The sequence below is a fragment of the Nematolebias whitei genome, chromosome 1 (genome assembly GCF_014905685.2).
Source record: "Nematolebias whitei isolate Nwh7 chromosome 1, NemWhi1, whole genome shotgun sequence".
Lineage (NCBI taxonomy): Eukaryota > Metazoa > Chordata > Actinopteri > Cyprinodontiformes > Rivulidae > Nematolebias > Nematolebias whitei.
This window is the reverse complement of record NC_056498.1, coordinates 62,366,935-62,427,454: the sequence shown is the minus strand read 5'-3', so window position 1 is coordinate 62,427,454 and position 60,520 is coordinate 62,366,935. Positions and strand designations below refer to the sequence as shown.

Below are 60,520 nucleotides of genomic sequence, written 5' to 3'. Positions count from 1 at the left end.
TCTATCTATCTATCTATCTATCTATCTATCTATCTATCTATCTATCTGTCTATCTGTCTGTCTGTCTGTCTGTCTGTCTGTCTGTCTGTCTGTCTGTCTGTCTGTCTGTCTGTCTGTCTGTCTGTCTGTCTGTCTGTCTGTCTGTCTGTCTGTTTGTTTTGAAGTTTTGGTTTGCTACTAAGTAGTTACAGCATTTATAACATTTTGTATCTTTCCAAAAGATGTTTCAAAAGAGTTTCTATGCAAAACATTAATTACATACCTGCTAAAATAAATGGATGGATGGATGGATGGATGGATGGATGGATGGATGGATGGATGGAAGGATGGATGGATGGATGGATGGATGGATGGATGAACAAACAGATGGATGGGTGGATGAACGGATGGCTGGATGGATAGACAGACAGATGGATGGATGGATGGACGGACAGATGGACGGATGGATGGATGGACGGACGAACGGATGGATGGATGGATGGACGGACAGATGGATGGATGAACAGACAGACGGGCGGATGGATGGATGGATGAACAGACAGACGGACGGATGGATGGACGGATGGATAGACGGATGGATGGACAGATGGATGGATGGATGGATGGATGGATGGACAGATGGGTGGATGGATGGATGGATGGACAGATGGACGGATGGACGGATGGATAGACTGACTGATTAAATTTACAACTAGAAATGTCTTCTTCTCCTAAATGTTCTCATGTTACTCCATGGTGCATCCATGTGCACATTTCTTATTTTATGTTCACATTCCTTTTTAGTTCAATGTCTTTGCCTTTGCAGTTCAGTACATGTGAAAATGTTTAATGATGCTTCTCTCTTTCTAGGTGTGCCTGAACCGGCAGTGCCAGAATGTCAGTGTCTTTGGTGTGCTTGAATGCTCCGGGAAGTGCAATGGACGTGGGGTGAGTGCAAACGGCCTTTTAGTTCACTCTTTAGTGTTAAATTATGCACTGCAGAGTGTTACAAGCCTCTGAAGACTGAGTATTTGTCCATTCATTTACATTTTGGCCTAACGCACAATCAGATTGCTCCCTCTCTGCACTGTAATTACAAAACACTCAAAGAGGAACAGTGGCTTTACAGTGCAGCTTGCTCTATTTTTGTACAATCAGTCTTTATTGTTCACCTGAGGTCAAATCTAGTTAATATAAACACATTTTTTTAAGGTTTACTTACATTTCTATCGTTTTTTTTAACAATGTAGAAACACGAAGAGGTAGAACATAATGGTAGCACTGCCGTTTTTCTAAAATGATCACCTTCTTTTCACAGCATCTCTTTTCAATAATTCAACAAAGGATGCTTTTATGTTTTATTTACTTTGTTGTTTAGTTCTGTAATTGCAGCATTCACCACAGGCAGTGTTATCCCACAGTAACCACTGATCTTCACTGTCAATTATGGCAAGACATCTATCCAATGTGAAATCAAAGCTATCATTTTGGACTCTTTTTAGTTTTATTTTTTTTCATTTCCCTTATGTAATTCATTCAAATTTGCATCAACATTAAAGCCTATCAGTAAACACTAATATGATCAGCAAAAAGAAAAAAAGAACATACTCTGATTTGCTCCATGTAAAATAAAAGGATTGTTCAAAATATATACAGTATCTGCAAAAATATTCTCAACATCATAAAGTAGTTAGATGCACCCTAAAGAATACTGTCCTTCTAACTTGCCTTTCTTCAAAATACATAACTTTAATCAAAAGCTATTTTTTTTACATTTAGGTTTAATATTTGCTGTATTTCATAAACTTTCACCTAACTATACTAATTATTTAAATAATTATCTGATACATAAGAAACAAACTGAGCATAAAGCCTGATCATTATTCATGCTACAAATACAACATGTAGTTCTTGATGTGTTGCCTTTTTCAGAGATATCCCTAGATAACCATATATATATATATATATATATATATATATATATATATCTATCTGTATATATCTATATACATATATATATGCTTATATATGTGTGTGTGTGTGTGTGTATAGTCTTTGTTTGTTTTGCGTTCAATTGACATTTCCTATTCTAATTAATTCCATCCAACAAACCTCCCACTTCACCCACCATAAGTGTCTTTTAAATTTATAACTCATAGTGGAAAGAGTCTTTGCAGGGATGCTTCTTCAGCTGTGTGTCTCAAGAGAAAATCCTCCACATCTGCACAGCTCCCTCCGCCTTTATCCTCCGTCCAGCCAACAGCTGGATTTTGATATTACTCTGGGGAATCCTCACTGGTCCAATTTTTTTTTTTTTTTTTTGCTCTGGAGCTTTTAGTCATTGCCAGATAGACTCTCCCACACATGTTTTATCCATTTATAAGATCTGTTTTCAACATGCTCTTTACCGAAGGGCAAACTAAATAAATCAGTCTGATATCAAATGCATCTTCTCTGCTCACAGGTGTGCAACAACAAGATGAACTGCCACTGTGAAGCACATTGGGCTCCTCCATTCTGTGAGAAAGCAGGTTTCGGCGGAAGCATTGACAGCGGGCCGATGAGGCTAGCAGGTAGTTCAATGGTTTTTAATCTCCGTTTTTGCTCGACTAAACAGATACAACAGGACCTACTAAAAAAAATAAAATTGAATAAACAGCTGCACCAGGGTCAGTTCTGGATAGATGGATGGTCCACAAGTGATAAATATCACGATTAAACAGTATTTATATAAATATAAAGGAATTTAAATGTTATTGCGACCATGATCTAGCTGTAACAGTCTTATGTCCTGTCACTGTTCTGTGCTGTAGATGTGCGTGTGTGTGTATTAATGTGCGTGTTGTCGTATATGGCATCAGCCGACAGCGTGATCATTACTGTGGCAATCCTGGTCACCCTGGTTAGCCTTCTTGTGGCCACTGTTGTCATCTGCCTGAAGAGGAAGACTCTGCTGCGCCTCTTCATCAGCAATAAGAAGAGCACTTTGGAAAAACTCAGGTAACGTCACTTCGGAAACAAACAAACAAAAAAAAATTTCTTTTTTTGGGGGGGGGGGGGGGGGGGGGGGGGTTTTTTATTTTCCTATACTATTTTAAAGAGTTTGATTTTTTTTATTTTTATGTTACAACTAGTTGATCTCAAACCTTTCAATTTAATGTAAACCCAGCATCCTGTTTTCTACCAAGAAGATTAGTTTAATACTCTATGAGCTTTTAATGTAATTGCATCATTTGTTTCTATTATTTAGCTGATTTTTGTTCATTTTAAGGAATACGTTATTTGAAGGCATATCTGTTTTTGCTTTTTGAACAAATTCTTTGAACAAGTCATTTTTAAAGCACATTTCTAAAATCAGAAATTTGTAGGTAGTGCAGCTAAGGACATGCACAGTCTCTCCTGATCTAAAACCGATGTGAATGTTGGACTTACACGGAAAGAAACTCATCTCTAAAAAACGCTATGATGTCGCTCCACCGCTAGTGGATGCCTAATTGAGCCACATTTTCTTTATCATCATCATCAACAACTTCATTTATAAAGTGCTTTAACACGAGCCACAGCTGAAACAAAGTGCTGAACATCAGTAATAAATAAGATAAAAGAAATCATAAAAATGAAGTGACAAAGCTAAGTGCACAGTTAATTAAAAACTCAATATAAAACACAATAAAACGACGAGTTAAACAATACAATACAATACAACTTTATTTATAAAGCACTTTAAAACAACACCGTTGGCCAAAGTGCTGTACACTAACACATACATGCATAAAAGCTATGAACTCAACAAATACCATAAAAGTAATGAACTACCAAATCATAAAACAGCAAACAGTAACAACAATAAAACAACTAACATAAAACAGTAAAACCAACATTTCAAGCTGCGTTAAAAGCCAAAGAGAAAAAAATGAGTCTTCAGAGCAGATATAAAAACAGGAAGTAAGTCAGCTTGTCTGACGTGCAAAGGCAGCTCGTTCCACAGTTTAGGGGCAGCGACTGAGGACGCTCGGTCATCTCTCAGCCTCCTGTTGGACTTTGGGACGGCCAACAGCAGCTGATCTGCTGACCTCAGAGAGCGTGAGGGAATGTACGGCTGGAGAAGGTCGGACTGATACTGTGGGGCGAGATCATGAAGACATTTGAATACAAACAAAAGAAACAGATAAATCAATACCAATAAAAATGAAGTAAAATCAAGTCTCAGTTGAGTTGAAGGTCAATGAGTAGAGATACGTTTTCAGACGGATTTTAAAAATGGACAGTGAAGGGGCCTGTCGAATGTGCAAAGACAGAGCATTCCATATCTTAGGGCCACTAACAGAGAAAGCCCTGTCTCCTCTAAGCTTCCTCTTATTCTTCGGAATGACCAGAAGCAGCAGGTCAGCAGACCTGAGTGACCGAGTGGGAGTGTAGAGGTGGAAAAGCTCTTTTAAATAAGGCGGGGCATGGCTGTTTAAAACCTTACAAACAAACATAAGTATTTTTAAATGAACTCTAAAATACATGGGAAGCCAGTGGAGAGAAGCAAGGACAGGGGTGTTGTGCTCGCTTTTACATATTCCTGTGTAAAGACGTGCAGCAGTATTTTGCACCAGCTGCAGACGTGTAAGTGAGGACTGGCTGACTCAGAGATTGGTGGAATTACAGTAATCCAGCTGTGACGAAATGAAAGCATGGATTACTGTTTCAAACTGTTGCCTTGAAAGAATAGACTTTACCTTTGCTAATTTTCTTAAATGATAAAAACCAGACTTGACTGTGGTCCTTATTTGACATCAGTAATAAAGCTTGAAGATCCTCGAGACACAATAAAAGAGGTTTAATGGTCCAAGCATCAAGTCGCCTTAAAGGCACATAGATTTGGCAATCATCAGCGTAGCACTGAAAGGAGATGTCGTGTTTTCTAAAAATCGATCCTAGAGGAAGTAGATACAAAGAAAAAAGCAAAGGCCCTAAAATGGAGCCCTGAGGAACCCCACATGACAGAGGAGCAGAAAAGGTGGTTGTCGATTTGTTCATCATTCCATAAATACAGTATACTGAAAGAACAAATCCAAAACAAATAGGCAATAATGAACTTCTGGAAGAAACGTAAACTTTGATATAATACTTGATATAATATTTTATAACAAGCACCCTCTTTAGTCAAGTGTTATCAAGAAAAGTTTATGCTTGTTTATTTTGTAAATGCAGCTTATCTTTATCCTAATTTATTTTGCTGGTAGATCTCTGGAGGAAAGCAGACCAACCAGTCCCATCAGGACCGAGTCCAGGTACCGACCCACTCCACGACGCAAGCCTCCACCCAAGCCCTCCACAGCTAATATTTATAAGGTGAGTTATCTGCAATGTTTTTGTGGGCTCATTTTTTCCTCATAGACCATTTTGCTTTATTTGTAATAACTTTTTTGTTCAGTAACCTGCGGTCAAACCTCATCTTTGAGTTGTCACGCTTTCAGACTTTTTGATACAATAAGCTCACGGCAAGCCCGGTAATTGATTCAGCCTCACTATATCTCACCGAAAAGGAAATATTAATTACTGCGCTGCTGTTGACAGGACACGACAGAACTGTAATTGAGAGCTTGTGCTTTTGGAAATGAGATGCGGGGATGTCGTAATTTGAACCCCTTTAATGTTTTGTTTGCAATTTTTGGATAGTTTTATTTATTTATTTTCTTCTTTTTTTTTGTCTGAGAGGGGAGCAGAGTTGATTGATTCTGCCGGTGGAGGAAAATAGCTTTTGATTTGTTTGCTGAAAATGACTGGCGTAGAAAGAGATTGCCTATTGTTGTGTCTGTGCAGCAAAATGAAGGAGCGGGTATTTATATGCATGAAATTGTGTTGATCTAAAATGAGTTTGCACTTGCCTCTATCTGCAACGGCTATGTATAAAAGTTCGATCTAATGTCATAATTGAGTATAGAGTTGTATCCAGTTTATTTTTTATGTGTAGTATACCGCCCACTAGAGTGGCTTTGTGAAACAGCATGTCTTGTCCTGCCATTGTGGCCACCGGAGCAAGTTGTGAAGATGTGTCAGCATCACAACAGAGCTCTCATCCATACATCTGCATTATTTCATTGTGCAGGGCTGAGTGATATGGACCAAAAATAATATCTCCATATGTTTTTACTGAATGGGGCTATAAGATATAAATCTAGATATTTATTTCTTCCCATAAAGTTGTAACAAAAAATACACTTCTGAGTCAAACCTGCAAGTCCCAGCTGTCACACAGGCACTTTGATTAACACACCGCTGCAGATAATAAACAATTGGCATATACAAGAATTCTCTTTGAATAAAATACAATAATGTTCAATTCATGCATAACCTAAAAGTCCCACAGCTGTGCAGTTAAAATGCAAAGAGAAAAGCTACACAGTGAGCATAACAAAAATCTAGCTTGCTCAAATCAGCTGATTAAAAATTGACACACATTTATTCAGTTACACCGACATTAGCCTCAATGTCAGTAGTTATAGAAATAAGTCCCATGGGGTTTATATGCTTTCATAATGCCACGCCACTTCTCACGTTTTATCTCAACTGCAATAATATAACACAACATAAACTATTTTTATACAAGCAATATAGTCTCAGCTTATATCTCGTATGAAATTATATAAATATATTTTAAATATATATATTTATTGCCCAGTCCTAAGGTGTGCTGTCCACCAGCCAAACCCTCTGAAGAAATACATTTGGTCACAACTCATGTTCAGACTCTGGCTTTAATGAACTAAAATGTTTGTTTTATAGTTTTATGTCTGATTCTGACGTCAACATGTTAATCTTGACATGTTGGCTAGTTTAGTTTCTTATTTATCTCACCTTAGTTTTTAATCTTATTTTATTTAAGATTATCGTTTAGATTAATTTAGTGTATGTTTGGATAGTTTATCTTATTTTATATTGGTTTATGTTTGCATAACTTATCCTGATGCATGCTCAATAATCCAGGTAGCAAATCTAAAAAAAAGTTAAACCTGTCCAGAGGACCAGACTTAACTTCTTTAGATTTGCATAACTTAGTTTAGCTTTGCTTAGCTTACTTGATTTTATCATAGTTTATGTTTGGATAATTCAGTTTATGGTTTAGTTTAGCTTGGCGTACTGTATTTTGTCTTAATTTGCATTATTGTATCTTTTAATCTGATTAGATTTACTTTAGTTTAGCATCTACCCTTTGTTTAACTTGACTTTACGTTTTAGCTTATTCTACTGTGTTTTAACTTATCTTAGTTTAGTTATGTCTTTATTTATGTAATTATTTATTTAGATAGCACAATCTTCTTCATAGTGATAAATGCACATCTTCAATTTAGGACATTTTATGAGCATGAACAATATCTTCAAATAAAGATCTGCGACGGACAATAAAAAACAGTGAAAAGACCAGAAGAGAACAAAACCTTATTGAAAGTACGGTATGACTGACTCATCTGCATCTGCTCGTTCATTTAGTTAGATACACTCGTTGACTCAGATCTGTGAACAGCACAGCTGCATCGCATCAAACAAATCATTATTTAAAATTGAACGAAAGCTGGAGATCCCAGTCACTGCTTGAACAAAAGATAAATGAATCAAAATGTCGCCAGCACTAGATTCATCACCTTTTGTTTTAGTAGTCATTTTCTCTGATAGGATGGAAGGTGTGAAAGATGTGAGACATGTTGTTTTTAGGAAAAGCACAGGTGTGAATCCTATTTCCTTAGAAAATTCACAGTTTAGTTCCAAAGTTTCTGCCTGCTCCGGCTCTTTGTCACTCAGTCATGGCTCAGTATGATCAGTAATCAAACCGTCCTCTCTTTTGATTTCCAGCCATCTCTCCTGAGTGCCGAGCCTCTCCTGCCTCCTCACAGCTTCCACTCCCACAGCCTGCGCAGGCTGCCCCTCTACCAGCCCCTGCACATCAGCCACCCCATGCCCGTGTCTCTGAGCGTGGGCCAGCCCACCCTGCCTCCTCTGCCGTTCGATCACCGGGTCCTTCCCACCCACACGTCCCTCTCACCGCCTCTCGTGCCACCTTTCCTCAGCCTGCCGCGCAAGCAGTCGTCGTACCGAACAGACCAGGTTTGTTTGAGCAAAAAAAAGAACTCAAATCCTCTCCTGCATCTTTACAGCTTGCTGTCGCTTCGAAATCTGAAGCTTTTTCTTTGCTATAAAGTAGGAGTGTTGAACTCAGTTACCAAAAGAAGCCAAAATTAAAAAAAAAACTTTGGGCCACTTTCAGCTGATACATTAACTCGAGTCAGATACCTGGTGTCTTTTCTTGGTTGCAGGTTCATCAACAAGAGTTTGATCAGTCTCATTTGACGTTCTCTTGCTTTTTACATCAGAATCAATAATGATAGAATGATCAGCTTTCTGTCTGACTTCAAAGTTAGACAGCTGGCAAGAGAAGTCTACATTAAATTATGTATTTATCAGTTGTTTTAAAGAAAAAAATAAAAGAGATACAAAATTTTACATTTAAATTATCACCTCGGGGGATGAGTGTTGGCCCGCGGCTCTTGAGTTTGAGATTTTTCCACAGTTTATCACAGTCATTTATTTTCAGCAACACAATACTAGTGATAACAAAGTCCATGCTCAATAATCCAGGTATACAATCCAACATTTTTCAGTCACGTCATCTGGACAGTTTTTTTTTTTTTTAAACGTTTCACCTTCCATCCGAAAGGCTTCATCAGTCAAGGAATCAAAATAACAATTGACTGACACCTTGACTGACGAAGCCTTTCGGATGGAAGGTGAAACGTTTCAGCACCAAAAAAAAAAAAAAAAGAAACTGTCCAGATGACTTGACTGAAAAATGTTGAATACTAGTGGATCATTTATTGTAGCCCATTAAATTGAAATTGTATTTTACTGCACATTACCCTCGATTTACATTTATGCAAACGTTAATTTAAAAACAATATACATTTTTAAAGGCAATCGTTTAGCTTGTCAATAATTGGGATTTGCTTAAACTTGTCCTCCCTAATCATTCAGGTGTTTCTTTTTTGATTGAAAATTCCATTACAAGTAAATCTTTGTGATTTAAGGACACACTGACATCTCAGCTAAAACTACTTTTTCCTCAGCAGGTGACATTTGCTTTCAGTTAAGAATTTTAGTTTTTCCAAGCCTTCCATTTTGGCTTTTAAAAATGAAGACTGAGTTCTTTCATGCACACAGACACAGCCACCAACTGGACCAAAAGTCCCTAAAGTCTTTTTTTTTTTTTTTTTTTGACACGCTCATGTTGTTTTCTATAAACGCAAAGTTTTAATAACGCTCCATGAAGTTTAAATGAAGCAGATGAATAAATCGTCCAAATCAGGCACATTTCCAGACTCACAATTTAATTTAATTGCAATTCACTCAAATCAGTGGATTGAAAGGTAGAAATCAATCTGAAAAGTTATGGGCTCTGTTCAAATGGCTGGCAGGAATGTAAAATGTTCAAATTATACTTAATGACCCAAGACCTGCCACCTGTGCAGCCATTTTTAAAGCCTGTAGAAAAGTGTTGGCTTACAAAACCCACTGCAGACGCTTCTCTTGCCCAAATATCGACAGCCAAATTCAATCTGTCTCCCTCCCTGTGACCCGGCTCCTGACTAAGGTGCTGCTTTCTGCTGATCCGGTGGTATGGGAGCAGTGGAGATAGTAAATCCATCCGTCTGCTCAGGTGGTATGTCCAAATCCTGACCCGCTCTTGTACCGGCACAGCAAGGAGACCTGTGCAAGATGTCAGCGCTTTGTGAGCTTCAGCAGGGTGCACAGGAAACTTGTCCAAAAGAACAGGAAGGCATAAATTTGTGACATGGAGAGGGAACAGAACATAACTGCAGATGTGAAGGAAGGGGGCGAGTGACCCAGAGGCCAGCAGACACCACACCAGTTCTGTGTTGTATTTATCTTTGATATGAATTATTATATTATTATTATTATTATATAGGTCTCTCTTGAAAATGAGTTCTCATGACTCAATGAGACTACCAAGAGTAAATTAAATTAAATTAAAATTAAATTCAAGCGGGCATCTTTAGCCATAAAGTCATCTAAAAATGTACATTTATGTTTAATAAGGATGTTGAACTAACAGGAATTCATTAAATATAAGCGTTATTATTTACTTTAAATGTTTTTAAAGCAAGATAGAAAGTTAATATGTCAATATAATTGTTCTTTAATAAAATATTTGCTATTCTGTGCATTTGACACCCAGCGAAACATTTGGAAAAAATGGGACAGGGGTGTGTTTTCCACTATGTTGCATGTTCTTTAAAAAAATATATATGTTTTTTTTTTTTTGTTTTTTTTAATTAAGGCAACACTTTAAACATTTCGGAACAGATGATTTACTGAATGAAATCAAATTGCTTTTATTTTGCAATGCACCGTTAGTGTTCGGTAGGTGAAGGTTTTGTACTGCGAGCGGAGCAGCAGAGAAACTCGAACTGTGGGAGTTTGTGCAGAATGGGGGAGGGAGGGGCGTCAAATGTTGCTAGATTTTAAAAGTGTGTTCTAAAAGCAACCTCGGCGACTGCAACTTTTTTTTTTTTTTTTTTTAAGAAAGCTGTAAACTCTTTATAAAGTGACTTTTAACAGAGAATAGTAGTAGATCTGAAAGTTTTTACCTTGCGACAACAGTGGGGGAGGTGGATTGAAATTTAAACGTTCCACTAGTCTTTTAATCATTTGGAGCTTTAATTAAATATTTTATCAAACAAAACAGATACCTGTTGGCCAGTTTTGCTGCACTGAAACGGATGGAGCGGGTGGATCAGGACGACGTGTGCAGGTCAGAAACAGAAGAGGGGATTCTGTTGGTATTTAACAGCAGGTCAGCACGGACATACGGGCCATCCGTTCTTTAAGGGTGTGTTGCAGGCTTGTTGTTATATTTGGCACAAGCGCCCCTGCTGTCTGTGTCGAAAGGTCTTATTTGAAATGTCTTCGAACTCTCTGCTCCCCACCGGTACCAGGGCGTTTCCAGGGGAACGAAGTCTTTCTCACAGTGAAAGGAGAACTGTGTATAGAGGAGCAGAGAATATTCCAAAGCAGATGTGTTTTTATTGTCTTGTTTAAGTGAAAATTTAAAAAAATTATTAAGATAACGGGCTCAGTGTTGAGTAACTATAAGGTAAATAAGCTGTAACCTTATTCAGGTGCAGTTCCAAAGAAGATTGGACCACATGAAAATTAAGTAAACGAAACGTTTTGGTGTAGACAATGATTTTTTTTTCTGTGCTTCTGGTTATGAAAGGTGTTTGTATAGATTCAGAGCACAACGTCGTTCTTCATTTTGAATAAGAACACATTTTCTATTTGGTGATTTTTCACCAAGTCAGCAAATCTGGTCCTGGATTATTAAATTAACGTGGCTCCGTCTATCAGTCTGCATCTTGATTTTTGATTCAACTTTTAGATTTTAAAGATTTCCTTTTACACTGTGGACAGTGTTTGCTTAAGGTAATATTCCAACAAAGTTCTCGAGCTGGATTACTGTTTATCTTTTATTCCCCCTCCATTCTCACCGTACTGTGGATGTAGAGGAGAAACAAGCCTGCTGTGCAGATGATGGAGCTCGGCCTGATTTTTTTTTTTTAAATCACAACTTTAGGAGGCTTTTTTTGTGTGTAACTAAGTGGAAACAGCTTTTTTTCTGCAAAACACAGACCATGTTCAGGTTATAAAATGTATTTTTCTCACTTATGAGGCTACTCGGCTTCCCCTCGGTTAGAGTCTACTATTAACATTTGTACAATTTTTTACTTCTTCTTATAACAAATCCTAGTAGTTTTTTATTGCCTTTTTTTAACAAGTATCTCTAAATATTTCTGAAGGGGCTCAGAAGCCTTTTTTTTGTGCTATTTAAGAGCATGCCTTTGTTTAAAAAAAATACCATTCATAGAAAAAAATGCATCTAGGTCTGTGGGAGGAAACCGGAGTATCTGGAGAAAACCCACGCATGCACGAAGAGAACATGCAAACTCCACCCAGACCAGGATTTGAACCGGCAACCTTCTCGCTGAGTGGCAGCAGCTCTACAGATTGCGCCACCGTGCTACCCGACTCACAGCTAGAACACCAAATATGAGTTTGATATCTATAAAAGTAACTACGTTATAATCATTTTTGTGTTTGCCGTGTTCGTTTGGTGTGGCATCCATCTTTAAACTCAGTTGAATCCAATCGTTCACCATTTTTTTTCATCAAAAAATATTTTGCTAACAGACAAACAAATGGACACACAGACACAATAGTCTGTGTTTTATGGTAGCTGCCAATTATTCATAGGAAGAAATTCAATTCAGTTTATTTATATAGCGCCAAGTCACAGCAGAAGTCGTCTCAGGGCACTGAACAGAAACATTGATATATAAAAATAATAATTTAACATTATTTATCTGAGGAGCAGACTGCTTTGAGTTTAACTCCATCACAGAACTCTCATCTTGAGAAAGAATGAAGGCAACAGTGGAAAGGAAAAACTCCCTCATGAGGAAGAAACCTTTAGCAGAACCAGGCTTAGGACAAGCGGCCATCTACTTTAACCAGCTGGGTTTGGTAGGAACAGATACACAATGGCAGGTCAAGAATCACATGTTAAGGTAGAAATAGTATCAAATAAAAACTATTCAATCTTAACAATTCATTTAAGGAAATGAGGTCAATTTGTCCTCCAGTTATCAAAGCCTATAGCAGCATAATAACCCAATTCTAACTACAGGATTCATCAAAAAGGAAAGTCTTAAGTCCAGTCTTAAAACTGGACAATGTGTCAGTCTCACAGACAGAAACTGGAAGTTTGTTCCACAAGAGAGGAGCCTGATAACTGGAAGATTTTCCTCCCATTCTGCTTTTGGAAACTCTAGGAATCACAAGTAAGCCTGCAGTCTGAGAGGAAATTGCTCTGTTAGAAAAATATGGAACAATAAGATCTTGAATATAAGATGGAGCTAGGTTGTTGAGGGCTTTGTAGGTTAGAAGTAAGATTTTTTAATTAAATTCTGGATTTGACAGGGAGCCAGTGGAGAGAAGATAAAACTGGAGAGATATGATGTCTCCTACTAACTCCAGTTAAGACTCTGGCAGCAGCATGTTGGATTAACAGAAAACTTTTTAAAGAAGTATTTGGACACCCAGATAACAAACCATTGCAATAGTCCAGTCTAGACGTGACATGTAGATTTGTTTTATTTTCTGGGCATTTTAAATATGAAAATGTTACTTGGCTCAATAAAGAAAAATAAGTTGGCTGTTCCATAATTAAAAAAAAAAATTAAGTGGTTTCATCCCAGACGTTGCTTTATTTCAAAGTTCAACAACACATTAGCTTCCTTTATGTGGCCAAAGTGTGGGGGAGTTAAAGGTCTCCTGCCTGCAGGGATCTCCACCCACTCAGCCACAAAATACCCACCGATAAGGTCTGACTCACAGTTGGCTTTTCCAACACATCTAGGTGGTGGGTGGGTTAAAGTCAGGGTCTGCACAGACGGGTAAAGGTCTCCTGCGCAAAACTCTGCAAATAAATGGACCTTATGTGATGCACAGAAATACTTTTTTATTTTTTATAAGAAACAGGCGAGGATCTTTTTTAACTGCAGCCATGCAGGTGTATGAAGAAAAACCGGTCATGTAGATTAGTAACACACAACGGCGCCTCATCCAGATAACCTTCTCCACTCACACAGAGCTGCCACAGAGGTGATGGAGGAGCGAGCTGGAGGTTTATCTCATGTTTGCTGTCCTATTCAGAGGAAACACTGATAACACACTGCCCTCTAGTGAAATGGGTGTTTTGGGTCCAGACAGCCAAAACACAACTAATCCAAACAGACAAGCACAAAGTTTTATTCAAGTTTCTCGTAGTGAGATTGCAAAAAGAAAAGTCAGCACAGATGGAGGGATTGAGCAGAAAGACTGAATTTTATTTCCCTTCTCAGGACTTTGAGAAGCCTAGTCCACCACAGAAACCGCTACCTGCGGATCCGTTAGGAAGGAGCTCTCGACTGGGTCACTGTGCCTCAGCAGGAGGGGTCCACATCGCTGGGGCTGGAGCTCTCCCAGTACCCATCCCCAAAGTGCCCAGGCCTCCACCCAGCATCCACTTACCCAACAGGTCTGTGCATCCCAACAGAAGACCCCATCATTTTAACCATATACAGTATCAGAAGTGGGAATCTGATAATTGTACAAAAATGTGTTTACTTTTTGTTTTGATTTATTAATTTTTGCCCATTTTTATGCACTTTGTGTAAAAAAAAAACAATGTTTTGCAGTGTTTACGGTTAAACAAGCCTCTAAAGTGGTGTAAACAGTTTATATTTCTGAGCCTTATAATGAAAACGTGACATGTTTTCAGAAGGCTTAGCATGTTGGAGCTACAGTACGTCTGACCTAGAAACTCTGCCAACGTATTTAGATAAACAAGACGAGTTCGTACATGTGACCAACATATTAAGCTCTGATTCGAGCGTGACTGGAAGAGATTTAGGTTGAATGTTTTGTAGTTATTCCAGAAAATTTAATTCTCAGACTTTTTGAAAATCGGGTTTTGCTATAAATATAAACTAGACATGAAACAAAAACTAGAGAAGTTGCTTTTTCTGCAAAAATTCAGTGTGAATGCTTACTGCTGAATTTGCTATTAAAAAACAGCTGAAATGAGCTAAAAACATGCTAAAATGTAGCTGAAACTGTAGAACAAGTTAAAGTTAGCAGAAAAAAGAAGCAAGAACACATATTTGCAGAATTTGGTGTAAATAGCAGAAAAGAGCACAAAAATTAGGAAATTAGCTATTAAAAAAGGGGGGGGGGGCTGAAATTAGCAAAAAGTAGCTGAAAAGAAGCTGAAAAGTCATAAAGAATCTTCAACTACCAGAAGGATGTGGAAAGAGCTGAAATGAGCTAAAAATAAATAGCTGAAAAAACTAAAATTAGCATAAAAAGCTAAAAAGCTAGCTGAGAAGGTAGAACAAGCTGAAATTAGCAGAAGAAAGCAGAAAGCACATTTACCCAGTTAGGCTGAAAGAAGCAAATATGAGGAAAAAAGTGGAAATTATCTGAAAAAAGCTGAAATTGGCAACAAAAAAACAAACGAAAAAACAGCTGAAAAGTAGCTTAAAAGGCAGAAAGAAGCTTAAATCCCCAGAGGGACATAGAAAGAGCACAGTTTTGTTGAATTAGTCAGAAAATAGTTGAAATGAGTGAAGAAAATGTGGAATTAGCTGATAAAGCTAAAATTAGCATAAAATAGCTAAATTGTAGCTGAAATAGCAGAAAAAGTTGAAACTAGCAGAACAAAACTGAAAGGAGCATAACAATCTGAAATTAGCATAAAAATATTAATTAGGCTGAAAGTAGCATAAATTACCACGAAGAGCTTGAATTCATCTGAAAACGGCTGAAATTAGCTTAAACAAAACCTAAAAAGGTAGCTGAAAATGTAGAACAAGCTTAAATTAGCAGAAGGAAGCAGAAATAATTCATTTTTGTCCAATTAGGCTGAAAGAAGTAAAAATTAGAACAAAAAGTGGAAATTATCTGAAAAAAGCAGACCCCCCCCCCTCCAAAAAACAAGAGAACAGCTAAAAAGTAGCTAAAAGGGCAGAAAGAAACTTAAATCACCAGAAGGAAGTAGAGAGAGCACAGTTTTGCTTAATTAGGCTTAAAATAGTTTAATTGGGTGAAGAAAATGTGGAATTAGCAGAAAAAGTTAAAATTAGCATAAGCATAGCTAAATAGTAGCTGAAATAGCAGAACAAGTTGAAACGTGCAGAAATAAGTTACAAGAAGCACAGAAATGTTGTAGGTATCAGAAATAATCTGAAAGGAGCACAAAACAGCTGGGAAAATTTAAAAAACAGCTGAAAGTAGCTGATTATTTTTTTTTTTAATTTGCACAAGGAAGCTGAAAGAAGCTGAACCAGAACAAAAAGTGAAAGGAGCAGTAAAAGATTGTAAACAGATCTAAAGATTTGAAGGACGTAAAATGAGATTTATTATTTATTTTCTATGAGGAAAAAAAAAATGGCAGAAAAGGTTAAATATTTCAAAAAGCTAAAGTTGCACCACCTCCAAGTCAAAGTAGGATTTTCCTGAAAGAGATGAACATTTTGATACATAATTTGTTGAAAAAGCTTGAAAACTGCGGGACGAGAAAGATGCAGAAAAACGTACGGGGACCACAACAGTGTGAATGCTTCAGAAGCGTTCCCACAATAACTACCAGTAGGAGCCTGGTTGTTTTGATCTGCAGTGTTGTCATGGCTCCCTGTCCTTGTCTCTTGCAGACCTGTACCAGCGTTGCCCTACAGACCTCCAAAGACTCCGAGGGACTGCTGAGCTCCCAGCATCAGAGACGGATGGGATGATTTAAACCCAACAAATGACTAAAACTTTCTTGTTTTGCACTAATTCCTGAGACTCTGTTGGACCTTTCAGACAAGGATGAGTCACAGTTTGCAGTGAAAAGGGGACGAACATCATCTCTTGGTGCTTCGCCTCCTGAAGGCGCCTTGTCGTCCTCGCTCAGGTACCAATGAACTATTTATCGGTTAAATTATTTACCTTGCCGGTTCATGCACAGAAGGAACTTACAAAGAAAGAAGAAAACGGTTTGTTTTTAATTAAAGGAAGGAAAATTTGTGTTGTTTTCAACTTCTTTTTTTTTTTAATGATCCTTAGTGATTTTATACTGTTTTCTCAAAACTGAGAAAATGCATATATATAGTTTTTTTTTTTACTAACAATTGCTTGAGATACGGCACTGCAAAAAAAAAAGTTGGGATTTTAATGAAGGAAAGGGAACTACAGCACAAGTCAGGGTTCAACTTGTAGCTGGTGAGGCAGTTTTATTTAATGTGATTTACTGTCTTCATTATAAAAATATTTTTCTTTTTTTTTTTGCCATGGTGCTTAAAAATAAAATTGAACTACAGTTTACAACATAAAGCTGGAACAGACAAAGTGTTAGTGGGTTGTTTTTTTTTTCTTATGTTTATGGGATTAACTTGATTGGCTGATTTTATAGTCTCCCAGTGAGGCTTCCTAATTCCTTATAAGCTCAGATTTTCACGCACGACAGCCCGGCGCTGACGTACGCCTCGGAGCATGTTCCGAACACGTTCTCCTGACGCCGGAGAAGCTGCAGAGTGTCGGTGGATTTGACGGATTGATTGTGTTCCAGAGAATTTCATAGACGCCAAATAAATCAATATTAACGCTGATGTTTGTGTGTTTAACATCCACGCTCGCTTCGTCTCTGGGCGCACGAGCGTCAGCGGTGTCCAACAAAATGTTTTGTTGTTTCTGTTGTCCTGTTTGTTTATTGTTTTTTTGTTTTGTTTTGTGTTGCTTGGCTGTTTGTCCGTGCACTTACAGTGTTTTTTTGTTCGAATGAGAGTTCAGAGTTAGACTCTGGAGCATTTTCTGTAAAATGCAAGCTCCCAGCAGAATGATCAAAGTCAGTGAGGCCCTGCATCGTTTGTGTGCAAAATAATAAAACGTGCCGTGATGCTTTTCTTGTCCATGAGGTGCTCAGATGTAACAAACGGTCCAACTAATGGTTCTTTGTTGGAAAGTATTTGTTGAAACTTATCATGTTAAATGTTTAAGCCATTTGTAAGTTGTGCACAATGTTTACCATATTCTTACCGTAACATGCTTTAAGTCACTGTAAAGTGTATATAGTGTCCGTTCGGTTATTATGTTTTTCCTACAAGCACAGAAATGTAAGAATGTCTTTAAGTCTGTGTCCTATTTATACCGAGTGGCATTTATATCGCTTCTAAGCCAGACTTGAAATCAGAGCCAAATAAAAGTTTCTTTATTATGGTTTGGAAAAAAAATAAATAAAACAACTGTTTCATTTTATTTTCATCTCATTCTGCTGTAACATATGATACTTTAAAATCTGATTTATCGACATCAGGCAGAATTAAATTCAAAAAAGGAAAGAAAATGTACATTTTGCTCCATTATCATGCCATCATAAAGATGGCACTGCCACCTGCTGGACAATAAGAGTCATTACTTTAACTAACGCAACAATACAGTAGTCTTTTTCTTTTATTTATATATTTATATAGGTTGTCATTCTGTCACAGAGCCACATCCATCCATCATCTTTTTGCCCATTTCTTCCTTTTCAGGTTGCAGGGTTCACTGGTGCCCATATCCAGCCGTCACTGTGCGAGAGGTGGGGGACACTGGTTCTTCACAGGGCCACATAGAGACAAACAACGATTCACTCTCACTCACATCCAGGGACAATTTAGAGTTACCAATCAGGTTAACATGCGTGTTTTTGGTCTGTAGGAGGAAACCGGAGTTCCCGGAGAAAACCCACACATGCACGGAGAGAAAATGCAAACTCCACCCAGAAAGGCCCCTGGCCAGGATTTGATCCTGCGACCTTCTCACTGAGAGGCGGCAGCTCTGCTAGCTGCGCCACCGTATTGCCCAGTGACAATCAGAGTTACCAATTAACCCAGCATGCATGTTTCTGGGCTGCAGGGTGAAACCCACACATGCACAGGGAGAACATGCAAACCACACACAGAAAGGTTGCAGCTGTGACCCGTGACCTTCCTCTGAAGCGACAGCTCTAATTGGTGCTCTGCAGGTCAATAAATAAATACATTTAAAAATCTTGGCTGCTTGTTTTCTTTTAAGTTACAATAAGCTAGGTGTTAGCCAACCAGTACTTTAGGGGTTTTGCTTCTTTATTTGTTTTACTTGTTGACAAAACAAACAACACTGGTAGTGAAACAAAACAGAGATCTAACAAAGTTAAGTCAGGTTCTCTGGACATATTCAAAAAATTAAAAAAACTTGTTGAAACATTTCGTGTTTAATCCAAAAGACTTTGTCAGTCTACAACAAGCTCAGTCTTACAGATGGCCCCGTCTCATAGTGACTCAACCAGTTTCTTGTTGACATCCAAAACTAGCTGTGCACATGAACCATCAGCCTAACAATGGATCACTAGTGCCCTGACGGCTGCTTGCTATTCACAGGGGGCTGATTGATACTAGCAATAAGAGCATTGTAAGAGGGGGACAGTTGAACACGGAGGCCTCCACCCATGTTTATTGATGGACAGTTTCTTTTCACAAAGATGGCCTCCTTTACTCCTCTCTCAAACCATTGTTCCTCTCTATCAAGGATGTGAACATCTTCATCCCTGAAAGAGTCGAGGTCAAGATTTCTTTATTGTCTTTCACATCACATGTGGTGGGACAAAACTATGTACACAGGGTCCCATTTACATCTAACAAAAGTATAAATTTTAAAGAAAAACAGTAATAAGATATAAGATATGAACTAAGAAATATGCTAAACTAAGAATACTCTAAGCACTAGTAGCACAAAACAAAGTGCAAAGTAACAGCAGCACGAACATGAGTCTGTGTGAGCAGATGAGTACGAATGAACACAGCAGCATGAAATAAATCAGCAGCATGAGATCAGCGTCATGGATAGTCAGCAGCACATATCATCAATCAAGTGGCATTACAGTGATTTTTTTCACAGTGATTATCCTGACTCATGAGTCTAACAGCCTCAGGGTAGAAGCTGTTCCTCAGCCTACAGGTTTTGCACTTAATGCTTCTCAACCTTCTGCCTGAGGGGAGTGGGGCAAAATGTGTGTGTGCTGGGTGAGTGGGGTCCTTCATGATGCAGGTGGCAGTGACAAGTGACCGCTGGAGTCACGTTTGGGTTTCTTCTCTGCTTTCAGGAAGGACAAGTTAGGATATCCACATTTCTCTAGAGTCTGTCTTGTGTGGGATTTCTCCTTCTGCCTGACTCCCGGGTTAGTGGGGACATTGTTTGCTCTGTGGTACAGAGTCCTGATGACTCCTAACTTGTGCTCCAGAGGGTGATGGCACGAGTCAAACTGCAAATACTGGTCTGTGTGGGAGGGTTTGTGGTACACCTCAGTTTGCAAATGTCCTCCATCAGAAACTGAGATAGACATAGAGACATAGAGATATACACTGCCTGGCCAAAAAAATGTCACCACCAAAAAAAAGGTCACACACTAATATTTCGTTGGACTGCCTTTAGCTTTGATTACGACATGCATTTGCTGTGGCATTGTTTCGATAAACTTCTGCAATGTCACAACATCTATTTCCATCCAGTGTTGCATTAATTTTTCACCAAGATCTTGCATTGATGACTAGGCACTAGACATGATGGGTGTATCACTTCACCTGCCTCTCTTCTTACCCTGATGCACCCATCACTCTGGAACAGGGTAAATCTGGACTCAGACCACATGACCTTCTTCCATTGCTCTACAGTCCAATCTTTATGCTCCTTAGCAAATTGAAGCTTTTTTTTTTCCAGTTAGCTTCACTGGTTAGTGGTTTACTTAAGGCTACAGAGCTGTTCAGTTCCAATCCCTTGAGTTCCCTTCGCATTGTGCGTGTGGAAATGCTCTTACTTTCACTAATAAACATAGCCCTGAGTGCTACTTTTGTTTTTCTTCGATTTGATTTCACCAAATGTTTAAAAGGGGGCAGCACGGTGGCGCAACTGGTAGAGCTGAGCAGGTCCCTGGTTCAAACCCCGGTCCAGGGGCCTTTCTGGGTGGAGTTTGCATGTTCTCTCCGTGCATGCGTGGGTTTTCTCCGGGTACTCCGGTTTCCTCCCACAGTCCAAAAACATGCATGTTAGGCTGATTGGTAACTCTAAATTGTCCCTAGGTGTGAGTGAGAGAGTGAATGGTTGTTTGTCTCGTTTGTCTCTACGTGGCCCTGTGATGGACTTGCGACCCGTCCAGGGTGTACCCCGCCCCTCGCACAGTGATTGCTGGACATGAGCACCAGCGACCCCCGTGACCCAAAAATGGAATAAGCGGGTAAAGAAAATGGATGGATGGATGGATGGATGGATGTTTAAGTGATCGTCGATCACGATCATTCAGGATTTTTTTCCATCCACATTCCTTCCTCGAAGACGATGGGTCCCCACTATCCTTCCAGTTTTTAATAGTGCGTTGAACAGTTCTTAACCCAAATTTAGTAGTTTCTTCAATCTCCTTAGATGTTTTCTCTGCTTGATGCCAGTGATTTGACCATTCTCAAAACAGACCAATATCTTTTCCACGACCACGCGATGTGTCTTTCAACATGGTTGTTTAAGAAATGAGAAGCAACTCATTGCACCAGTTGGGGTTAAATAACTTGTTGTCAGCTGAAAGATAATCGCCCATGCAGTAATTATCCAATAGGAGGCTCGTAGCTGTTTGATTAGTTAAATCCAGTTGGTGACTTCTTTTTTTTTTTTGGCAAGGCAGTGTAATAAAAACTTGTCAAGTTACTTCCATGTGTAGATGAACAGATGCTCTGATATATTCATCATTTAACGCGAGTTCCTCATTTTTCTGGACTGAATAAAACGTGCACTGAATTTAAGGAAATGCAAAGTGAGACGTCATTTAAATTTGACCCATCAAAATGAATGCGGTCATTTATTTACAGAATCAAATTTAACATCAAACATTTACATTAATTTGGCAAATTATGAAAATAACAATATAAGCAATCAATCAGAAAAATCATACGGCCATGATTTTTCCGTTGCTGCACCACAGACATTTATAAAACTGTACAACTATGATCTTTTGCCCACATGAATGTGGGTGAGCATTTTACACAGACATTTCTAAATATCTGGAAGAATTTCTACTTGATAGAAAAGTTTAAAGATGGGAAGAAGTTTAGAGGGAGTTAAGATTGAATGGGAGGGGAGGAATGTTCGCCAGAACCGACACTCTCCATCAGAAGCCCAGCTCGCCTCGGTACGCTTGGTAGGAAACTTGACCCATTACCTCTCTGATGATAATCAGCAGATATGGTGTTCCGTTAACGCTACCGGTCCAGCGTCTCCTTAGAATGGCTGTTGCCCGTCAGAAGTAGTGGCGAGGCTCTGTTCGACACACATTCACCTCAGTGGAAAATGTTATAATCCCATGGAACTCGGAAGAGCTTCGTTGTCATGTCAGGAACTCCAACAGCACTCCATCAGAACTTTAGCTCTCGTGTAGTTTACAGAACTCCCACAGAACTCTTGAAGTCTGACAACTCTCCAACTCTGTAACTGTGTGTCTCTCCGTGTCCCTGTGAGTCTGTGTAGACCAGGAAGTACTGACATTTTAAAGACTCTTTCCCGGTTCACTTTTTGGGATTTTTCATTGGTCAGGAACGACCAGAAGGGGTGTGTTTTTGTGACGTAAGAGGTTAGAGACAGCGAGAATTGTTATGAGACAGCTCAGAAATGTTCTCAGAGACCGAGAGCGTTCTGTTTTGACGTGTCTAAGAAACAGGTGCAAAACATCTCTATTTACGTCTGAGAGGATTCTAAAACATGACAGTTTTAACATAACAACTTGTTTTTCGTTTGAGTCCAACCTTGGAACGCACACACTTGCTCATTCAAAAGCAGAAATCAGAGAAATGCATAATTACTCTGCCACAGCTTTTAACATGAGAATAAAATCATTACTCAGTTAATAAAATTGATTAGTTCACTGCAACATCTAAAATGGTTTGAACTAAGACACTTTGATTATCAACATTTGTAAGATAGTAATGATAATAAAAAGAGAGTGTTCTTTTCACTTGAATCTTCAAGAAAGAAAGTCTCAGGATGGGTGAACCTGTATTTATGGAGTCAAATACATGAAATGACAGCTTCTGTCCCACAAGGTTCTAAAGGTCAAGAGTTTTGACCTTAGACTGGGTTCCGACGTAGGCTTAGTCCACTACACATGAGTTGGTAAATAAAACAACAAAAATCACTCCTCTGTGCAAACCAAATAGGAACGTTAACTATGAATTTCAAGGCTGTAGTCAAAAAGGTTAAAAACCAAAAATCTACAAAAAATTAATAAATAAAAGCAGTCCCAAAATTGTGGATTTTATTCGTCTAAATATAACATTGTAAATAATGAGTCCAAGTTCTTACAGTTTTATTTAAAAATACCTCTTCTTGCTTTTTTTTTCAGTGTTTTTACTAGCTACAAGATTTATCAGTACTTCTGATGTTTAGAAATCTTTTTTAATATTCAACTTCAATCCCATTAAGCTGACAAAAATGTGTTTTACTCTCTGCACAGATTGTTGTGGTTGTTATAGTCCAATGTCCATTGTTAACACCAGATCCCCTGGGTCTCTGCAAATCCACTCCTGCTCACACCAGAGAGAGTGTGTGTGTGTGTGTGTGTGTTCTGTTGATGACTGCACAACTGTGGAGATTAGTGGCCACATGACAACACTGGGCTGGGCTCCCAGAGAGCCTTTCACTTTGCCTCGACTTGCAGGAGCGGTCTCAGGGCTGCTGTAGAACCAGTTCACTGAGGGCTGGAGATTCCCCAAATTCATTTTAATTTGAGTGGATCTGTAAATGAAGAGGAGAGCAGGCTGGCTGGGAGCTCATCTGCGATGGCACAGGACGTTTCGAGTTTAAGTGGAGAGGACTGCTTTGAGGAGAAATCACCCTGTTGCTCAGACTCAGACGCTGCGAGTCAAGGCGACAAGGATTATGATGACATCTTGGAGCTCAATCAGTTTGATGGACTGCCTTACTCCTCTAGGTTTTACAAGCTGCTGGAAGAGAGGAAAGAGCTCCCAGTGTGGAGAGCAAAGGGTGAATTTATGGACTCCTTGGCCAAAGGACAGTTTGTGGTTGTCAGCGGCTTTGCTAAAAGTGGAAGGAGCTCTCAAGTGAGTGGATTTAGGATCATAAAATTATTTAGATGTTTATCAAATCAAACATTTTTGTTACACTCTTTATTCATAGATTCCTCAGTGGTGTGCTGAATTCTGCCTGTCAACCCAGTTCCAGCATGGTATGGTGGTCTGCACTCAGATTCATCCACAGCAGGCAGTAGATCTCGCCCTAAAAGTGGCTGATGAGATGGACGTCAACATTGGCCATGAAGTCGGGTACACCATCCCTTTAGAAACATGCTGCTCCGATGACACTATCCTCAGGTAGGACAAAATTCTATAATATAATTCTATAATACTTCTATAAACAGATATGGACCTGGTTTCTCTGACTCTTTCTCCCCTCTTGCAACAATGCACGGTTGTGACACACACTGCTAAATCACCCCACTTTTTTTTTATTGTTGTTAATTCTCAAGAGAACAGGGAACAAAAGAACTGAAGGGCTCTTTTCAGTGGCTCCACCACAGCTGCCCGGCTCCCTGTCGACCCATATGTCACACTCACCATGGGGGTATTTCATAAGTTAGCTGGGGAACAAAGAAGCTCACACTGAGGGGAGGGAGAACTCATAAACAGGTGGACACAAACCCTCTCAAACCCCCATCTATCTAAAAGACTAATTATAGTAAATTACACAATCAAAGCTGAAATGGTAAAGTAGCGTTCATTAAGATGTCATGTAGATTTTTTTCAGTGAAGCTTTTCATTAAAATACTTTCAAAATAGTTTTCAAACTTACTCGTGTGTCTTTAGTTTAAACTAAAGAAATGGCAATTCCGGCAAAAATGCAGTGTGAATGCTTAATGCAGAAGCACTTGCTGAAAAACAGCTGAAATGAGCTAAAACATGCTGAAATGTAGCTGAAATGGAAGAACTAGCTTAGAAGGAGAAAGCAGGAAGAACACATATTTGCTTAATTTGGTTTGAATAGGCAGAAATGAGCATAAGCATCAGTAAATTAGCTTAAAAAAGCTGAAGTTAGCAAGAAATGGCTGAAAGCTGAAATGGCAGAAAGAAGCCTGAATTACCAGAAGGAAGTGGAGGGAGCACAATTGTGCCCAATTAGGCTTCAAGAAGCAGAAATTAGCACAAAAAGTGGAAATTATCAGGGGGGAAAGCAAAAATTAGAGAGAAAAAAAATCACCTTAACTGTAGCTAAAATAGCTGAAAGAAGCTGAAATAACCAGTAGGAAGTTGAGAGAGCATAATTTTGCCCAGTTAGGTTGAAAGAAGCAAAACATAACACAAAATTGTAGAAACTGTCTGAATAAAGCTGAAATTTGCAACAACAACAATAAAACAAAAAGCTGAATAGCTAAAAAAAAATAATAATAAAAGGCAGAAAGAAGCTTAAATTACCAGAAGGAAGTGAAGAGAGCACATTCTTTGCTGAATTAGGCTAAAAAAAAAAGTTTAAACGAGTGCAAAAAATGTGGAATTAGCTGAAAAGGCTCAAATTACCATAAAACAGCTAAATAGTAGCTGAAATAGCAGAAATAAGCTTTAAAGAGCATAACAAGCTGAAATTAGCATAAATAAGTTAGAAGTCCAAAACTGTTGTAGTTAAATAAAGCAGAAAGGGGCACAAAACAGCTGGAAAAAACAGCCGAAATATGCTGAAAGTAGCTGATTTTTTTTCCCCAATTGCACAATAAAGCTGAAGGTTAATCAGAACAAAATGTGAAAGGAGCAGTACAAGGTTGTAAACAGATCTAAAGAGTTGAAGGATATAAAATGAGCTCAGTTCATTTTCTTTGAGAAAAAAATATCTGAAAAGGCTAAATGTTTCAAAAAGCTAAAGTTGCACAAATACCACAAGTCATATCAGGATTGTCCTGAAAGTGCTGAACATTTTGATTTATGATTTGTTGAAATAGCACAAAAATTGCAGAATTAAATAAATGCCGAAGAAAGTATGGAATAGAAAAAGTATCAATAATAAATATAAACAGGATTACAAGAGTGTGAATGCTTCATAAGCATTCACAGTATTGTTTACCAGTAATAATAACAGGTGTTATTTTATCAACCCAGGTACTGCACAGATGACATGCTCCTTAGAGAGATGATGTCAGATCCTTTGCTTGAGCGCTACGGTGTGGTGGTGGTGGATCAGGCCCACCAGAGGACTGTGGCCACCGATGTGCTCCTGGGTCTGTTGAAGGGCATCGCCCTGCAGAGGCCAGAGTTCCATGTGATCCTCCTATCAGCTGTTGAACCTGGCCCCAAGCAGCTGGCACTCTTCACCGGGTCCCCACTGCCAGTGATCCACCTGGATGCCCCCGGTGTGGGGAAGGTGGTGCACAGCAGCACCGGTGACAACTACTTCTGCTCTTCTCTCCGTCTTGTGCTGGAGATCCACCGCTCTGACGAGCGGGGGGATGTGGTTGTGTTTCTGGTGACAGCACAGGTAAAAAGCAACACGATACAATCAGAAAATCTGAAGTCTGATTAAAAAGAGTCACATCTCAGAGTTTTCTTGTTCATTTATCTTCCATCAGGAAATAGACCTGGCCCGCGACATCCTGTGCCATGAGGCCCGCAGCTCGACATTTGATCGGGGGGAGCTGCTGCCGATTGCTGTGCACGCCGGCCAGCCTGGGACTCTACAGGTTTTAGGGGAGGAGGAGCAGGAGACACGAAGAGTGTTCCTCACATGCAGCCCGAACGAGGACTTCTTCTGGGCTGTTAGCTCAATAAGCTTTGTTATTGATGCTGGGCTTGAGAAAAGATATGTACGTGTGTCCATGTTTCTTTATGGACTGTTTAATGAGTGACAACAAAAGACATTGAGAAATGATAGCCGTTATGATCAAACTTAAAAAAAAAAAAAACATTACGCACAATCCCATGAAATATCTTGTGTGATTTCACATGATCTGTTAACGCTTTATGTGCTGTGAATGACTCTCAGCTACTACCACACCAAACTTTAGCTCTGTATCTGTAAAATTCAGAGGTATAGCTGTTTTTGCTAACAGAGAAACAAACATACACACACACAAACTACCTTAGCTTTCAGCAGGGGTAGATAAAAGCATAGCTCAAGTCTAAAATATACATATAATTTAGACTAAAGTAGCGTTCGGGTTACAGTAGTCCCTCGTTTACTGCGGGGGTTCGATTCTGAACTCGCACTTGAAATTGCACGAAGTTGAGACATTATATTTATTTTTGTATTTATATGTATACTAAAGCTTTAGAAACCCTTCCCACATTCTTGCAATGTTCTAAACTTTTTAACATACGTCATTTTAACAACATACATACAGTACAGTATATGTAGCTACTAAATTTTACTTATCAGAGTCAGAGTCAGAGAGTCAGAGTTTCTTTATTGTCATTCGCACCTCATGTGGTACATGTGGTGGAGCGAAATTATGTACACGGGGTCCCAGTTACATCCAACAATAAAATGTCTAAGAAAAACAGTAATAACATCTAAGATATGAACTAAGAAAAACATCATATTAAACATCATATCATATCATAACATCATATCAAACATCATATAAAAAAAAACATATTATTGGGCTCTGCAGAAGAGCAGCGGCTCAGTCAGTTTCCGGTCTGACTCTGCTCCGTTTCTGTAGAAAATATGTGTCAAACTCAAGGCCCGGGAGCCAAATGTGGTCCTGGTTAACATCTTATCTGGCCCCCAAGATGTTATTTTAAATGTAAAATACTTTTATCACTTTATTTTTTTTCAGTAACATTTGATTATGATGTCCAAAGTGCAACAGAGAATATCAAATGAGACCAATCAAACTCTTGATGAGGAACCAGCAAACAAGAAAAGATGTTTGGTATCTAGCTCGAGTTAATGTAGTTTCTGAAACCGGCCGTTAGTTTGAAAAAGGTTTTAATTTCGGCTTCCTTTTGTAAGTGGGTTCACTCCTGCTGTAGACGTACCCTGGAGCAAAAAAGCCCACAATCAATGATCTAAACTGTTAAACCTACAAATTTTAACAACATATTTATATGTAGCTACTAAATTTTACTTACCAGTGTGTCCCTGCTCAGAGGTCCTCGTGGGCCAGTTGAAAGGGTTGGAAAAAGTCCTGTTGAGCTTCAGATGGACCACTGGACCTACAGCCGCGCCCATCTGCTGATGGCTCATCGTTGGCTGGTTGAAAGATATGAAAAAAGTCCCACTGAACATCGACCGCAGCATTCACTCGGAGGTCCACGTGGATGGGCTACAAGCTCTCACGATTCACCGATGGGTCTAGAAGTCTTGTTCTGCTTTGATCAGATCAAAACTTTGCCTTTGGTTGTTTTCAGAAGGAAATGGGGCTTCTAGGCGGGGCCCTGTTACCTTCTGGGAAATGTGGTCATTATGAGTGGGAATACAGTGGAAGCTTACCGAGAGAAAACTACAAAATGGAGGCACCTGTCCGAAGTATTTTATTTATTTCATTAACTTTTTACTGTACAGTACTGTATCCAGTACTGTCCCAATCACGTGAGTAATATTAAAGTTGACAATCATGTGTCCTGTACATTTTTTGTACAATATTATGGACTGTGTCTACAAACTGCAATAGAGCGAGTCCGCAGAAGTCGAACTGCAAAGTAGCGAGGGACTACTGTAGGCTATTTTATTTTGAAATCTAATTGAGTTTATTCTTATTGTTTGAGTCGTACATTTTTACTGTAAAATGTACTTAAATAACAGTTTTAGACCCGTGTATATAAATGAAGCAATGTTGTTGCGAATGTGTTGCAGATTTACAACCCGAGGATCAGAACAAACTCCGTCGTCATCCAGCCCATCAGCGCGGGTCAAAGCGAGTGTCGCAAACAGCTGGCAGGTCCAGCAGGTGAAGGAGTTTTCAAACACTTCTTATTTAAATCTCATTTCGGCTTCTGTTCCATCTCAAAGTTCTGTTTTTTTTTTTTTTCTGTCCTGTAGGCAAGTGTTTTTGTCTGTACCCAAAGGAGAGGCAGCTTCCTGCAGAGGTCCGTCCTCGTATTGTGGAGTCTGACCTCACCGCCACTGTGCTCTTCCTCAAAAGGATGGAGTTAGCCGGACTGGGACAGTGTGACTTTATTGACAGGCCAGGTGAGATTTATATGAGAAACGGTGAATATTTTTTAATGTAATCTGCAAAACTGCTAAATGAATAGGTTCAATCAGGTTGTTCCCTTCTGGTCCAACAGACAGGAACTTTTTTTTTTGGTATTATTGGGAGGCAGTGAGCCGTGCTTCAGCTGAACCGACAGCTCTTGTTCAGCGAGCATCGTTTCAGAGCTGACCTCTTTCCGTGCGCTTTTGTTCCTGTGGATTTATACACCCCCACTCTTACACACACACACAAAAACAAACATCACAAACACACGCACTCTGAGCCTCCCATTAGCTGATTGGGTTTGAAACCTGATGGAGTTTCTGTTTGGGTGGACAGATCACAAACGTTCTTATTTTGTTCTCGTTTTTCTGTTATTTTCCTCGTAAACTGAACTGAAAACTACGTTTGCTAGAAGAAAAACTCATTTGTAGCAGAAAAGATTTTTCTTTTTTCTTGGTGGAATTAGGCAGATGTTGGTGAAGATTACAAACTCCTAATCTGCTACTGATGTTTAGTCCAAGCATTTCCACCGGATTGTCAGGACATGGATTGCGGACAGTTAATGTGTATTTGTGCAGAATTAATAATCTCACAGATTAAATATTTTTAAATCTATTCAAACTGAGGGTTTAGCACTGGATTTTAATTCCCAGTTCATTTTATGTATTCATTTATGTACAACCTCAAAAAAAAAAAAAAAAACCCTCTTCCACACAGATCCTGGAGGTTTGATGCAGGCTTTGGAGGAACTGGATTATCTAGCAGCTCTGGATAATGATGGCAACCTGTCCGAGATGGGCATCATTATGTCGGAGTTCCCTTTAGAGCCCCAGATGGCCAAAACTGTGCTGGCCTCCTGTGAGTTTGACTGTGTCAGCGAGGTGGTCATCATCGCTGCCATGCTAACAGGTAACGAGGCATTTCCACAGAAATCTGCACAAAATGTGCACAACTACTCATTTCTGGAGTAAGGACTATGTTTTAAGCTGCCCGTGCATTTTGTGGATTTTGCCGCAGCTCCTTCTTGCTTCACGGTTCCCCCTGTGGAACTGAAACCAGAGGCGAGCCAGTGCTACATGAAGTTCCAACACCCAGAGGGAGACCACTTCACCCTCATCAACATCTACAAGGCCTTCAAACAGTGTCAGCAGGACCCATGTGAGTTTAGAAATGGAAAATATTACAAACTGAAAGCAAATTAGCTATTTTAAGGGGTTTCCATGATACACATGGTAAAATCGGGGTTGTTGTTTTTTTTTTTACTGATTGTGTGAACGTTTATGAAGCATTTACACTTTTGTGATCCATTTTTCTTCTGTACATTTTTCTAAGAATTTTAGCTGTTTTCGTATAAATTCAAGATTTTCATGGTCATTTCTGCTACTTTCAGCCTAGTAACATTTTTATGCTAATTTCAGCTCGTTATTTTCCTTTCATATTTTTCTAATATTTCAGCTACTATTGAGCTGTTTGATGCAAATTTTTGCTTTGTTTTAGCTAATTCTAAATTTTTAGCTCATTTCAGCTTTTTCCAATTCTTTCTGGTAAATTAAAGAATTTTTTTTAGCCTTTTTAGCTAATTTTCAGCTATTTTTAAAATTATTTAAGCTTTTTAGCTAATTTTCCTACTTTTTGTGTTCATTTCTATTTATTTAAACCTAATTCAACAAATATATGTTCTTTCTGCTTTCTTCTGCTAATTTAGGCTTGTTCATCCATTTCAGCTACATGTCAGCATGTTTATTATTTTTTAGCTAACTTCAGCTGTCTTTCAGCAAGTTCTTGTGGAATAAGTATTCACACTGCATTTTCACAGGCAATGCAATTGCTCTAGTTTTTATTGTTTGTCACGTCTGGTTTATTTATTGGATGTCTCCTCCTCCTCTATCAGACTGTAATGAGGAGAAATGGTGTCAGGATTTCTTCCTGAACCACAAAGCTCTGCTGATGGCTGATGCTCTCCGGGCTGAGCTCACAGATACTCTGAAGAGAATCGAGCTGCCCGTCTCGGCGCCCGCCTTCGGCTCCCGGATCAACACCATCAACATTAAGAGAGCTCTCCTAGCAGGTTTCTTTATGCAGGTCAGATGAGAATGTTTGATCAGATGAAAACATAACACAGGCTTCCTGAAGATACTTAAACAGTGTGTTTCAATACTGTGAAATTACACTATAACTATTTTTGATCAAATAATCTGACGGTAAGGTTTTGTTGGATTTGTGTTGTATTAAAATTGAGGATTAATTGCTCATCGTTACTATTCTTTATGATTTGTTGCCTGCAGAGTTGCAGCACACAGAGTTAGAGTCAACATCAAGAAGATATTTTTTTAAATCTGACTTTGTTTGTGTGATACTTTGTACATGAAATAAATAAAGTTTTCTTAAGTAGTGATTGTTGCTCAGGTTCTGATTCCCCCCTCAGGTGGCCCGGGATGTGGACGGATCAGGGAACTACTTCATTCTGACCCATAAGCACGTGGCACAGATCCATCCTCTCTCCAGCTACAGAGCCAAGGGTCCCAAAGCGAGCCTACCGGAGTGGATGCTGTTCCACGAGCACACCTTCTCAGAGGACAACTGTCTCCGCACTGTAACTCTCATCACACCAGAGGAGTAAGCCTTTCATTTCTTTTATAGTTTCCTAACTGGAGAAGGGATTGGAGCTGCAGGCCATTGCAGAAAGTGAAAGCTTTGTCACCTGCATGGTGTCTCAGACATAAAAAAAATGGACATCACTAAAATTTCACAAAGACTGAACGTTTCAAACTATTTATTACACATTGTTTCCTTGCAGGTTCATTCAAATGGCACCACAGTACTTTTTCTACAACTTACCGAACAGTGAGAGCAAAGACATCCTCCAGAACATTTTGACCCATGGAGCTTCTCGCTACAGAGAGGACAAGCGGTCGTCACCAGAGGAACCCCAGCAGAACCAGACTTCTGATCGTTGCGTCATTCAGTGACTGACAGACCTGCTGCTGTCATGAAGAGGACACAATCTGGACATTCCACACGATACTGGACAGCTGTACATCTGGATAGCTGAATGTTTAGATATGCTTCCTGCTATTTGTGCCTCTCATCCCTCTTTCTTTAAATAATGTTCTGCCGTTACTTTTTGAGTGCGCTATAGAATACCTATATTTATTTTATTGTCAGGCTTAAAATTTAAAGTCACAAATCCTGAATATTTTCAGCATTTCCATTTTTTATATACATTTTTACCTTCAGCTGGTGTCCAACATATGGCACAGAGGATCAGCTTTGATTAATGAGGTGCACGGACGCCTTGGACACACAGGCAGCTCTGTCTGCTGTGGATCCACTTTGGTGACAGTGGGGTCAGCAAGTTCAGCCGCCACATCGAACATATCGTGTCCTCTTCTCAGCAACACCGGCTGAACTGATGCACGAGGACAACTGCCACAGTGCTGCCTGTTAACAATCTTACTCTGAGTTGTGTTAAATAGGGCTTGTTAACAACAAAAAAAGTTAAATTGTGTCATTTGAACCAGTTTCTTTAAGTGAGAACTGTTTTGTCCCCCATCCAGAGGACTTTCTCAGTCTACGGCCTGCCATCCAGATATGTCCCAGTCTTCACTGCAGTGTTTCAAGCCAACCTATAAATAGGGCTTCTTGTTCACACAAAACTCGTCAACTATTTAGTGTTGTACATAGTGCTATCAAGTGAAGGGGTTCCCAACTCTAGTCCTTGAGGTACACCATCCTGCATGTTTTAGTTGATTCTCTGCTCTGACACACTTGATTTAAATAAATGGGTAATTTGCAGGCTTCTGCAGAACATGAGGAAGTAATTACATCACTGAATCAGGTGTGTTGGAGCAGGGGAACAACTTAAACATGAAGGATGGTGTTCCTCAAGGACCAGGGTTGGGAACCACTGAATTCTAGTGGCGCCATAAGCTGTTTTATCAAGACTTTCTAAATACCCACAGGATTGTAGCGGAATAACTTTCAAACTTTTATTCCTCAAAGCCAAACATGCCAAAATATTAATTCACATTTGTACACACACAGCATTTTAAACAGCAGCAGTGTGAATTTGCATTAGAGGTTGCTTGAATATTGCACAGTTTTTATAGCAAAATACAGTTTCTCATTTCTTTCAAAACGTTTCCATTTCATTACCAGAACACAAAACCTTTAAATATGTTAACCCTAATTATAATCAATCTCTATTAATGCTCTATGTAGAAAATGTAGAGATGGTTTTATATTTTTTATAAATATGGTTTGGGTGTTTTTTTTTTTTTTTTTTTTTTTGGGGGGGGGGGGGGGGATTTCTGCAGAAAATGAGACAATCCCAGAGTTTGGTGTTTTGTTCAGTCAAAATCTATTCGTTTCCACAGGAACTTCACATTTTAACTAAAATCAACATAAGAACAAATAAAATAATTAATCTACATGACCACTTTATACAAAAATATACAATTCAAAGCTTGTGATGAAGATGCTTAACTTGTTTTAAAAGGCGCAGGAGGTGATTTGAGGGAAAAAAGTTCTTAGTAACTTTGTCTTCAAAGTTTGTGCTTGTTAATTTCTGATATTAGGATGTTGTTTTCTGACACACAGTCTTTAAGAAGTTTATCGAAAAGCTGAGTCTTTACACGACTGTATGCAGGTACTGATTTTTATGTTTTGCTTGTTCCTGTGACATCACTTCCTGTTTGTGGGGTCAGCTGCTGCAGGAGCTCGATGTAGAGCTCCACACGGCTGAGGAGCGGTGTGTTTTTCTCTGTGCGCAGCAGCTTTGAATACACATGCTTGTAGTTCTTCATTGCTTCCTCATCCTTATTGCTGTAATAAACACAAAAGCTGGTCACTGTTGGGTGAAAAAAAAAAAAAAAAACAGATGCAGAACTATGGACTAATGCTCACCTTGGTTTCCGTTTTGTTGTCGTCATCAGTTTGATGGTTTGCAGCAGCAGGAAGGAGAAACTTGGCTCAAAAACACCAATTAACTTTATCACCTCTTGGAGGTCCAGTCCAGATGTGGAGCCACTGGCTGCATCAGGAGAGCCAGCTGATTCAGTCGCAGGTGGTTCGCTTGACTACAAGAATAAAAGAGAAGAGTAAGATGCAACAGCACAAGATAGAGAAGAAAAACCTGAACAGAGCATTGCATGCACAGCTGAGACGTACTTCTGCCTGCTCTTCTAGCATTTCTTGACGGATCAACTGAAAGGCATGACGAGTTTCTGTCATAATCTCCAGTGCTCCAGTTAAGCTCTTCAGCTTTGCTACGCTGCTGCTTTGGCCTTTAAAATCATAAAACACACATTACTGTTCTCAAACACTTTCAAAACTTCTCTTAATAATAATAAAAAAAAAAACATTCTGCCCAACATCATATTACTCCTGGTAAACAGATGCTTACCTGCCATAGTAAACTCAGCAAAAGCAACTCTCTCCAGTAACGTGCGAAGCAGCTCACAGGGTGCGTCTTTGAGGCTGAGGAACAAAGAGACAGCTTTGCTGTAGTGAAGCTCTGCCAGGCTTCGATGTTGCTTCCTCAATTGTTCATTTCCCACCTGTCAAACAATTACAGGCACAAACCCAGACATCAGTGAAAAGCTTTAGATATAAAATCCACAAATCCAATTTTGCACTTTTTCCAGAGAAGATCTTTCACTTGTGGCAGGCAACAGAACAGTACAAACACTCCAGTAATGAATTACATCAAAGATATTAACATGAAAGAAAATTTTAAACGAGTAAATAAATCTGTCTCGCCTGGTTCCGAAAGCAGCTGTGGTACATTGAGGCCAAGCGGTGGTGGATGGTAGCAGCTCTGTACTGGTAGAGCGGCTGACGAGCTGACTCAGTCTGCAGGTCGCAGTATTTAAGAGACTTCATCATTGCCTCTGTCACTTCTCGCTCAATCTGCAGACACAAACAGTCACAAACAGAAATTTCATTCAGACAGAACAAGAAGGTAAAACATGCATTTTATCACTGTTCAAGAATAACGTTTTGTGTTGTAGGTTTTGGGGAAATGCTTTAGTTTCACCTGCTCCTGGGCTTTCCTGGACAGTGGAGCGTAGTCCTGCAGCAGTGTAGCCAGGGTGAAGTAAGTGGTGGACAGCTCCCAGTTTACACTGTCCCACACTGCTGAGTGGCTCTCCCTGCTGCTCAGTGCCTTCATAGCTCGCAAGTAATAGTCTATGGCCTGGGGTAAAACGAAAGATGCAAGGAATTAGGGGAACTGGTCCGACTGCTGAAAAATAATGCATTGATGCTTAACGTAGAGCAGTCTTTAAACTGAACCTTGTTGTAATAAAGAGCCTCTTCAGATGAGAACTCCCCTCTGCTCTCATCAGCAGACATGGTGCAGTGGGCCTGAGCACAGATTCTCATCAGTCTGCCTGTATTACACAGCAGTAAGGCCGTATTGGTGCTGTCCCCGATCGCTTCAAAGTCCTTTAATCCTTTCTCAAAAAAGCCAAAACTCTTCTTCCACAGCTCCTGCTCTGCTGAGGACACCGCCTTTTTCACTAAAACGAGAGCACACGAAGAAAACTAGCAACATTTCTATAAACAAAGATTCATTCGTTAAAAATTAAAATCCAAAAGGTTAAATAACGCACCCTCTTTCTCACTCTGCATAGATGCTGCCTGGTTCATATAATAGACTCCCATCTCGTTGCGGATGTTTCCCAGTCTTTTGAGAACCTGAGACAGCTGATCTGAGGACTGATCTTTCAAGGCCTCAGAGATGAGGAGTTCATGTGTTGCCTCGTAGCATTTACAGCTAACAAACAGCTGGTACTCAGGGTCCATGGCCAGGTCTGTCGCCACGCTGAAGGCTAATAAGTGGAAAGTAAAAAGATTTCAGCATGGAAGTTAAAATAAAGACCCTTTTCATTTAATCTCTATCTGACTGACCCTGACAGCTGCTCTCTCTGTGTAGGCTGTGCAGGACCTCCTGGTCCTCTTTGGTCTGATAGCTGTACTCCTCGAGGTAAGCTGCTCTGTTGGTGACGTTCTGAGCCAGCATCAGCTGAATGTCTCCACACAGCGACAGGCACTGGCTGTGAAACTGCAGCACTTGTGGATGAAGCGTTCCACTAATACAACAATAGGCATCTGGAGAAAAGCAACAAAAAGAAACGTGAAAAGAAAGTGACAAAAAAAAAAAAAAAATTTAATTGGTCAGTAAATACCAGATGTCTGGTACAAATTACAAGCAGTTATGACTGCAATATCACCATGCTGAAAGTCAGAATGAAACCGTTACATTCACTCACCGTAACACTGCAGAGATAACTTGATATAGCGCAAAGCTCGCCCGTACTTCAGCAGGTTAGTGGCTGCATCAGACAGCACGTAGTATGCTTTTGAGGCTTTAAGAAAAAGCTGCAGCTTCATCCGGTGCTGCCAGGACCCGGGGATCATCCCAGAGCGTGTCGAGTGCTTTTGGTCCACGTGCACAAACCCCACTGATCGTGCACACACGGAGAAAAAAAATGAAACAAAAAAAAATGTAATTGTTTAGTCATAATGTTTTCTAACCCTTGTTATATTCTGCAATAAATTGTTATAAAACAGTAGACTGACCTCTTTCTAGCAGAAGAGCAATGCCTTTCTCTGACGTCCCACTGGCACCTCCATCTTCATATTTTAGGGGAATGGGAATGTTTGGGTCAGCAGCAGGAAGATCACTCTCCTTCTTGATGCTACTGTCCACTGCCTTCACACCCTGTACAAATTATGACAGACTTCAATTGAATTGAATTCAATTCAATTTAGTTTATTTATATAGCACCAAGTCACAACAGAAGTCATCTCAAGGCACTGAACAGAAACATTCATATATTTAAAAATAAGTTAATAACATTATCTGAGGAGCAGACTGCTTGGAGTTTAAATCACAGACTCATCTTGAGCAAGCATGAAGGCGAAGGCGACTGAGGAAGAAACCTTTAACAGAACCAGACTTAGGACAAGCTGTCATCTGCTTTAACTGGCTGGGTTTGGTAGGAACAGATACACAATGGCAGGTCAAGAATCACATGTTAAGATAGAAATAGTATCAAATGAAAACTACTCAATTTTAACAATTAATTTGAGAAAATGAGGTCAATTTGTCCTCTAGTAGTCTAAGCCTACAGCAGCATAACAAGCCAACCCTAACTATAGGATTTATCAAAAAGAAACGTCTTAAGCCCAGTCGTAAAACTGGACAGCCTTTCAGACAGAAACTGGAAGTTGGTTCCACAAGAGAGGAGCCTGATAACTGGAAGATCTTCCTCCCATTCTGCTTGTGGAAACTCTAGGAACTACAAGTAAGCATGCAGTCTGAGATCTAAGTGTTCTGTTACGAAAATATGGAACAATAAGATCTCTAATATAAAATGGAGCTAGGTTGTTGAGCGCTTTGTAGAAGTAAGATTTTGATTTCAATTCTGAATTTGACAGGGAACTTATTTTTACTTAAAAAAGTTTTCTCCTCTGACATTGCACTTCACTTTATTCCATTTTTTTCTGCAGGTGGCACATTTGTTACTTATGTAACATGAACTGCTAACTGCTTATAATATTCAGGAAATCTATCTGTACCTCTCTATGTAACAGCAGTGTTTATTGCACTATTTGTGCTTTTAAAAAGTATTATTTAGTCCATAAACAAGCTCTGTGCAGTGAACCTCACACCAATTGTGATCTTTGGCACCTTATCTTTAGAAACCACCTCTTTAAATATTGACAACTGGTCGAAACTTGCCTTTAGGACGTAGCTCAGGACGTGTCTGCAACGCTCCTCTTTATCTTGAGAAATGGGGAAAGAGCAACTTGGCTGTAGAAATATAAAAGATATATATATAATTTAGTTTAGACACAATCATTTAACATCAATTTCCACTCTGCTTTCTTCAGTGTTTGGGGAAAGAAGGAAGGAAATGTCACTCTCAGAGTCACTCACTCTGATCTGGAGAGTTGATTTGTATTTCTCAGGGACTGACAGCTCTCCTACAGAGCGAATCACGGCCACTGCTTTACAATCATCCTGAGGCCTGGAGCAGTTACTGTAGGATTCGTTCTCATCGCTGTCTTCTGTCAGATCGTCGTCCTCATCATCTTCCACCTCCCTGTCTTCGTCACTGTAGCTGTCTTCTGAGCCACCGTCCCGCAGCGACTCCCCTTCATCTTCTTCTGGAGGCTCATCGAGCTGGAACAGCTCTGACAGCATGTAGTAGGCTGAGGCGATGATCTGGGCATGAAGAAAAAATCGGGATGGAGATGAGTTCATTCAGATTGAAACTACAGCCCTCTAAGATTTGATTAAGGGTTTTACCTTGTGCTTGCTGCTCTGACCAAAACAGCCCTAAACTATGAATTAATAACCAGCAAAAAACAACTAAAGCAATCAAGACAGTCAAAGCTTTCTTAAGAGTTCTCAACTCTTTTCTACCCTTAACCTTATGAGAACAGCAGAATATTTATTTTAAAACCACACATACCTGCGGATGTTTCTCCTGATCGAGAAGCTTCACACAGTTCAGAAGCAGGGTTCGGATTTTTCCGTAGTGTTTTCTGTTTTGTCTCACCTTCAGCATCAAGTTGTTGGCCACTCTGCACAAAAATAGTTAACCATTTGGTTGTGTGCATTTCTACAGCATTGCAGCTTTACCACCGTCAAATTTAAACTTAGAAATATTTAAAGTGTGTTTAGGTGACTAAACCTGACTCAAGAATGTGACCTGGATTTTCTTTAATGTCCAAATTATTTTTACAATCATTAAAAATTCTAAGATACCAGATACTAAGTACCAAGATACTCCAATCCAGAAAACGCACACTCACTTGTATAGTAACACAGCAACAGGGAGAGTGAAGGGATTCTGATAGTTCTCCTTTTCAGCTTCTTCACACAGGGTGGTGAGATCATAAAGCTTCACAATGTCACTTCCACTAGCTGTGGATTCAAGATGTGAAAGTTCAAACTACAGGATTTGTACACAAAAGTATAGTGCAACAAAAAACAACTAAAGATATATTTTTCTCTCTCTCCACCTTTAAAAAGCCAGTAGGTGTGGCCCTCTTTTGTGCAGTTGGACTTCAGAAATGACAGAATATTTTGGGCGATGTCTTTTACTACCCTTGAAGAGAAAGTTGAGTTCTCTAAATGAGGGATGTCTTCCGTTTTTATCATTTCATATTTCTGAAAGGAAAAGGAAAAAAAAACATCAAGACAAAGAGAATAAAACTGTAGATACTTTAAAGTTAAGGAACGGTGATGTTCTGACACAACTGCCACAACAGGGAACATGTAGACTACTAAGATAGTTACATTGTTGCTGTAATATTTTAAAAAATTTTGTGAAGAATCAACAACAAGTGGGACACAATCGTGAAGTGGAATGAAATTTATCGGATGTGTCAAACTTTTTTAACAAATAAAAAACTGAAAAGTGGGGCGTGCAACATTATTCGGCCCCTTTACTTTCAGTGCAGCAAACTCACTCCAGAAGTTCAGTGAGGATCTATGAATGATCCAATGTTGTCCCAAACAACTGATGATGATAAATACAATCCACCTGTGTGTAATCAAGTCTCTGTATAAATGCACCTGCTCTGTGATAGTGTCAGTGTTCAAAGAGCAGAGAGCATCATGAAGACCAAGGAACACACCAGGCAGGTCCGAGATACTGTTGTGGAGAATTTAAAGCTGAATTTGGAAACAAAAAGATTTCCCAAGCTTTAAACATCCCAAGGAGCACTGTGCAAGCAATCATACTGAAATGGAAGGAGTATCAGACCACTGCAAATCTACCAAGACCCGGCCGTCCCTCTAAACTTTCATCTGGAACAAGGAGAAGACTGATCAGAGATGCAGCCAAGAGGCCCATGATCACTCTGGATGAACTGCAGAGATCTACAGCTGAGGTGGGAGAGTCTGTCCATAGGACAACAATCAGTCGTACACTGCACAAATCTGGCCTTTATGGAAGAGTGGCAAGAAGAAAGCCATTTCTCAAAGATATCCATAAAAAATGTTTAAAGTTTGTCACAAGCACCTGGGAGACACACCAAACATGTGGAAGAAGGTGCTCTGGTCACATGAAACCAAAATCGAACTGTTTGGCCACAATGCAAAACGATATGTTTGGCGTAAAAGCAACACAGCTCATCACCCTGAACACACCATCCCCACTGTCAAACATGGTGGTGGCAGCATCATGGTTTGGGCCTGCTTTTCGTCAGCAGGGACAGGGAAGATGGTCAGAATTGATGGGAAGATGGATGGGGCCAAATACAGGACCATTCTGGAAGAAAACCTGTTTGAGTCTGCAAGAGACCTGAGACTGGGACGGAGATTTATCTTCCAACAAGACAATGATCCAAAACATAAAGCCAAATCTACAATGGAATGGGTCACAAATAAACGTATCCAGGTGTTGGAATGTCCAAGTCAAAATCCAGACCTGAATCCAATCGAGAATCTGTGGAAAGAGCTGAAGACTGCTGTTCACAAACGCTCTCCATCCAACCTCACTGAGCTCGAGCTGTTTTGCAAAGAAGAATGGGCAGAATTTCAGTGTCTCCATGTGCAAAACTGATAGAGACATACCCCAAGAGACTTGCAGCTGGAACTGCAGCAAAAGGCGGCGCTACAAAGTATTAACACAAGGGGGCCGAATAATATTGCACGCCCCACTTTTTAGTTTTTTATTTGTTAAAAAAGTTTGACACATCCAATAAATTTCATTCCACTTCACGATTGTGCCCTACTTGTTGTTGATTCTTCACAAAAAATTTAAATTTTATATCTTTATGTTTGAAGCCAGTTTGCATGTTCTCTCCGTGCATGCGTGGGTTTTCTCCGGGTGCTCCGGTTTCCTCCCACAGACCAAAAACATGCATGTTAGGCTGATTGGTAACTCTAAATTGTCCCTAGGTGTGAGTGAGAGAGTGAATGGTTGTTTGTCTCGTTTGTCTCTATGTGGCCCTGTGATGGACTTGCGACCCGTCCAGGGTGTACCCCGCCCCTCGCACAGTGATTGCTGGACATGGGCACCGGCGACTCTCGTGACCCAAAAATGGAATAAGTGGGTAAAGATAATGGATGGATGGATGGATGGATGGATGGATGGATGTTTGAAGCCTGAAATGTGGCAAAAGGTTGAAAAATTCAAGGGGGACGAAAACTTTCGCAAGGTACTGTACATACATACTTTTATATAATTAACTGTATTATCGGATCATAAATCCTCTCTAAAATGTTATACTTGAGCTAATTTGTTGTGTATTTACTATGTGTAATTTCAAGGTTATTTTATTAATAGTGCCCACAATTTTCTAATGAAAACTATACATATTTCAGCAAATATGTTGCACTACAGATATAGAAAGCACAAAGGAGTAATGTACCTGAACAATGCCATTGACATGAAAACACATGACGAGTTCTGGGACGTTGCACATCAGATTGTCAAGCCAGTAGTCAATACCAGTCAAAATGTTGATTGGTTTATTGCTGTCCCTAAAAACAAAGTCAGAGTAATAAATGATGCCTTTGCCATCATGATAATCTATCTGAACCCCAAAGACATTTTGGAGACAGTGGTAAATCGAAAAACAAAAAACAAACAAAAAACCTCTAACCTGAGTCTCAGACTGACGGCAGGATAACGACCACCTCCAAATATCGGCATGTTGGACCCAACCAACATGTGGATGTCCTCAAATGTCCACATGACGTTTCGCACAAAGTCATTTCTTAAACCCTGAAAAACATGATGCATCAGAGAATTGAAGTTTAGATTTTACACATAAAATACTGGATGCTGCAGTCTAAAATTAAGGAACTTTAAAATATTTACCTGACTATTTTCTCCTTCATTGAAGAGAGTAGGGAGGTTTTGCTCTTTAGGCACAGACGCCACCTGACCCAAAGCAAACTGACTATCCATAGAAATGCTTTCCTGCACATTTAACACATCAGTCTTCTAGTTAAGACTTTTCTATTATATTCCACTTAAGCCAAAAGGTTGTAAAAATGACTTAAATTGTACTTAAGTGAGAGCAATATTGAGATTAATGCCATTGCATGGAAAAGTTACCTGTTTGGGAGAATCTGATTCTTCTGCATCTGCCATTGTGCTGGTGAAAGTGGCAGGCCATGAAGAGCTGAACTCTTCTGCTCCATCCTCCTCATCGCTTTGATTCATGTCATCTGATACAGGCTCTGCAGCCCCATCACCATTTATACTGTAGAAAAATAATGTAAATAGTTCCAAAAATTAGTCTTTTTTTTTTTTTTTTAAACAAGTGAAACCTATTCTAAAAGGTACACTCATTCAAAGAATGAAAAATACTCACCTGTAGTACAGGAACTTTGATAGAATGGCTTTCTGATACCAGTGCTCTTTGCTCTTCTTTTTTCTCTGCCATTTTTGATCTATTAGCCGCTGATAAATCTCTTTGAGCCATGTCCAATCTCCTGTCTGCAACAAATATATTTTAATTAGAAAAATGCTTAAAAGTTGTCATGAAAATACTAATTAGTAGAACGCTAAGCACAATTTTACCTGAGAGGATCTCCTTAAGAGCTCCTGAATGTCCAGTTCATCCAAAAGCAATGTCCTTCCAACACGGTGAACAGCCATACTGACATGAGACTTGCTGTAGGGAATTTTCAAAAGCTTCTTGATGTTCTAGAAAAAAACAAACCAAAACAAAAGAAACAACAGTAACATCAGCTGAATGTACATTGTAGAAAAATAAATAGCTCTGAAAAGATCTCTCCAACCTCAGAGTCTGACACCACGTCAACATCATCTCCGATGCAATCGATGAAGTCATAGGCCATCCCAAAACTGCAAAGATGAAAAGCAGATTCATCAAAATATCTAACTGCAACTCAGCAAGTCATACTAATAAAAATAAAGTACAGACTTCAGCTTTGCAGTCCCTAAGAATATTTTACCTTCTTTAAACATGGATGATGACTGCTATTAGTACTTAAAACTATGAAACCTTTCAGCTTTTTAAATTTGTATGTCACTTTTGCAACACTATAAAAATCAGCTTAATAGTTTTGATATCACAATGAATAGATTGATGAATAAAAATAAACACCTAACTTATTATTAAATATATGCATACGGTAGATTTATATTTTCCAGTATCTTGCAAACTTAGTCTGACTAATTCACACCAATGAGACATTTTTACCTGGAAAAAGGTTTGCACTTGCTACTGGAGCCTAGCACAGTGGTGCCAGCAGTGCCCAGCTGGGGATTCTCCCTCAGCCAGTTGGCCGGTGGCAGCTTCAGGTCTGTTTTCTCCTGCAGGAGGGCATAGGTGGTCGGAGGTGGTGCTGCAGAGTACTTGACCACAGCACAGCTTTTCACTTCTCCATTCCCTAGGCAAATCGCAGACTCCTAGATGATAAGAGCATTTCACATCATGTAAAAAGTTAGACAGTCTGTGAACAAATTTTGATAATACTAACTACATGATAAATAAGATATTTATTCTTATGGCTGTTAATTGCACTGTGCCTAACCCCATGTGGCAAAAATAACAATATCTTGCTGATGTACGCATACAGTTTCGATACAATTTACCAAATGAGGAGAACCAGTATCTATTTTATTTATTTTTTCCCTTTCATTACTTTCTACTCTGGCAAGTTACGGTACTTACTTGTCTGCTGTAGTCTCCCGTGCAGCTAAGAGCACCAATGTCTTCCTTTGCTTGATTATCAAAGGGAATCCCAGGCTCTAGACTGTCCCCAGCTGACAATGAGCTCATACTGGACAAACTACTTTTACTCCCGTTAACACTGAGTCTCAGCCTGTAGAAAAAATATAAATTATTATGAAAATCTCTAAAATATCCATAAATTGCCTTGATAACGAATATCATACAACCAATTTACCATAAAGTCATGGATATCTAACGTTAGTTTGTCCAGCTACTAGCTTAAAGAAACGGTAGCAAGCTTAAGTTACTTAACTCGAGTGTTAAACTAAAGCGAAAATATACTTGCACGTATATTTTTATTTCATTTTTAAACTAAATAAGGTTAAGTCAATGGTTACTTGTTTGACAACCCTGTAATTTACCGTTTTTTTCCCACCGGCCGCCTCACATCCCTGTACAGAGCTCACGTTAGCGCAAAGCAAACAACAACTTCCGGTGTCATAGTAAGTGCGACTGCATACTTTTTCTTATTTTTTTAATTTTAAAGACAAAACATCGCTCGCATTTTAATTAAATAAAAATATTGTGTTCTTTAGAATACTATAAAGTAAACTGTAAGCTTAACCAACGACAATATTTCCCAAAAAATGAAAATGGTATAACAGACGTGTTGACCCGGAAGTACTTTCAAAGGTTCTTCTAGAAATATTGAGCGCTTGCTGGATTGTTTTGACGACTTTTATTGTGAAATTTGTGAATGGGTTACGTCGTGTCAACACTTCCAACAATTTTTTTTTAATTGCAGAGCTGCGTTCTTTATTGTTTTAAATAAACAATACATTTGATCACATAAAAAAAGTATTAATCGCAACAAAAAAAAATATATCAACAGGAATAGATAGTGATAAACAAGTTCAAGTACGTATTTATGTATTACGTATTTGTATTGTAAATTAAATAAATATACGTATGTATTTAAAAATTGAATCTTATTTACTTGTGAATATAGTAACCTTTTCCGTCACATATGTTTTCCATGTAGGATATCATTTACATTATTACATTATTATTAGATTAGGTCAGATGTTATCTAGGTGAGGAATGTCAGCTGCTGAAGGGAGGAGTTGTGAAACGTTGCTGACAGATGTAAATTCTTGTCCTGCTGAACCCTATTGATTATTTCATTACCGCCAAATCTGATTAAAGCACAGTCATTCCTCGTTTTTTGATTTATTTATTTTGCAAACAAGCGTAAACAGTGATATTATATAATATGGGAAGTTGGAAGAACCACGTGCGCGCTCAACTTCTTCAGAGAGATCACGAAGAGAAACGTCCATTTGTTGGAGTTTTCACGAGCTGTAAGATTATTTCACAGTGTTCTTGGCGTTTTATTTATAGTAATCATTGTGTCTGACTAGGCTGCATGTGTTTCTGTCAGTGTCTCAGCTGGAGGAACGTCTTGAAATCCGCAAACAGATATTTGAGGATATTCATACGAGGTTAGAGCAATTCACTTTCATGGAGTTTTTTTTCTTTCTTTCTGAATTCTCAGCATCAGTTTTAAAATTATTTTTAGTGTGGAGCCAGGTGGTGCAGAAGGTGGGAGTATCGATCTCCAACTGCAGCTGAGAGAAAGTGAACACTTGGCAGAAAAGGTAATGAAGTGCCATTCAAAATCATGTTTGCACAATATTTCATATAAATGAGCATTTATGTGAAATTTAAGAAATACTTGGGATGTTTTATTTTTGCCTTAGCAGGAAACAGATTTATATTTGTTTAGTGCAGGTTGCCAGGTTACCTGTAAACCATATTTCTTTCCTATTTTTCCTTCAATTTTTGCTTTCTTCCCCCTTCAGTTGTCTCAAGCTGTCTCTGACCTTACTGCAGTCCTGTATATGAAAGAAGCTGAGCTGCAATACTGGCAGTCACGGTAATCTGTCAGTTCACAAATATACAGTATTGCTCATAGAGCTTAGGAAGCAGCATCCAAAGATGGACTTTGGAGGGAATTTATTATTACAGAAAATAGGCTTAATCATCCAGCAGTAAACGGATGTAATAATTTTGACAAAAAGTATGGGATTTTTTTTGTTGTTTTAAAGAAAACATCTGTTCAGTAAGCTTGATATTAGAACTATCAGTTCTTTTTAATGAGTGGTGTAACCAAACAATCAGGCTGAACCTGGTTGGGGGATGAGGGTGGAGGGATTCAAGTCAATCCATTTGTTTCAATGTCTAAACTCATGACCTAAAAGCCACATGAAACAACATGAAGAGATCAATACATCTCTAATTGGCTTTTTCTAGTGTGTCCCAGTACCGTCAAGAGGCCCTCGCTCTGGCTAAAAGGAATCACAACTTGAAAGCAGCCTTTTTAGAGCACGAGTTCACCATCGAGTGTCAGTCAAAGGAGCTGGCAGCTCTGCGCTTGGAGCAGAGTGGACTCAAAGAGGGTTTGCAGCAGGCTCATGCAGACGCAGAACGTCTCCTGCAGAGGTGGGTCGAGGAGAAGAAGGAAGGGGCAGACAGGCTGAATAAGTACAACGACATACAGGAACGGTAAGAACAAAAACATGATTTCTGGTGTCTTAAAAAAAACAGCTTGGTCGCTCTGAATGACAACAGCTACATTTTTGTAGATTTTAATTTGTCTGGAATTCTGTTTTTTTTTATAATCAGGTGGCAACACCTGGCCAAACAGCTGAAGAAGCGCTTTCAGAGGGAGGGAATGAAAGAAGTTGCTCCTGCGATGATGAGCTCTTTGAATGGTACAAAAGAAACATCTGTGTCAGTCTTAAAAAGCATCCATCCATTCTTCCATTATCTTTACCTGCTTCTCCCTTTTTGGCATTTGATAAATGTCTATAAGTCAGTCAGTTTTACAGATATTGCGCTAAACCTTGGTGTGGTAGTAGCTGATTAGCATACTTGTGCTTATACTTATATATAACACTTTATGAAACAGTAAATAAAATGCATATAATTCTGTAGCCTGGGTCAGTGTACGGTCCATTCAGGCAGTTGTTTTTTTTCGTTTGAAACGAAAAATTAAATAAACAAAAACACACTTTTTTTCTTTCTTTTTTTTATTAAACCAAAATGAAAAATCGGATAATGAAGCGTCATCCGATTTCTGATTTTGTGCACAAAACGAAAATGGAAAAAAACGGATAACATGCGCTCAGTTTTAATTAGGTTACCATGATTTCATTTTTGACAAGTGGTCTGACCCTGGAAGTTCTCTCTGCTATGCACCATGTAGCTTGCCTTTTGTGTACACACGTCCAAAACAGCGCTGAATTAATTTAGAAAACCTTATATCCTGACTTTTTTTTTTTTTTTTTTGGTATGTAGATTAAAAACACATAAGAACAGAGAAAAGTCAGAGAGATGGTAGTTTGCCGAATACGGAAGTAAGCCCTATTTGAACCATCTTTGAATAACTAATTCATATTGTATACGATATGAATAATGTGTGTAGATATGTTCCGAAACAGTCCTGAGTTATCCAAAACCTCTTCAGATTAGGTGACGGGGCCAGCGTCAGTTACCATGGAGATCAGATGGTTCAAATTGGGCTTACATCCGGATTCGGCAAACTACCGTCTCTCAGACTTTTCTCTGTTCTTTTTACGTGTTTTTAATGTATTTTTAGACTGATTTGTCAACTGCTCTGTGTTTAAAATGTTGGCTTTCTTAACTTGTCATTAATTGTTCAAAAAAATATGTAAAAGTTAAATCTGTTACCCTGGTTTGTTTTGTCATTTAAAGGTTTTGACTTGCGTCTCTTGTCTTACAGGAATCAAGCCAACAAAGGCCACTCAGACTACACATGATGCTCAGCCTCAGCAGAAGTCTGCCGTCCCTTTGGGGTCATAAAAATCACTGTTGGCCTATTTCTTACTATAGATTAAGAAAAACATTGGCATGATAATCCAATTATAAGTCAACTATCTTTCATTTTTAATTCATATATATTGTATTCAGTGTTTTATATTTGAGCTGTAGTCGTTCAATGTGTTATTTCCTTTTTCATGTATCATGCTTAAATTTGAAGCTACTTGTTGCCAATCTGATCTGGACTTTGTCCCCATTGGCACGCTTCGCTTCAGAAATATTCTATGAAGGCGTACACAGTGTGATTGAGCTCTAAGCAAAAATAAAAACGTAAAAAACAAAAAAAGATTGTGCCCCATCACTTTTACATAATTTTATTTGTTGTTGTCATGTTTTTATGAGCTAAATAATTTTTGTATAATGAACATTTCTTATACTTGAGAACTGAGTCCCATTATTTGGGTATACTTTTTTAACATGTAGATCAGAGCACATTGGACAGCCTCATTTTTATTTATTTTATTTTATTTTTAGTTAGCACTGCTCCTGGGCTCAAGCCCCAGATTGGGCGTTGGATCTTTTTAAGTGGAGTTTGCATGCTCCCTGTGTTCCGTGGTTTTTTTTCCGAGTACTCCGATTTCCTCCCACAGTCCAAAAACATGCATGTTTAGGCTGCTTTTGGCCCAGGCCTCACTTGAAAAAGTGTGACTTGCCTGGTTTAAAAAAAAAAAAGATTAATGATAAATGTAACACTGAAAGCAATATGCATCAAAGTAAATGAGGTATTGAAATGGAAATTGTTTATTAGAAAGCGTCACACATGCTCAAAGTTCAACACTTTATTGCAATATCTGCCTGATCAGAGGAAAAGATGAAGAAAGTTTCTAAAGAAAGATTCTACAAGTATATGGATAATTTTTTTCAGCATAAAAATTGCTTACATGAGATTTCCTCATCTGTAAATGAGAGATTTTGTTTGTTTGCGTGATTTTATGGTATTATATTGAAAATGTGTTCTTGAAAATAACTACTTGAACCTAAAAACGCATTTCATTACATTTTTTAGAACAGAAAACAACAGGAAAAAACATTTTATTCTTCAATAAGATTAACATAAAGCATATGTGAAAAGGAATGAAATGTATCAATTTAATTGCATTTAATGCTGCACTTTTAAATCTCAAGCAATAGTTTGTAAACGGTGCATCTCTTTACATTTTACAGTAAAAATTCCAATTCCACATCTCCGTGGTGATCTGGGATCAGTTTTCAGGTTGTTTGTGACAGGTCTCCATAGTCACTGGTGTTTGAATTAGTTAAGTTGGACAGCGTGTGTGTGTTGTGTTCTGGTGAAGCTGCTCAGCCAACCCAGCATCTCAAAATGGTAAAAGGGAAACAAAGGTATTCTTCTATGAACAATGGAGGCAAATGGGTATGTAATTTTTTATTTATTTCATTGCCTAATTACAAATTTAACAGTAAAATGATGCGTTTCTATCTTATTTAAGAACTTGTTTCAGTTTGTTCATCCAGATTCTTCAGAAAGTGAGGTCAAATCTCGAGAAACTTGTACAACCACTGGAATTATGCAGAGTCAGGTGAAGATGTTGCCTCAGGTTTTCAACTTTGAACGCTATCCTAAATGGAAAACTCAGCAGGTGCGTAATGCTGTCATCTATTAACCTCTACCAAGAGCCCTGGGGGAAAAAAACTTTGTTTTTAAAAAAATAGCTGTCTTTTAAATGTGCTGTTTCACAGAAACCCAGAGACGATCCATTTTCTTGTCATGACAACAATGCCTCAAAAGACAACATTTTGGACTTCTCTCACGTAAGTACGTTTAAAACAGAGGGTATTTTAAATGTTTAGATCTGGAACTTTATTTCAAAACCCTTCCATCTCTTCTGTGTTGTATCAGGGGTTTGGACGGAGGAAGCCCCCCGATGATCTGAGACAGCATAACTCTCATTTTTGTCTGTGCGACGGTGCTGACAGCAGAATTGAGACAACCAGCAGTACTTACAGAAATGACTTCACATCGATGGGGACCGTTGATGTTGCAAACAGAAGGAGACGGTTCCCTCAGAACCACAAGCTGAGGTCAGAAGAGGCAGCGAAGGCTCAGGCAGGGGAGCAGTTCATGTGGTTCGGACAAGATAGCGCAAACTCAAACATCAGCGAGTCTCTGGAAGTTCTAGCAGCTACTTGTCATTCAGCGCCTGCCAAGTCCTAAAACGTGTCGACATTAGCCACTGATGAACGGACACAGAACATAGTTCAGAGCAAGTTGAATAAAGAACTGAGCACTTATCAGAATCTCCTTTTAATGGCTCTTGAGTTTAAGCTGAATTTCGCAATGACGTTTTTAAAATTAAATTTACAAAGAGTGCACTAGAGTCATGTTTTAGTTAATCATCATTTTAATGGGGCCAAAGACTTATTTTTGCACAAAAGCATAAACAAAATTTCTTTACGTTTCATAGAATGTTCGAAAGGATCTTGCACAAGTGTACGTAACGCGTTACAATAGTAGTTTTTGTGTGATGCCTCGTAGATACAATCTCCATAAAACAATTACAGTTTTGCACCAGCAACTAAGAGGAATAAAATCCAAAAGCTTGGCACGTTTCTGGCAAGTGAACTTGTTTTTCTCATTTGTTATATTTAGACCCAACATTGGTTTATCCTTTAAAAAAAAAGCAGAAGGCCAAAGAGGAGACATATGGATGAAGTTAGAGTTTACATGGAGGTGGAGAGAAGAAAAGATGCAGAAGACAGAGTGAGATGGAGGATGACTCCTGAAGAGGGAAATGCCGAAAGAAGATTTGTTAATCTTTTTGACTTTAGGAGTCTTTATAATGATTGAATGCATTTTAGATGAAAGGTGGGCGTCTTTAGAACACACTCCACTGAAAATATTCAGGTTTAACTTATGATCAACATAAGAGAGAAAACAAATTTAATGTCCTAAGATTTAACAGAGAAAAGTTTGGATTTTTTTTTTTTTTTTTTTTTTGCAGCGATATTGAAATAAAAAAAGAAATGATGCGAGAATTGTGTGGTTGTGTTGACAAATTTCTCTATTACCTTTGTTGCAGAAAAATATGAATGTAAAATAATAATTGTTAACTAAATATATATTTTTTTTATAATAATAATGTCAAATTATAGTTTAACACACTGCTACTGTTTGCCCTGATGCTTGCTCAATAATCCAGGTAGATAAATCTGATAAGGTTGAGTCAAGTCTTTAGATGGTTTCCTGTTGGAACGTTTCGTCATTCATCCTAAAGACCTTCAGTCTGAGGAGCTGCAACAAACTCTCTTATAAACAGCACATAGTGGATCAACCAATTGTTTGATGACATTCAAAACTAGTTCACATACAAAGGGAGGACCATCAGCCTAACGACCAATCATTAGCACCCTGATGACTGCTTGCTATTCACAGGGGGCTGAGTGATACTATAACAGCATTGTAAGAGGGGGACAGTTGAACATGGAGGCCTCTGCCCCTGTTGAATGATGGACAGTTTGTCTTCACAAAGATGCTTCCTTCACTCCTCTCTCAAACCATCGTTCTTCTCTGTCAAGGATGTGAACATCTTCATCCCTGAACGCGTGACCGCTGGCCTGGAGATGAGTGTAGACCACAGACTCCTGGCCTGATGATGTTGATCTTCTGTGCTGGGCCATCCTTTTGGCTAGTGTTTTTTTAGTTTCCTCGATGTAAGACTGATCAGAGCCCTCCTGACACTGAACAGCATACACAGTAGGTTTGTGCTGGAGGACTGGATCTTTGGGATGAACCAGTCTTTGCCGTAATGTATTTTGGGGTTTAAAAGCTACTGGGACATTGTGTTTAGAAAATAAACGTCTCAGTTTTTCTGAAACTCCCACAACACACAGAATGGCCACTGGTCTGGGTTTGGGGTTTTCCTTTTCACCTGATGGCTGACTGGAGTCCTGTTTGGGTTTCTTCTCTGCTTTCAGGAAGGCCCAGTTAGGATATCCACATTGCTCCAGGACCTGTCCTGTGTGGGATTTCTCCTTCTGCTGAGTTTGTGGGGACACTGTCTGCTCTGTGGTACAGAGTCCTGATGACTCAACTTGTGCCTCAGCAGATAATGCAAGTGAACCTCAAGTAACGTATTTTTCATCCTTTAAGTCATGTTTTTTTTAGCATAATTTGCATGCCCTGCGACTTATGCCGAAGCAACATATTTATGGATATTTTCCCCATATTTATAAACCAATTTTTGACTAAGATCTGACCATTTTCATTCATTCTGACTGAAAATACTGAACACTACCATTTTCAGCAGCTAGATAGGCTTGAGTAGTGTGGCATGCCGTTGTATCATGTAATAGGTAAAAGTGGCTATTAATGACATAGTCGGCTTGCCATAGCCTGCCACCATTGTCCAGCTCGTCTGGAGCAACGGTCAAATCAGCTTCATTTCGCTGCGCCGCCCAGGCAAAATGCAGCTAATTTGACCATTGAAGTGCTTTTAAGTAAAAGTTCAACTGAGACACACCTTTACTATAAAGTCAAGCTAACAACAATTGTTTTAGGTGGTTATCTTGTTAAATTTTGAAGAAATGCACAGCGACTTGTCCCTTTGCACATTTCTACTTCCGTGTATCGGCTTTTGAAATACAGCTGATTTGACCGTCAAAGTGCATTTATTAAGCAAAAGTTAGACTGAGACACACCTTTACTATTATTTCAAGCAAACAAATAGTTGTTTATAAGTGTTAATCATGTTAACTTCTTGTTAAAGTCCTCATATGCACGCTCCCGCGGCCGCCATTTGGCAGCCAATTGATTTTTGGCACAACACCGGCCCACATTTCTGGGTTCGGCCCACATTTCTGGGTTCGGCCCACATTTCTGGGTTCACCCCACATTTCCGGGTTGTCAGCGGTGATGCATAATAGATGCGACGTATATGGCAAAGCGACGTATTCACTGATTTTTCCACTTTATTAGACATATTTGGATTGATATAACTTATAGGGCATGTACGGCGGAAAATATGGTACTGTTCTGTGTGTGTGTGGGTTTATGATACACATAAGTTTCCAAATGTCTTCCATCAGACCTGATATGATCTAACAAGGCTAAATTGCCATCTTTTTTGTGTGAACTTTTTGCAATTATCTATAGAGCTGATGTTATCAGAGAAATGTTGTACATCTTGAGATTAAATTTGAACCCAGATGTCATCAATATACCTGAACCAATGACTCGGTGGTGTCCCTGAACCTTGGCGTCCTTTTCAGCGATACCACAGAGTTATTGGTTCATGATGATGCCTTCTGTGAAACGGCCACCATGGCACTAACGATCGGTTGTTAGGCTGATGGTTTATTTTGCACGTGAACAACTACTGGTAGTTATAGCTGTCACCAGCAAACTCGTTGATCCACTAAGAGAAGGTGCTGTTTATAAGACTGAGCCTGCTGCAGCTCCTCAGACTGAAGGTCTTCTGGACATAAGACAAAATGTTTCAACAAAGAAGAATCTGTCTAGAGGATCTGACTCAAACTTGTTAGACTATCACTGTTTCTTTGAATAATAAAATAATGTGGGCTGGATGTTGATCAAAAAAGTAGTTTTGTGCCTTATTAGCGTTATTTATGGTTTATTTAGTTTTATCCTTGAAACGGTGCGCAGACATTATAGCCAAGAGCTTATGGGACCACCCAAGTCCCATTCTGCGTGTTTCAGAAACTGTATAAACATTTCAGGTGTGGACCAGATCTCAGTTTGACTGACTGGAACTTGGCTGAATTTGCTTCACTCTCAACTCCATTTACCCACAAAATAACTTGGATGTTAATAATGCAACAATAATGAATAATAATGAATCATAAACACAAGCAAAAGACACAAACAACAGAGAATCTGAACTCTTAAACATCTGTAAATCCTGTATCTTGTCTCTTTATTAGACTAAGTTTTAATATTTATTCAAGCATTGTAGTGTTATTATTAGAAGATAATAATGTACATTATTCATAAACGCACACAGATTTTAGAGGTACAGTATCTAAAACAATGTTCTGATAAAGGCACCATCAGGTTCTGTTAAGAATGAATTTGCTAAGACACCATTTTGCCAGCTGGGGGCAGCAGGTCTACATGGATTACTGCATCTTTTCTGCATGAGATCTATGGTAATAACCAAAACCCCTGTGTAATGTGCACGTTTCAAAAGAGAAAATATGTGGAAAATAATTACCAAACAAATCTATCTATTTTATTTCAGTCTATTGCAACGTGAAGACATTAAATTAGAGCATGTGAAATGAATTAAGTCTGGTTTGAGTCATAGTGGATGGGTTTGTTTCACCCCTGGGGATCAAAGGGATGGATATGTTTCTGTGTGTAGCTCAACTGAAAGAGGAGGAAGTGTGGTAGAGTGTGTAGAGAACACAGAAAAAAAAAGTGAAGAGAATCCCTTACTACTCTTTCTAAGGTGAATGTTTTCTCGAGTATGTTCTGACCAGCTGTTTTTTTACTATAAGCGCTCGCTGGGGATGCAAGCTTTTCTCACGAGCTCTATTTCAGCACTTGTAATTGTCTCATTCACATACAAAGAAGTACATTTTACATCCAGGTGGACTACTTGTGACTTAATCTCAAGCTTATTTTACTAATCACTGCCAAAAAAAACTGATCCCTGGATGCAGACAAGTGACAATTAAGAGGCTGTAGAATGAGAGGATTATGGTTACCAACCACCTAATGGTTCACAGCTCTGTTTCAACCTTATTTTTTTATCTATACTGGTGGTCAAGTGTTGCTTAAATAAAAATTTAAATGGTTCACCAGTGAAGGGAAAGCTCTAGAGATATGCCGAATCTTCCTGTTAATAGAAGTCAGTATGCAACATGTATCGTGAGATGGGTTTGTGTGATCTTCTTGAGAGGCAAGACCGCAGGTATATGAAAATACAGTTACCCAGTGAAACATCAACCCTTCTTCCAAGAACAAAAGACGCGAGCGTTCAACATCCAAAGCCCTGTACCTCATGAATATTAAATCAGCCCTCTTTGGTGTTCCGAGTCTGAAGTCTTACTATTCGCTGTGATTTATTTGCAGGTGCACAAGCCCCTTTGATGTGCTGAGCTGAGAGGTTCTGCACCTGTTAGAGAAAAAAGAAGTGCTTTGAAAACAAGAGGTGGATGTGCCAGACAGCCAAAACAACAGCAACAGATGGAAGATTTGTGTTGCCATGTTACATTGTGCATGTTTCTTTCACAAAAAGGCTGCCGAGCTGTTTTGACACACTCTGTTTAGTGCGGCAAAATAACTTTTTTTTTTGTCAAATGAAGCCCTTGTTTTTCTTCTTGTGTCTATTTTGGCATGTGCATTAAGTCCATTACCTATTCATTTAATATGTGACTTGAAAGAGTGTTGCTATGGCGATGCTTTGGTTAAAGTGCAAATCTCAAAGATGTTTCTTTTTTCTCTATTCCTTTGCCAATTATAACTAATTTCTGGCTGACTTGATTATCTCCACTTTTTATCTTTTGAAAAAAAAAAAACGCCAAGGGATTGGTACAATTTTTTTTTTACTTCATGTACATTTCATTTAAACATTCATCGTACTTTCCTAAAAAAAAAAAAAAAAAAAAAAACAAAGCCCAAAATAGTCTTTGGGTTGGCTCGCATGGGAGGGGAAAATTCCCAAATCATAAAAGCCTTTCCAGTTTGTTTTTTTTCCCCTAATTGGAGTTTTTTTTTTTTCAAATCAGCAGCAGTATCTTTTTTATTTTAATTTTAAATTTATTGTCAGCCATTGGTCGGTGTCCCCCTGGCAGCTCAGTAGTCCTTGATGCCGTAATGTTCGGAGACTCTCAAGAGTCTGAAAGTAGTGATAAAGGTGGCTGGCTATCTCTCATTTCCACAGAGGACCAGATAACATCCTGAGAACATTCCCACCACTGGAGGAGTTTGTTCTGAGGAGATAAGAGTCCTCCTGCTTAAACTCAAGAAAAGAAAATCGGTGTGTTTGTGAGTCATTGCGATGAACGTGTGTGTTTAAACAGATTATTCTTGAGGCATTGCAGCCTGGTTCATGTTGCAGCTGTGAGGTCCACCAGCTTGGCTTTGAGCAGTACTGGAGTCTGCCTCAGAAGGCCAGACCTTCCCTGGCACAAAAATCACATCCCTCCATGTATTTTAAAAATCTTGCATACAGTCTGAATACTAATTTGTGTGTAGGTGGTGAGAACAATCACATTAGATGGGTTGCAAACAAAAACCTAAAAGGCATCAGTCTGCTCAAGTATCCCACAAGGGAGACAGCAGGACAGTAGTTTATACGAGCATAGATGGATTAATAATTCATTGTTTGTCTCGAAGGAAAGTGCACTGAATGTGTGATCATTTCGTTTGCAGCTATTAAACAACAAATTAAAGTTTAATGGATAGTTTTATAAATTACACGACTGATAAATGTTTTTATGCAGAATTACGCTCTGTGTTTCTCTTATTTTTAGTTCGATAAGACCAAATTCAAAAGAATGCATCTCTTTTAGAACTGAAGAATCATTTGCAACTTTCCTTTCGCTTTCTTCAAGACTCTGAGATTTGTTTTACCGGAAAAACATAAGAGCAAAAAAAATAATAATAATCAAAAGTTCATGCTCAATAATCCAGGCAAAAAATCCAATAAAGTTAAGTCGGGTCATCTGGACGGTTTCTTTATTTGTTGAAACGTTTCGTCCTTCATCCAAAGGACTTCATCAGTCCAAGAAGCCACAACAAACTCAGTCCCACAGGCAGCACACTCACATAGTGGGGTCAACCAGTTTGCTGGTGATAAGGTGGTTTCTGGAGTCCACCCTCTCCCCCGTCGACTCCTTTGAGGCAGCCACAGCCGAAGTGGTTCAAAACATCAAAGTTCATACTCAATAACCGAGGGATCATCAGTCCGAGGACAAAACGCTTCAACAACAAACGAAACCGTCCAGTTGACCTGATTGGACTTTGTTGGATTGTTGACCTGGATTATTGAGCATGAACTTTGATGTTTTGAACCATTTTGGCTATGGCTGCCTCAGAGGAGTTGACAGGGGAGAGGGCGGACTCCAGAAACCATCTTATCACCAGCAAACTGGTTGACCCCACTATGCGAGTGTGCTGCTTGTGGGACTGAGTTTGTTGTGGCTCATCGGACTGATGAAGTCCTTTGGATGAAGGCTGAAACGTTTCAACAAAAAGTAAACCGTCCAGGTGACCTGACTTAACTTTATTGGACAATAGGAAAAACTTCATTTTATGGTGAAAAAGTAAATACAACATTTTTTTCAATGCTTTTTTAATGGTGTAGTAATAATGACTTCTGAGATTAACAAATTAACAAAAGAATAGTGGGCAATGACAAATCAGCTTGGACAGTTGGTTTGGACGGCCATGTGAGCATTTGCTATTTTGGAGACTCCATCCTTTGGTTTAATCAATGCTATGCTGAATTTAATCGTATTAAGTAACAAGCATGCATCTGTGCTCTCATACACATGATATAAAGAAGTCCAAACAACATAGACTCGTAATTCAGGAAATGTGATTAGAAACATGTTATTAAGTGAATTTAATCACATTTGACACGTTCCTGCAATCGTTTTAGCTGAAACATTCACCCTAAGTTGTATTCTCTTCAGATTCTGTTTGGAACATCACTGAGCTGTGTCCTGTGGAAACTGTAGGTATCTGTGAATATGACTTCTTGCATTCAGCTCTCTTTTGCAAACCATCTGTTTAAGTTGTGTCTCGGAAAATTATGAATGGAAATGAACATTATCATTTACATTTTCTTCAAAGTCTCATTCCAAGGAACCAAATTTCAGAGTACCGGTAATCGTTGAACAAAGTGGTAGTGATTGATAATTCTCAAGGCTTTTTCAAGGTTGTTTAAACATTTTTCATTGTATATATATTTTTTTTTAAATTAATTTTCTGTCCAGACAGCATGAAAGCTGTCTATCGACTATAACAGCATTAGTCAGTGTGCATTTGTAAAATGAGAAACATGGACAATCGGAGGACAAAATCAGGCATAAAAGCTATGAACTATCTGTAAATCACAATTTTATGAAACAGGAAAAAAAATCTAACAAAGCCTGAGAGGACCTATGAGAGGCGTTGTTTTTCAGATGATCATCTTTTAGGTTTCCAGACAATTGTTAGTGCTAAATACTATCTTATGTGAATTAAACTCTTAGATTTTTTTTTAGATTTGTGTAAAAAATCATTCTTTTACAGGCTGATTGTAACAAAAAACAAAACACAGATTTAAATGAAAACTGATTTTTTTTTTTTAAATAAAACATTTAGTCAGTGGTGGAAAAAGTACTCAAACACTGCACTTAAGTAAAAGTACAAATAAACAGACAAAATATACTCTAGTAAAAGTAGAAGTACAACATTAACATTTTTACTTGAGTAAAAGTAAATAAGTACTTGCGTTTAAAAATACTTAAGTATTAAAAGTTAAAGTACTTGCTGAATGTATTATCTAATGCAATGGTCTACAATAACATTAAGTGTCTATTATGTATATTTTCTGTAATTCATTAACAGTGTTGTGTCATTTTAATGAACAATGCTGCAGATAATACATGTTTTTATTGTGTGACACAGTTCACACTCGGACTTGTGACTCTGTGCGTCAGAATTTCAGGGATGACCTGCAGAGTTAAATGTTATTAAGCAAAATAAGAAAGAGGAATGATTATACCTTTGAAAGTTTTTATTTAAAGCAAAGCAAAACCAGTTAAGTCATTTTAACTGCAGTAAACACATTTAAGTAAAAGTTGTCTGACTGAAAAAGGAGCATTAGACCTAACAAAGGAACAGACATTGATCATTTCAACTCCAGTTTGTCATCAACTCTAGTTAAAATACTGTCTAGTCAACCTTATAATGGGTCAATAGTGAACAATATTTTAACTTCCTGACACCATTTTCAAAACTTGGACCATGAGTGTTGAACCATTTGGAGACATCTCTTGTCTCCTGTCCTAACATGAACTAACACATTTTAATAATGAGGCAATACTTTCTTGTTCAAGTTCAAAAGAAGTTGGTTTTCAAAGTTTTTTTTTAGTCCAGTCTGGATCTTCTGGGAGAGAGAATATGTCCTGCTGTGCTGAATAGTCTTTAAATAGTCTGTCAAAAGTATTTCAATAGTTTTTCAATAGTCTTTCAATAAGGCCATGGGTAGCACATACTGTATCTTCTGGCTGACTCTCCATGGTGGAATCCATTTTGGGTGTGTTTAGTTGTGTTGTGGGTACATCCAGCTCAATGATGTGTATATACTAGAATATATGTCATTGGTCCAGCTCTTCTTGAAGGCTGATCTAATGTTACCTGTCCACTTTGCAGTGATTCAATTAACCAACTCCCCTCTCACCACTGGTTACTTTCAAATGAACAAATCAAAAAACCACAACATGAATGTAACTTGTAACACAACGCATTATAGAAATGTAGTGTAGTAGAAAGTACAGATACTTAATGTAAAATGTAGAGGAGTAAAAGTTGAAAGTACCCATGTTTAACTCTACTTAAGTAAAGTACAGATACATGAAAAATGTACTTAAGTACAGTAACAAAGTACTTGTACTTAGTTGCATCTCACCACTGCATTTAGGTGTAGACTCAACACAGATTCAAACCTTGAGTGTAGAAGCCTTTTAAATAATCAACTCATAGGTGTGCGTTATGTTCTGTAAAAATAATAACTCACAAAACACATTCTTCTGAACACAGTCAAGAACTGGACTAATATAACATATTTCCGGTGTACAAGTCGCAGTTTGTTGTAGAGATTTGTCAGTCCTGCGACTTATATGCTGAAGCGAATTATATACGTTTTTTTTCTCCCATTTTTATAACGCAATTTTTGACTGACGCTTTAAATTTTTAAGAACTGCAACAGCAAGTCCTCCCGTGCACGCTCGCTTCACTCAGCTGGTGCAGGAAAAGGAACGCTGAAGAGCTTGCAGCTCCGGCCGCGATGGATGGATGGATGGCACCGCCCAGGCGAAATGAGGCTGTTTTGACCGTTAAGGTGTATTTAGTTAAAAAAAGTTCAACTGAGACACACCTTTGCTATAATGTTGCGCAAACAAATAATTGTTTTTAAGTGTTAATCTTGTTAAATTTCTAAGAACTACAACAATGAGTCCATGTGCATGCTCGCTTCACTCAGCTGGTGCAGGCAGAGGAACAATTGGGGAGCTAGCGGCTCCGGCTGCGATGGATGGATAGATGGATGGATGGATGGATAGATGGATGGTGCAGTGCTGCCCAGGCGAAATTAAGCTGTTTTGACCATTAAATAAACACATAATAAACGCAACGGGTCAGTGGTGATGTATAATAAATGCGACTTACATGCCGAAGCAACTTATACAAGGTTTTTTTCTCGTCATGATGGTTTTTTTTAATGATGCGCCTTATGTACAGAGCGACTGATATATACATATATATTAGGGATGGGGTCGATCCGATCCAGTATCTGTATCAGGCTCTGATATCAGCACAATTTACATATCGGATTTTTCCGATCCACCCTGCAGAGATTTCCGATCCATGATGCATGTCTGTGTGTCTCCAAGTAAAACGTCTCCACATGTGATTCCCTGCCAGCTGCTCTGCACGTTGGCATCAAACTATGGAATGGATTTCCTGAACGGAGGCATGTCTCATGAACCCAGAGTAATAAGACCCGCCTCACATTCAGGAAATCCATTTCATAGTTTGCAGCCAGCTAAAATGTGCAGTGTGGCTAACAGCTAACCAACTTTTCATCGAAACATGTCCACTGTGTGGAAGTATTTTACTCTAGAAACGCCACAAAACAAGACAGCGATGTGCAATGTCTGCAGAGCCATAGCACCACATTAAACCACTGTAAAGTTAGTTTTACGATGGACATTCGAGCTCCGGGGCTTCAGCGGTCTGTTATTTTCGTTCAGTCCGGAGAAGGCAGTCTGATTTCGGTCAGCCGCGCTCAGTCTGCCCCTCCTCCGAGACGGGCAGACTGAGCGGGGCAGATGGAGCACGGCTGACTGAAATCAGACTGCCTTCTCCGGACTGAATGAAAATAATACACCACTGAAGCCCCGGAGCTCAAATGTCCATCGTAAAACTAACTTTACCGC

The 60,520-nt window shown here is 38.9% G+C and overlaps 5 protein-coding genes across 5 annotated transcripts in view; 4 read left to right on the top strand and 1 right to left on the bottom strand.

The window, feature by feature from the left end:
* Nucleotides 1–16,355, top strand: part of adam12b (ADAM metallopeptidase domain 12b) — a 112,719-nt gene extending 96,364 nt beyond the window's left edge. The window contains exons 16-22 of the mRNA XM_037697631.1: nucleotides 850–927; nucleotides 2,444–2,552; nucleotides 2,793–2,979; nucleotides 5,211–5,319; nucleotides 7,819–8,070; nucleotides 13,941–14,116; nucleotides 16,290–16,355. Of these exons, the coding sequence (XP_037553559.1) occupies nucleotides 850–927; nucleotides 2,444–2,552; nucleotides 2,793–2,979; nucleotides 5,211–5,319; nucleotides 7,819–8,070; nucleotides 13,941–14,116; nucleotides 16,290–16,341 (963 nt within the window). The 3' untranslated portion in view covers nucleotides 16,342–16,355. The remainder of the gene's footprint in view (nucleotides 1–849; nucleotides 928–2,443; nucleotides 2,553–2,792; nucleotides 2,980–5,210; nucleotides 5,320–7,818; nucleotides 8,071–13,940; nucleotides 14,117–16,289) is intronic.
* Nucleotides 16,356–23,257: 6,902 nt separating this feature from the next.
* Nucleotides 23,258–31,897, top strand: dhx32b (DEAH (Asp-Glu-Ala-His) box polypeptide 32b). Its single transcript, XM_037686377.1, has 12 exons — nucleotides 23,258–23,732; nucleotides 23,809–24,002; nucleotides 25,776–26,151; nucleotides 26,243–26,476; nucleotides 28,471–28,564; nucleotides 28,657–28,806; nucleotides 29,531–29,722; nucleotides 29,831–29,971; nucleotides 30,589–30,597; nucleotides 30,705–30,895; nucleotides 31,239–31,429; nucleotides 31,611–31,897. Exons 1-12 carry the CDS (start codon nucleotides 23,451–23,453, stop codon nucleotides 31,780–31,782), a joined length of 2,226 nt encoding a protein of 741 aa, XP_037542305.1. The 5' UTR covers nucleotides 23,258–23,450; the 3' UTR covers nucleotides 31,783–31,897.
* A 1,205-nt stretch (nucleotides 31,898–33,102) lies between these two features.
* On the bottom strand, nucleotides 33,103–43,983 carry edrf1 (erythroid differentiation regulatory factor 1). Its single transcript, XM_037686366.1, has 26 exons — nucleotides 43,912–43,983; nucleotides 43,490–43,640; nucleotides 43,016–43,224; nucleotides 42,591–42,657; nucleotides 42,370–42,495; nucleotides 42,161–42,285; nucleotides 41,902–42,049; nucleotides 41,662–41,763; nucleotides 41,444–41,565; nucleotides 41,210–41,321; nucleotides 38,852–38,999; nucleotides 38,642–38,753; nucleotides 38,299–38,410; nucleotides 37,761–38,048; nucleotides 37,563–37,634; nucleotides 36,398–36,539; nucleotides 36,088–36,279; nucleotides 35,726–35,926; nucleotides 35,428–35,646; nucleotides 35,108–35,334; nucleotides 34,851–35,009; nucleotides 34,574–34,723; nucleotides 34,218–34,371; nucleotides 33,983–34,098; nucleotides 33,719–33,891; nucleotides 33,103–33,637 (listed from the first exon to the last, which is right to left on the bottom strand). The coding sequence occupies exons 2-26, from the start codon at nucleotides 43,595–43,597 to the stop codon at nucleotides 33,472–33,474; spliced, it is 3,750 nt and encodes a 1,249-aa protein (XP_037542294.1). The 5' UTR covers nucleotides 43,598–43,640; nucleotides 43,912–43,983; the 3' UTR covers nucleotides 33,103–33,471.
* Nucleotides 43,984–44,762: 779 nt separating this feature from the next.
* On the top strand, nucleotides 44,763–47,374 carry si:ch1073-143l10.2 (uncharacterized protein LOC565165 homolog). The gene is made up of 7 exons (XM_037697622.1): nucleotides 44,763–44,850; nucleotides 44,931–44,991; nucleotides 45,069–45,147; nucleotides 45,352–45,425; nucleotides 45,803–46,054; nucleotides 46,175–46,263; nucleotides 47,295–47,374. The coding sequence occupies exons 1-7, from the start codon at nucleotides 44,763–44,765 to the stop codon at nucleotides 47,372–47,374; spliced, it is 723 nt and encodes a 240-aa protein (XP_037553550.1).
* Nucleotides 47,375–48,713: 1,339 nt separating this feature from the next.
* On the top strand, nucleotides 48,714–49,565 carry tex36 (testis expressed 36). The gene is made up of 4 exons (XM_037686356.1): nucleotides 48,714–48,764; nucleotides 48,853–48,990; nucleotides 49,091–49,162; nucleotides 49,251–49,565. The coding sequence occupies exons 1-4, from the start codon at nucleotides 48,714–48,716 to the stop codon at nucleotides 49,563–49,565; spliced, it is 576 nt and encodes a 191-aa protein (XP_037542284.1).
* Nucleotides 49,566–60,520: the final 10,955 nt, after the last annotated feature.

Excerpts from the sequence above, each read along its gene's own strand:
- edrf1 (XM_037686366.1), bottom strand. The coding sequence starts at position 43,597 with ATGAGCTCATTGTCAGCTGGGGACAGTCTAGAGCCTGGGATTCCCTTT. Across the intron at positions 42,658-43,015 it reads AAGTGCAAACCTTTTTCCAG|TTTTGGGATGGCCTATGACT; the intron begins GTAAAAATGTCT and ends TCATCTTTGCAG. Across the intron at positions 38,411-38,641 it reads GTTGCTGTGTTACTATACAA|AGTGGCCAACAACTTGATGC; the intron begins GTGAGTGTGCGT and ends ATTTTTGTGCAG.
- dhx32b (XM_037686377.1), top strand. The coding sequence starts at position 23,451 with ATGGCACAGGACGTTTCGAGTTTAAGTGGAGAGGACTGCTTTGAGGAG. Across the intron at positions 29,723-29,830 it reads CATCGCTGCCATGCTAACAG|CTCCTTCTTGCTTCACGGTT; the intron begins GTAACGAGGCAT and ends ATTTTGCCGCAG. Across the intron at positions 30,896-31,238 it reads TAGCAGGTTTCTTTATGCAG|GTGGCCCGGGATGTGGACGG; the intron begins GTCAGATGAGAA and ends TTCCCCCCTCAG.
- si:ch1073-143l10.2 (XM_037697622.1), top strand. The coding sequence starts at position 44,763 with ATGGGAAGTTGGAAGAACCACGTGCGCGCTCAACTTCTTCAGAGAGAT. Across the intron at positions 46,055-46,174 it reads TACAACGACATACAGGAACG|GTGGCAACACCTGGCCAAAC; the intron begins GTAAGAACAAAA and ends TTTTATAATCAG. Across the intron at positions 46,264-47,294 it reads GATGATGAGCTCTTTGAATG|GAATCAAGCCAACAAAGGCC; the intron begins GTACAAAAGAAA and ends CTTGTCTTACAG.
- tex36 (XM_037686356.1), top strand. The coding sequence starts at position 48,714 with ATGGTAAAAGGGAAACAAAGGTATTCTTCTATGAACAATGGAGGCAAA. Across the intron at positions 48,991-49,090 it reads CTAAATGGAAAACTCAGCAG|AAACCCAGAGACGATCCATT; the intron begins GTGCGTAATGCT and ends GCTGTTTCACAG. Across the intron at positions 49,163-49,250 it reads ACATTTTGGACTTCTCTCAC|GGGTTTGGACGGAGGAAGCC; the intron begins GTAAGTACGTTT and ends GTGTTGTATCAG.